This window comes from Podarcis melisellensis (assembly GCF_964234715.1).
Source record: "Podarcis melisellensis genome assembly, chromosome: 7".
Classification (NCBI taxonomy): domain Eukaryota; kingdom Metazoa; phylum Chordata; class Lepidosauria; order Squamata; family Lacertidae; genus Podarcis; species Podarcis melisellensis.
In genome coordinates this window covers 547,080-616,488 of record NC_138539.1, presented here as the reverse complement: position 1 = coordinate 616,488, position 69,409 = coordinate 547,080, and the positions used below count along the sequence as shown (strand labels likewise).

General features: G+C 48.4%; 3 protein-coding genes and 1 long non-coding RNA gene across 16 annotated transcripts; 1 reads left to right on the top strand and 3 right to left on the bottom strand.

Annotated features, from left to right (window-relative positions):
- Positions 1-12,674: 12,674 nt before the first annotated feature.
- Positions 12,675-54,364, bottom strand: LOC309374563 (uncharacterized protein). 4 transcript variants are annotated; one of them, XM_081919593.1, is made up of 5 exons: positions 54,002-54,364; positions 52,982-53,242; positions 22,933-25,548; positions 16,887-17,026; positions 12,675-13,077 (listed from the first exon to the last, which is right to left on the bottom strand). In XM_081919593.1, the coding sequence occupies exons 1-5, from the start codon at positions 54,186-54,188 to the stop codon at positions 12,748-12,750; spliced, it is 3,534 nt and encodes a 1,177-aa protein (XP_081775719.1). In that variant the 5' UTR covers positions 54,189-54,364; the 3' UTR covers positions 12,675-12,747. The 4 variants fall into 4 exon arrangements, with proteins under 4 accessions (XP_081775719.1, XP_081775721.1, XP_081775722.1 ...); XM_081919595.1 differs by lacking the exon at positions 16,887-17,026 and having other exon boundaries at positions 12,869-13,077; positions 22,929-25,548; positions 54,002-54,363; XM_081919596.1 differs by lacking the exon at positions 16,887-17,026 and having other exon boundaries at positions 12,934-13,077; positions 54,002-54,363.
- On the bottom strand, positions 28,452-40,261 carry LOC309374567 (speriolin-like). Of its 4 annotated transcripts, none has more exons than XM_081919603.1 (4): positions 38,012-40,260; positions 37,744-37,831; positions 33,755-33,888; positions 28,452-28,844 (listed from the first exon to the last, which is right to left on the bottom strand). In XM_081919603.1, exons 1-4 carry the CDS (start codon positions 40,166-40,168, stop codon positions 28,515-28,517), a joined length of 2,709 nt encoding a protein of 902 aa, XP_081775729.1. In that variant the 5' UTR covers positions 40,169-40,260; the 3' UTR covers positions 28,452-28,514. The 4 variants fall into 4 exon arrangements, 3 of the variants coding, with proteins under 3 accessions (XP_081775729.1, XP_081775730.1, XP_081775728.1); XM_081919604.1 differs by having other exon boundaries at positions 37,744-37,839; positions 38,012-38,199; XR_014170627.1 differs by lacking the exon at positions 28,452-28,844 and adding an exon at positions 35,823-35,895 and having other exon boundaries at positions 38,012-40,261.
- Positions 40,007-40,877, top strand: LOC309374578. Its single transcript, XR_014170629.1, has 2 exons — positions 40,007-40,137; positions 40,303-40,877. It is a non-coding gene; the product is annotated as an uncharacterized lncRNA (long non-coding RNA).
- A 4,819-nt stretch (positions 54,365-59,183) lies between the features above and the next one.
- On the bottom strand, positions 59,184-68,545 carry GRINA (glutamate ionotropic receptor NMDA type subunit associated protein 1). Of its 7 annotated transcripts, none has more exons than XM_081919618.1 (9): positions 68,150-68,545; positions 67,630-67,677; positions 64,296-64,630; positions 63,962-64,021; positions 63,697-63,809; positions 61,883-62,083; positions 61,559-61,687; positions 60,936-61,079; positions 59,184-60,385 (listed from the first exon to the last, which is right to left on the bottom strand). In XM_081919618.1, the coding sequence occupies exons 1-9, from the start codon at positions 68,515-68,517 to the stop codon at positions 60,236-60,238; spliced, it is 1,548 nt and encodes a 515-aa protein (XP_081775744.1). In that variant the 5' UTR covers positions 68,518-68,545; the 3' UTR covers positions 59,184-60,235. The 7 variants fall into 7 exon arrangements, with proteins under 7 accessions (XP_081775744.1, XP_081775746.1, XP_081775750.1 ...); XM_081919620.1 differs by having other exon boundaries at positions 67,630-67,691; positions 68,163-68,336; XM_081919624.1 differs by lacking the exon at positions 68,150-68,545 and adding an exon at positions 67,337-67,531 and having other exon boundaries at positions 67,630-67,692.
- Between the last annotated feature and the right edge of the window lie 864 nt (positions 68,546-69,409).

Below are 69,409 nucleotides of genomic sequence, written 5' to 3'. Positions count from 1 at the left end.
AATGTACGGCATCCACCTTGCTTGGTCAACATGCTTTAGGGTCAGGTTGTGGATGCCAGAATCCTGGTGTGCCTTCTGGCCACCCAGCACCTTCCTCTGACCACCAAGTTTCCTTGGATCAGCTTCCGTACCCGCCGACTAATTCATTAAGAGCCCTGTTGGCAAGGCCGACCCTGGGGAGGAGGGCAGGAGGGGCGTGCGCCCTGCGACTAGATGGCTGGGCTGGCAAATGGAATCTTGACTTCTTCATCCTCATCGGTGGGGCAGCATCCTGCGCTGTGCCTGAGGGTTGGCTGAAGGGGGTGCAGGGCACACACACTGCTCTCACTCGGCAGCATGTTTCCAGCCATTCTCTGGACATGTGGAAAGCCTTGGGGAGTGAACAAGACAGGGCTTTTAAAAATAAAAAAGTAGAAGGGAAGGTGAGCCAACAACCAGGCCACCTCTGCAAATTCCTACGAAATCTGCACCCCACAAAAAGTCCTTTGCAGCCAAAAACCAGTGACCTCCTGCGCAAGAAGACCAGTCACCTCTGTTGGATTTTAACTCAGGGCTCCTGTTGGTTTGAAACACTGACTCCAAAGGTCTCAGGAAGATCCTTCTTGTATAAGGAATGAAAATACAGAGGGCCAGTCCAGTGGGACATTCCGCTGCGCAAGCTGAAAATAATCATCTAAAGATAACATGTACCTTGTCTCTAGATCAGCCTCTGTACTTAAACATTGTAGTCACCAATGGAATGCCAGGTTTTAAAATTGGATCCAGAGGATATCCAGAAAATTACAGGCTATTAACATCTGTTCCAGGAAAATGATAATAAACTTATTATCAACAGAATTACCAAACGTGGAGAAGAACATGCCTTGCTAAAGTGGAACCAGCATGGCTTCTGTGAGGGCAAGTCCTGTCTCAAGCCCCACGGTGGGGAAAAGATTCCTGTGTTGCAGGGGGTTGGACAGATGACCCTCACAGGGGTACAATAATGGAGGGATACAATCTATTTCAGAGAAACAGACCAGACAAGAAAGGAGGAGGAGTGGCGTTATATGTCAGGGATGTGTATACCTGTGAAGAGATCCAAGATTTAGAACCTCAAAGCCAAAGTGAGAGTATTTGGGTCAAAATTAAGGGAGAGAAGAATAACAGTGACCTCATTGTGGGAGTTTACTATAGATCCCCAAGCCAAACGGAGGACATAGATGATGCCTTCCTGGAACAGATGGCCAAGGGAGATAGTAGTAATGGGGGACTTTAATTACCCGGATATTTGTTGGATGTCAAACTCAGCCAAGAGCATAAGGTCAAACAGATTCCTCACTGGCCTTGCAGAAAACTTCATTGTCCAGAAAGTGGGAGAAGCAACAAGAAGAACAGCCATTTTAGATCTGGTCCTAACCAATGTTGATGACCTGGTTAGTGGGGTAGAAGTGGAAGGATCATTAGGCGCGAGTGATCATGATCTTCTGAAGTTTACTATACAGCGGAAAGGAGCAGCCAAGCATACTAGGACTCAATTTCTTGACTTTAAGAAAGCCGACTTCATAAAACTTAGGGAAGTGCTGGGTGAGATCCCATGGACAGTAATACTAAAAGGAAAGGGAGTTCATGATGGCTGGGAGTTTGTTAAGAGGGAGATAGTAAAAGCACAACTTCAGGCAATACCAATGAGACCAAAACATGGAAGGTGCCTAAAGAAGCCAGGGTGGCTATCTAAAGAACTTTTAACTGAGTTAATATTAAAAAAGGATATGTACAAAAAATGGAAAAGGGGGGAAACCACCAAAGAGGAATTCAAACAAATAGCCAGCACGTGTAGACACAAAGTCAGAAAAGCTAAAGCACAGAATGAACTCAGGCTTGCTAGAGAGGTTAAAAGCAACAAAAAAGGCTTTTATGGGTATGTTCGTAGCAAAAGGAAGAACAAAGAAACAGTGGGGTGACTCAGAGGAGAAGATGGTGAAATGCAAACAGGGGACACAGAAAGGGCTGAACTCCTCAATGCCTTCTTTGCCTCAGTCTTCTCCGATAAAGAAAACAATGCCCGACCTGAAGAATTTGGAGCAAATGATTCAGCGGAGGAAACACAGCCCAGAATAACTAAGGAGATAGTACAAGAATACCCGGCTAGTTTAGATGTATTCAAGTCTCCAGATGAACTGCATCCAAGAGTATTAAAAGAACTGGCAGATGTGATCTCAGAACCACTGGCAGTCATCTTTGAGAATTCCTGGAGAACAGGCGAAGTCCCGGCAGACTGGAGGAGGGCAACCCTATTTTCAAAAAGGGGAAAAGAGAGGACCCAAATAATTACCGCCCAGTCAGTCTGACATCAATACCAGGGAAGATTCTGGAGCAGATCATTAAGCAAACAGTCTGTGAGCACCTAGAAAGGAATGCTGTGATCACCAATAGTCAGCATGGATTTCTGAAAAATAAGTCATGTCAGACGAACCTGATCTCGTTTTTTGACAGAATTACAAGCCTGGTAGATGAAGGGAACGCAGTGGATGTAGCCTACCTTGATTTCAGCAAGGCATTTGACAAGGGGCCCCATGATATTCTTGTAAAGAAGCTGGTAAAATGCGGTCTTGACTATGCTACCACTCAGTGGATTTGTAACTGGCTGACTGACCGAACCCAAAGGGTGCTCATCAATGGTTCCTCTTCATCCTGGAGAAGAGTGACTAGTGGGGTGCCACAGGGTTCTGTCTTGGGCCTGGTCTTATTCAACATCTTTATCAATGACTTGGATGATGGACTCAAGGGCATCCTGATCAAATTTGCAGATGACACCAAACTGGGAGGGGTGGCTAACACCCCAGAGGACAGGGTAACACTTCAAAACGACCTTGACAGATTAGAGAACTGGGCCAAAACAAACAAGATGAATTTTAACAGGGAGAAATGTAAAGTATTGCACTTGGGCAAAAAAAATGAGAGGCACAAATACAAGATGGGTGACACCTGGCTTGAGAGCAGTACTGTACATGTGAAAAGGATCTAGGAGTCTTGGTTGACCACAAACTTGACATGAGCCAACAGTGTGACGCGGCAGCTAAAAAAGCCAATGCAATTCTGGGCTGCATCAATAGGAGTATAGCATCTAGATCAAGGGAAGTAATAGTGCCACTGTATTCTGCTCTGGTCAGACCTCACCTGGAGAACTGTGTCCAGTTCTGGGCACCACAGTTCAAGAAGGACACTGACAAACTGGAACGTGTCCAGAGGAGGGCAACCAAAATGGTCAAAGGCCTGGAAACGATGCCTTATGAGGAACGGCTAAGGGAGCTGGGCATGTTTAGCCTGGAGAAGAGGAGGTTAAGGGGTGATATGATAGCCATGTTCAAATATATAAAAGGATGTCACATAGAGGAGGGAGAAAGGTTGTTTTCTGCTGCTCCAGAGAAGCGGACACGGAGCAATGGATCCAAACTACAAGAAAGAAGATTCCACCTAAACATTAGGAAGAACTTCCTGACAGTAAGAGCTGTTTGACAGTGGAATTTGCTGCCAAGGAGTGTGGTGGAGTCTCCTTCTTTGGAGGTCTTTAAGCAGAGGCTTGACAACCATATGTCAGGAGTGCTCTGATGGTGTTTCCTGCTTGGCAGGGGGTTGGACTCGATGGCCCTTGTGGTCTCTTCCAACTCTATGGTTCTATGATTCCTTGTAGATTCTGAACTAGATTAAGATGTATTAGGGGCTTTTGAAGCAAGCACAGCCTTTATATTAGATTTGTGTGGTGGACTGAGGCAACACCCCCAGAAACGGGTTGAAGTCTAACAGGAAGGCATAGCAGGAAAGTGAGACAGTAACTTGAACAACTTCTGGAGGAAGGGCAGCCGTGTTAGTCCGCTGCATCAAAAGCAACAAATAGCCTTGTAGCACCTTGACAGTGGGAAGAAACTTTTATGGCATAAGCTTTCCTGGGCGCTCCCTCCGGTATCAATGTTCAAAGTGGCAACGTGGCAACATATTATTGAGTTTCCTTTTGAAGGGTTGCTTTGAATGTCCATACCTGAAGAAGAGCTTGAAGATTCTTTGAGGATTTCAAAAACTACTTGGTGCAACCCTATTAGTTGTTCTGAGGGCTTTGTTTCATTATTGTTATTGTTGCTACTGCATTTCTTTACCTTTATCTGAGGATCACAGGCAATGTGTGTGTGTTTTGCTAGGTGTCTAAACCTTGTGAGGCTGCCAGGTGAGCCCCCCTGTGGAGATGTGGAGAACATTTCACAAATGGGGAGCCACGGCAGAAGAGGCCTTTTCTCATGTTGTCACCCTCTGGACAAATATTTTGTGGACGGGGCACATGAAGGGCCTCAGAGGACAATTGCAGGGTCCGTTTTGGTTCAGATGGGGAGAGGCAGTCCTTGAGCCACTTAAGGCTCTATAGGTCAAAACCAGCATGTTGAATTGGGCGTGGGAACTAAATGGCAGCCAGTGCAGCCAGGCCAGGATCGGTGTAACATGCTCAGACTGTCTTGCCACAGTGAGCAACTTGGCCACTGAATTTCTGAACCGTCTTCAGAGGCAGCACCATGTATAATGCATTGCAGTAATCTAACCAAGAGGTTAGCAGAGTGTAGACAGTACAATCCTGTGCATACTCAGAAGTAAACCCAGAATCACAACATTTGCAGTACAAAAAGTTAGAGGGTTTAGCCAGCAGCTATGGGAGATGCACAGCTTGCAGCTGAAGTAGTACAACTGCCCTCAAACTGTTTTTGGTGCGTATGGTATGGTACAATTGTACTGTGAGCATAAACCACAATGAATGCACAATGAGAAGGACACTTGCGGGGGGGGGGGGCTTCATCTGCCCCTTCTCCCCTCAGGACAAGAAGCCCTTTTGGTGGCAGCTGTGGGAGGGAGACACCACTGGTGGCTGCATCATAGTGGCATCTTCCCCAGCTCCGCTTACTTCTTCTCCCTTCCCCTCCAGGCAAGATCTGTTTGTGGTCTCAGAATGGAAAGGGGACAAGATCTCTGTCTGGACATTGATCACTTGATCCTGTGCATGTTTAAAGGAAGCCCCGCTAATCCAAGGGTGCTCTCTACCAAACAGGTGTGCATGAATTGGTGGCTTCTGCCCCTCTGTTTGTCACGGCAAATTATGGTGGGGGCAGGGAGGGGGGTGGACCATGGAGAATGCAGAGGCCATGTGGGGGCTGAGAGTGCATGTGTAGCAGTGAAGGGGTTTCCAGTTCTGCTATGACTCTGAAACAGCAGCATCAGCGAAGGGCCCCAAAGCCTGTATGGCTCTGAAAGCAGTCCTTCACCTGAACTGCACTCTGGTCAATGGCCCTCGTAGGGAGTTGGAAGGGCTCCTAGGGGTCATCTAGTCCAACCCCCACAAAGCAAGTATAAAAATCCTCCCCATTCAAGCCACCCTTGCCATCGGGCCCAGGAGAAAGAGGCAAACGATGGCGCACTCCAGTGAAGGGGAAGGGAGCGGGTGGTGAGGAGGGGGCCACATGCCCCAAGCCTGGTAAACATGTGCTGGATCCACGTGCTGGATCCTGATAAGGATCTGGTCCACGGAGCCAAAAATGTTCCCCACCCCTGCTCTGGGCCTGGAGGGGGAAAGGAAGAAGGAGCATTGGCTTCAAAGAGGCTGTTAAGTTAATGTCAAGGTGTTGAGGGGAATGAGTCACAGCCTTGGCAAACCTCCCCCAGACCCCAGGAAAATCCCAGCAGCTCTGTGGCCAGGACCTCCAGGACCCTCTGGAAGAAGGTGAGGAGGAATTGGGCTGGAGAGACTCAAGTTCAAGCCCAGCCCTTTTCAGACATGGAGCGTGTAGCTGTGGCTCTCTCTCAGCCTCAGGCCCTCATCTGCGCAATGAGAAGAATGGATACAAGAGGACTAGGGCCCACGGCAGGAAAGCTGGACCAATTACCTGGACGCTGTCTTTGAGGCCTCTCTTCTCCAGTTCACTAGCTATGACGGCTTATGCCAGGGGTAGGCAAACTGAGGCCTGGGGACCAGATGCGGCCCAATCGCCTTCTCCATCTGGCCCACGGGTGGTCCGGGAATCAGCGTGTTTTTACATGAGTAGCATGTGTCCTTTTATTTAAACTGCATCTCTGGGTTATTTGTGGGGGCTGCCTGGTGTTTTTACATGAGTAGAATGTGTGCTTTCATTTTAAATGCTTCTCTGGGTTATTTGCAGGGCATAGGAATTTGTTCATTTTTTCCCTTCAAAATATAGTCCAGCCCACCACATGGTCTGGGGGATGGTGGACTGGCCCACAGCTGAAAAAGGTTGCTGACCCCTGGCTTATGCTCTGCCCTCCACAGCTGTGGCTGGGAACAAGTTGCTCTTGTGCTCGAATCTTGCTTGTGGGCTTGCTAATGGGGCCTGTTTGGCTTCTGTGAGAACAGGATGCTGGACTAGATGGGCCCCTTTGGCTTGATCCAGCAGACTCACCGTATGTTCTTATGAGTTATGGTTCAACTTCAACGAAAGGAAAGCAAAAGCTAAACCAAACCTGTGAATTACCTACCTTAAGCAAGAGCTCCACCTGCTGCCATCTTTGAAAAAGCCAGTTAACTGCAGTACCTCCAGTGAAGCGGCTGGCCTTGCGTTTATTGTAAACATTTGGTTAGACCACAAGACGTAATGCTGTAATATAATAAGAAATGTATGTCTAAAGTATAATACAAAAAATTATTAAGGAATTATAGACATTTATAGAATGTATATATAGTAAACATGCTTAAGCAAGAGCAATGTAGAGAAGCCCGAAAAGGGGTGGAGGGAAGTTAATTTGGATCCCTTCCAGTCGGGATTCAGGCCTCATCATGGGACTGAAACTGCCTTGGTCGCACTGGTTGATGATCTCCGGCGGGCTAGGGACAAAGGTGAGAGTTGTTTCCTAGTTCTGCTGGATCTCTCAGCGGCCTTTGACACCATCGACCATAACATCCTTCTGGACTGTCTTGAGGGGCTGGGAGCTGGGGGCACTGTCCTACAGTGGTTCCGCTCCTTCCTCCTGGGTCTTGTTCAGAAAGTGGTGTTGGGGGATGAGTGTTCAGACCCCTGGGCTCTCACTTGTGGGGTGCCTCAGGGTTCTGTCCTCTCTCCCATGCTTTTCAACATTTACATGCAGCCACTGGGAGAGATCATCAGGAGGTATGGGCTGGGTGTTCATCAGCTCTACCTCTCTTTTAAATCAGAACCAGTGAAGGCGGTGAAGGTCCTGTGTGAGTGCCTGGAAGCAGTTGGAGGATGGATGGCAGCTAACAGATTGAGGTTGAATCCTGACAAGACAGAAGTACTGTTTTGGGGGGACAGGAGGCGGGCAGGTGTGGAGGATTCCCTGGTCCTGAATGGGGTAACTGTGCCCCTGAAGGACCAGGTGCGCAGCCTGGGAGTCATTTTGGACTCACAGCTGTCCATGGAGGCACAGGTCAAATCTGTATCCAGGGCAGCTGTTTACCAGCTCCATCTGGTACGTAGGCTGAGACCCTATCTGCCTGCGGACTGTCTTGCCAGAGTGGTACATGCTCTGGTTATCTCTCGCTTGGACTACTGCAATGCGCTCTACGTGGGGCTACCTTTGAAGGTGACTCGGAAACTACAACTAATCCAGAATGTGGCAGCTAGACTGGTGACTGGGAGCGGCCGCCAAGACCATATAACACCGGTCTTGAAAGACCTACATTGGCTCCCAGTACGTTTCCAAGCACAATTCAAAGTGTTGGTGCTGACCTTTAAAGCCCTAAATGGCCTCAGTCCAGTATATCTGAAGGAGCGTCTCCTCCCCCATCGTTCTGCCCGGACACTGAGGTCCAGCTCCGAGGGCCTTCTGGCGGTTCCCTCACTGCGAGAGGCCAGGTTACAGGGAACCAGGCAGAGGGCCTTCTCGGTAGTGGCGCCCGCCCTGTGGAACGCCCTCCCATCAGATGTCAAAGCGATAAACATCTACCTGACATTCAGAAGACATCTGAAGGCAGCCCTGTTCAGGGACGTTTTTACTATGTGACATTTCAGTGTACCTTTTATCTTTGTTGGAAGCCGCCCAGAGTGGCTGGGGAAACCCAACCAGATGGGCGGGGTACAAATAATAAATAATAATTATTATTATAAGACATGGGTAGGCAAACTAAGGCCTGGGGGCTGGATCCAGCCCAATCACCTTCTAAATCCAGCCTGCGGATGGTCCGGGAATCAGCATGTTTTACATGAGTAGAAGGTGTCCTTTTATTTAAAATGCATCTCTGGGTTATTTGTAGGGCATAGAAATTCATTCAGAGATGCATTCCCCTCCCCCCCCCAATATAGTCTGGCCCCCCACAAGGTCTGAGGGATGGTGGATTAGCCCCCTGCTGAAAAAGTCAGCTGACCCCTGGGATAAGATATAGATTTAAAGGAGAATAATACTGTTAAGCTGTATTGTGTTTAAGATATTTGGAAAAAATCAATAAAAATTATTGGGGGGGGGGGGACTGACTGGAGAGAAGGCAGCTGGATTATTAAAAATAGTATTTGCTTGAAAGGCAGTTTCCGGAAAGGAAGGGGCAAAGTTATATTCCCATCCACTCACAAGGCAGAGCTATTGTTTTCAACTGCAATGCATTGCATGTGGGGCTGGCCTGAAAGAAGGTTCCTGGGCTACAGCTATTTCAAAATGTCCAGAGGTCACATGACCCTGGCTCCTGAAGACCTGAACTGGATCCCCATTTACTAAGGGTGTGAACTGGGGTGATTTGGGGAAGCTCCCCACATTTCCAAGTTGGATTGGACCAGGCAACGTAAGGTGGCCAAGGAGCTCCTTAAGTTTCTGAGGAGCTCTGTAGTTCCAGCTCTCCCAAAAAACAACAACCCCACAGCTGCCCCCTGCCCTGGTCTTCCTCCTGATACTAAACTAAGTCTGGTAATTTGGAGATCCATTCAAGGCCGGCACATCCCATGCCAGATCCTGGCCACGCTCACTGGATTCCTCAGTCAAGGTTTGCATTTGCTCAAGATTGTAACTGGAACACATCATTTGGTTAATCAGTGTTCAAAGCTAAACGGTGTTGGGACAGCTTCTAGAACTTAAATAAAACAACTTATGTAAGGTGAAATATGCGAAGATAAAATAACTGAAAGCAATTGGATGTAATGTGCATCAATTAATGGTGTCATGAACTAATACAGAACATTGACAGAGCAATTAATCTGAGGAATTAACATGCTTTCCTCCAAAGCAGGAGAAAACAAGCTTGCTCCATCTTCTATGTGACAGCCCTTCAGATATTTGTTCGTTTTTGTTCATTAAAAATAAATAAATAAATAAATAAATATTCTTCTTCATTGGAAGTTTTTAAGCAGAAGGGACCCCTGTTAGGTCCAGTCGTGACCGACTCTGGGGTTGCGGCTACAGCCACTGCAACTACATTATTTCTGTATATATATGCCCCATGTTTTCCCCTACAATTAAACCCCTGTGTTGCAAACAATTATCAGTAATATTATTTGGTTCTATGTTTATTTGGTTCTATGTTTTCAAGAGAATCCATCAAGAATGCATATTTTGTGACTTTCAGAGATTTATAAGATTTCTGTTTACTTGGTTTTGCAGAGAGTGCATATTTCATATATTCCATACTGCTTAATGTTCTGTATAGATTATATAAAGAGTTTATATTGACATCCCATGCTTTTCCCTGACAGGGAAATTTATCAGTAAGTCTTAAATTTTATAAGTTGTTGGTCTTCATGTATTTATCAATATACTCCTCCGATTCTTATCCTTCTTCTCTTATACATCTCCGTTTGCATTTCGTGTGTGTTCATCTTCTTGTCCTTGTTTGTGTTCTCCAAAGGGGGCTCTCCTTGCCCTGACTCTGCCCATTAGCCATGCTGGCCTTCTCTCCATCCCTTTCCGGACCTGAGACATGGATTCCTGCAGGATCTCTGCTCCTTGTGCTTCTGAGCAGCCCTCTTGGGGCAGAAATTTCCTCTTTGAAGGCCAGACGTGGCTCTTGGGACTTGGTGCCAACCTTCCTCTTGGCTGCATTTCATAGCCCTGGTCTTCTTCTTTTACTTCTGATTTTCCATTTTATACATTTCAGCAAGTTTACAATCCTTTTAACATTTCAAGACTCGACTTCCTTCCCCCTCTTTCTGTGGTTTCTTAAATTTATAGTTTGATATTTTATATTTATATTACAGTATATTACAGGATTTTGTTTATGTTAAGTGATAAATTAATATATTTATAAGGAGAAGATTTAAGAATGTTAATGTTTAAGTTAAATTTCAAAAAAAATGGGATTTGGAAAACCGTTACAAGGACATGCAATGAAATTCAACCAAGGGGAAGCGAGGATTTAACAAAGTTAATAACTGTAATTTTCGATAAGGCTATGATTTTTGTTTGTTATTTTTGTTTGTCTTGCGTGTGTTTGTTTGTTTATAGTATTGTAAAAACTAATAATTTTGTTGAAAAAAATTATATTACAGTTATGCTTATTTAAATATGCATTCTATATTTAACCTATTTTTTCCCCCATGGACAAAGGCGGTCCTGATATAGATATATAGAAAATTCTTTCCGCGTCTGTTTTCATTGTTTTTTTCTGTGGAGGAAGGTTCTCTCTCCCTCTGTATATAAAAAATTGACTTTTTATCTCCCCCCCCTTTGTTCACCCCCCACCTAATCGGAAGGGTTCGCGTTTGGGGGGCAGCTCCTCGCCCGGCGCCATGGGGCCTGTGGGGATTGGGGGGGGGGGCGCCCCGGCCTTGCTGCCCCATCTCTCTCGACGGGGCTCCCGTTTCCTCTGGAGAGCGAGGCCGGCCTTTCTGAGGGCAAAGCCCCCTCGCCTCTTACTATGGGGGCTCAGAGGCAGCCGCCATCCTGAACCTGATTTGCCTTTCAGCCACCCCCCCCCTCAGGCGGGCTCGCCCCAGAGCCCCCCATGGCAGGTGGGGCAGCCTTGTGGGGGGACTGGCTCTGCTGCTGCGCCCCCAAGTCTCTCCCCTCAGATTTCACCCCCCCAGAACCTGACCCAGTGGGTCTGTGAGGGGGGCCAGCCCAAACAGGTCCTGGGGCCCCACAGAGGCTCCCCAGAACCTGGCCTGGCATCTTGGGGGGGGTGCAGCCGAGATGGCCCTGTCACAACAAGGACCCCCCCCCAAGCTATGGGCGCCTGGGGCCTTCGCGGCTCCCTTTCCGCAGGACGAGGTTCTTCTCGGACGCTGGAGGCGTAAGTTTGGAGGACTTTTTATGGCTGCCTGTGATTTCAGACTGTTTTCCGAATGGGGGGCTAGAAATAAGGGGGGGGGGAGCCTGGCCAGAAGGACTAGGCCTCTGCCTTTGCCTCGGGGCTCCTCTCCAGAGGTCTTTCCGACATTTAAAAGTAGGTCAGGTTCAGGTTCCAGACTGAGCTCCAGGTGAAACTTTCCTAGCGAGGTACAAGCAGGAAATAAAACGTTTTCGCCGGATTATAGCTTGAAAACTTTCTCCCAATGGTTTACTTGTAATGCCTGCCATGCAGAAAGGTATCCAAGAAGGGGGGGAGACTTCCTCTTTACACCCCCCCCCCACTTTGCCGAATTGATTTAAGCCAATTAACGATCTCCTCACCTTTCAATCGGCTCATTGATTGTCTTTATTTATATACCGTATTTTTCAGCCTATAAGACTTCCCCTTGTATAAGCCACGCCCTATTTGGGGGGACTCTGATTTAAGAAAATGGGGAAGATGGCCACTGTGTATGAGACGCCCCCACATTTTTGTCATTCTTTTTAAGGGAGAAAACCTAGTCTTATACATGGAAAAATATGGTATGTTGGAAGCTGCCCAGAGTGGCTGGGGAAACCCAGTTTGATGGGGGGGCTACAATAATTATGTAATCGGACTGGGTTTCCCCAGCCTCTGGGCAGCTTCCAACATATATAAAAACATAATAAAACCTCACACAAAGCTTCCATATACAGGGCTGCCTTTGGACGCCCTCTAAAGATTACAGGATTTTTCCGTGTATAAGACTGTATTTCCCCCCAAAGTTTAAAATTGGGGGTTGTCTTATACAGTGGTGCCCCGCAAGACGAACGCCTCGCAAGACGGAAAACCCGCTAGACGAAAGGGTTTTCCGTTTTGGAGGCGCTTTGCAAAACGAATTTCTTTATGGGCTTGCTTCGCAAGACGAAAATGTCTTGCGAGTTCCTGAGGGTCCCCCCCCCTTTTCCTAAGCCGCTTATCAGCTGATCTGCTGATAAGACGCTTAACAGCTGATCGCTAAAAGCCGCTAGACCGCTAATAGCGCTAATCCGCTAAGCTGTCAATGGGCTTGCTTCGCAAGACGAAAAAACCGCTATACGAAGAGCCTCACGGAACGGATTAATTTCGTCTTGCGAGGCACCACTGTACACGGAATGTTGTAATTATTTATTTCTTAATTTGGGGGTCAAAAAATGGGGGTCGTCTTATACACAGTGTTATACACAGAAAAATACGGTATATAACACCAGCAGCCTACTGGACGGCATCTTTTCAGCCAGCCGCCATGTTGCTTTGGACTTCTGGTTCTGGGATTGAGGCAGTTTTCCGCCAGCCTAGGACTGGGGTTTGGGGTCCGTTTGTCGAAGACCCCAAGGGGCCCTCGGAATGGCTTCCTCCCAGGTAACGGAAGGACTGTGGTGGCGGCAGGGCCCCCCTGTGGGATGGACTTTGCACGAGACGCTTTGCCAGCTGTTTCCAGATGGTTTATTGTGGCTGCAGTGGGATGGCATGCCAGGAGGGGGACAGGCGGATGGTCACCAGATGAACAAGGGCTTCCCGTCCGTGGACGCCATGAAACTGAGGCAGTCCAGCAGGGTCAGGCAGTCCGTCATCTTCTCCGGAGGCACGATCTGCTCAATCACCTGCCGCAGGTAGCTCGGGTTGTTGTAGACGTCTCCTTCGGGGCCTGCCGCATCTGGGCGCTCCTTCAGGATCCCGTAGGTGTTGACGATGTGCTCTGTGAACTTGGAGTGGAAGTTTGGGTCATAGCCCTTTGGCTTCAGCATATTCATGATGGTGTCGTAGCGCTCCACCATGGATTGGCGCTCCTCTGCTGACATTGGAGACAGGGGGTCATTGGCCGCCTGTGGGGAGAGAAGCAGCGTTAGAAAAGAGGGTTTCTGAGCCCTCGAGAAGAAGCCCAGCCTCCCCAGCCGCCTTTATGGAGCTGCAGGTTTATGCAGCCAGGAGGGTCAAATGGGAAAAACTCCTGCCGCTCCTGGCATCTTCAGAAGAGGGGGGAGAGGCATCTTTGATTAATCCCTATGGTCAGTGCCAGTTCCCCACCCTCAAGCTGGCACCCTCCTTTGGTTTGGAGCTGCTATCCCCCCATCAGCCCTAGCCAGTCAGTTTGAGAGTTCAAACCCCAAAGTCAGAGAAAGTTGTAGGCACATGTTGTGAATAGGCAGCTACAGTGGTACCTCAGGTTACATACGCTTCAGGTTACAGACTCTGCTAACCCAGAAATAGTACCTTGGGTTAAGAACTTTGCTTCAGGGTGGGAACAGAAATCGCACAGCGGCGGCGCGGCAGCTAAAGTGGTGCTTCAGGTTAAGAACAGTTTCAGGTTAAGAACGGACCTCCAGAACGAATTAAGTACGTAACCAGAGGTTGTTGGCATCCATCTCTCAGAAGACAATGGCTACTGCATTTAACGCAGATATCACTAGGGCCTTACGTAAACCAAAAATTACCCTTAAGCTTAATCAAACAGGAAAAAAGACATTTATCATATTAATCAATTTATCTATTTATTAGAAAGTGATTCACTAAAATCATTTTGGATTGAGCTACGTAGGCAAGGCTGCATTCTGAGCATGGAGGGAGCCAAATAGTTCACATTTAACAGCTTGGTGCTGGAAAGGGAGGGGTCAGAGAAACCACAAAATTTGCCCTGTGTTTGCGTAGCTGGGGCTATGCTGCTTCCTTGCCTTGTGGGATGGGGCTGCTTCCTGTTCTGTTCTTTGCCACTTGGAAATAGCAAAAAGCAGAGCTGTTCAGAAGCTGCCTGAATCTCCCTAGCAATACATGGCGCAGGAAGGATATGGAAGGTGACTTCTCTTTATTGTTTTGCACCAAAGGAAAAAGGAGGGAACTTGACACCACTACAAATGAGGGACGGGGGGGGGGAGATATTTGGTTCATTTTGCCTTTAAAAATGAAGTTCTTTAATTGCATTTCTTGCAACAGTGACGCAAAACGCAGCTACCCTTTGAGATTCATGCTCCTCTGGATCTTGTGACGCAGTTTATTTATTATAAAAAATATTTACACACTACTCAATCATAAAAATATATCAAAGCAGTGTACAACATTTAAAATATAGAAAACCATACACTAAAATTGTAAAAAGGTTAAAAACAAGCATCAGGTAACTATTGTGGAAAGATACAGTCTGAACTGCCTGCATAGGCCTTGCGGAATAGAAAGGTTTTCAGCAGGCTTTTGCTGAATCGTTATTGACTGGGTTTATGGCACTAAAGACTTGGTTTCTTATTGTCAAGTGAGCATCACCAACTTGGGGAACAACCAACGACATTCCTATAGATGTTCAAGGCTTTGTAAATTAATACCACCTTGAACTTGGCTCAATAGTAGATGGGACGTCAGTGCAGCTGATTTAACAATGGTGTCACATGTTCATAGAATCTGTCACGGTCTGCTTCACAAGCGATTGAAGTCCTGGCTGGGGACCTCGGGACCAGGGGCAAGATGGCAGGGTGGGAGCAGGAACAGGAGTCCAGAAGCCAGGAGTCAGAAAGCCAAGAATCCGAGGGTCAGAGAGCCGGGAGTCACAAAGTCAGGGGTCCAAGGATCAAGAAGCAAGGAGTCAAGGAGTCAAACGCAGCAAGGTAGGGAACGTGTTGCTGTGGCAAAGAGCTGAAGGGAAAATGCTGACCTTATATCCCTTCCCGGCTCTTGCCACCAGGTGCTGTGAGTTACCAATCGACCTCACCTGTGTGGCCGCCCCTTGCTTTTTCAGAACAAACTGAGGAAGGCTCCAGTCCTGCATAGTCCTATTGGTTACAGGGCCTGGCTTCATGCGCACCTGACAGAATCGTAGTGTTGGAAGGGACTGTAAGGGTCATCTAGTCCAATTCCCTGCAATGCAGGAATCTCAACTAAAGCATTCAAGACAGGTGGCCACACAACCTCTGCTTATAAACCTTCAAGGAAGGAGAGTCCCAAGAGAGACCGTTCAATTTCGACCAGCTCTTACTGTCAGAAAGCTCTTCCTGATGTTTAGTGGAAATCTCCTTTCTTATAACTTGAATCCACTGGTTCAAGTTCTACCCTCTAGATCAGAAGAAAACAAGCTTGCTCCATCTTCCATGTGACAGCCCTTGAGATAGGTGAAGCTGGCTATCACATCTCCTCTCAGTCTCCTCTTTTCCAGGCTAAACATATCCAGCTCCTTCAGCCGTTCCTCATAAGGCTTGGTTTCAGACCCTTGATCTTCTTGCTTGCCATCCTCTGCAACCACGCTCTTGGCCAGAAGCTCCCATCAGCCATCTGGCTGCAACATTCTGGGCCAGCTGGAATTTATGGACCCATTCTCCAACCAATAAATGTGCAGAGAGATGCAGATAGAATAATGTACGAAAGGTGTTAATGAAAAGAACACAGACAATTGCATTATCTTGATTGCAGAAACCTGTTGGTAAAAACACATATATTACGCAAAAATGCGTATTAAAATGGATAAATCAGGATAAATGCATTTTAAGAGCCTGATGAGTTTTTGTGAGTGCGTTAAAAATACTTTGCAGACTGATGCAGGTGGTGAATTGGACATCATAACGGAGAGAAGTGGGAATAGACGGATTCTTCCTATAAACACAACTTTGAAAGGAGAAGAGGCCACGGCAGGAGTTGCAATCAGGGAAACTTTTTAGCTTGAGGGCCACATCCCCTTCTCGGTTACTTTATTTGGGGTGCACGTCAGTGGTGGGCAGAGCCAGAGGCACGAGTGGGCAGAGCAACCATTGTTGTTTTTACCTATAGAAAAGAGTGGCTGCTTTCTATAGTCACTCACGTACCACTCTCCATTCTTCATCCAGGAAAGCCGGAGCCATTATAAAGAGATCAAAGACACACATTCCATCCAGGCAAAAACACTCAAAGAGAGTGACCTCATGAGCCCAGCAGCTCTGTCAAAACTGGGCTGGGGTTGGCAGGCTCTGAAGGAGGATGCAGAAGAAACGGGGGTGAGGGCTGGGGAACCTCGGTTGAAGTGGGATCTCCTTTCCACCCTGGCTTTGGTCACTTTGGAAGGGCGAGCAGGGGTGTCGTCTCTGTTCCTGACATTCCTGTGGAGCAGGAAGACTCAATGGAGGGCTTTGATCCACTCACTGGAGGCTGGACAGGAGGCAGCAGTGACTGACCATGATCCTGAGCTGGAGGGTGTAACCTTGTGGCCTAGAAGCTGACAGTGCCTTTGCAGATGGAGCAGACTCGCCCACTCCGATGGTGTGCACTCTTGCAGTCTTGATATTCCCGCACGACAAGGGAATCTTGTGAGTGAGCGTCCCACGCCAGTCCTTAACTCCTTGGCCTGCTCCTAAATTCCTGAACTGCGATGCTTGAGCACGGTGTCTGCTGCTGAAACTGTACCATTACTTGCCTGGATAAAGGTGTCTTTCTCTACTCTGGGTGTTGGGTAGGAGCCAGGACAAGGGCAAAGCAGGGCCAGAGGAATGTGGCCTGGGGAAAGTCCTGGGGGGCCAAACAGAAAGGCCTCAGGGGCCATGTTTAGCCCCTAGGCCTGCGTCTTCCCATCTCTGGGCTGCAGCTTTCAGGGTTCCTGTTCCTCCATCTTCTTCAATTGCACCCTGTCAACACACCACAGCAGGGCTAGGACTGGGGAGTGGGGGGCAGGGGAATCTCCCCTCACCTGCTGGATTTTCTCAGGGATGCTGCTGACGGTGAAACCGTAGAGGCGGACCCGATCAGGGAAGATGCTGGAGAGGATCCTGCGATCCAGCTGGAATGCAATCTCTCCAACGATTCGCTCCATGGTTACCAGTTTGGGATCTGTAAGGACCAAGGGGGGATTTCCAGTCAGTCCAGCAGGATACCGCAGTAGGCAGCAGATCTCCCAACTCCTCCTTGAGGGGGACACCCAGCGAAGTGCTACATTTGCTCAGGGAAGCCTTAGGGCCAGGGCAGCCCCCTTAGGACTGTCCCCATACTGCACCCTCACTGGACATCCTCCGTGCCCTCTTTGAGTGCTTTTGCCTGTGCAGGATGTGTCCTTGAGGTGCCTCTGACTTGCCTGGATAGAGAAACGTGATGTGTGTGTGTTTGTAGATATGCTGGTTGACATCCTCCAATGGCACAAAAGAATATAGGGTTTAGTCCTGTTGATAAAACTTGCATATTATGAAAGAGAGATTGAATGAAGTGCACTAAACAATATTTATTGAAAAATAGTTTGTTAATTATTGGAATGTAACATGCCAAGACACTGTTCAACCATATACTTTATTTTCACTTATATAATCATTAATATAATTTGACATTCTGCTTGAAATTCAGTCATAACCAAAGGCACCCAAAAAGTTATGTATCACTGCTTAAACCCCTGGAGACACACTTCATTGTCTCTTGAGACAGATGAACGCCAATAAAAAACCCTCCTTAAACCATAACTGACCTTTTGTATATGGATCCAAGATATTATGGAATCATATACAGGTATATTGTGAAATAGAAAGCAGATGAAGCAGTGGGCAGAGCACTATCAAGAACTGTACTTGTGGGAAAACATGGTTGCTGACTCAGCAGTTGACAGCATCCAGACACTGCCTGTCTTGGGAGAGCTGGATGTCCTCCCTCCCTCGATGAGCTGAAGAATGCCATCAACTCTCAGGCATGAGGAAAAGTCCCAGGACAGTACCAAATTCCTAAAAGCTGGCCTCAAGTCCTCCCTCATTCCTCTTGTTGTGTTGGGATGCAGGATCCATGCCACAAGACATGCATGACTCCAGCACTGTGACCCTCTACAAGAACAAAGGTGACTGCCGTGACTATTAACAACCCATTTCTTGCCTTTCCAAAAGGGAATGGCAGAATGTGATGCTAACAACCTATACCAAGCTGATTTTTAAAGCACAGGGAGATCCCCCCCCCCACAACCGCAAGGCTTCTCTTGGATAAAAGCTTTTTGTTGTGATGCTAATGACCAATACCAAGATGAAGGCCTACTAGGCTCCTGTGTTGGATCACACTGCATGAGTAAGATTTTGGGCATCATATGGCAGGATAGAGACTCAAGCAAAAATGTGCTCTCTCAAGCCCACATTCCCAGCATGTTTTCACTCTACTCTCAGCGACATCTACACTGGCATGATCATGTCCGCAAAATAAAAGATGGCAGGATTCCTAAGGATGTGCTCTACAGAGAACTGGCTTCAGGCAACAGACCTGTCTGTGAATACAGTATAACATGAATGCTGGCACCATCAACCACACAGTGTGGGAATCTCTTGCTGACAACTGCAGTGCCTGGAGGCAATCAATCAGGTCATGCATCCACAGCAGTGACCAGAGGAGAAAAGACCTCTGGGAGGAATGCAGAAAGAAGAAATGCCATGGTACACCTGCATCAGCCCAGCTGGATGCCTTTATCTGCCTTAGCTGAAACATAACACGTCTCTCCCATATCAGTTTCTACAGCTACAGCAGATGTTATAACTCTCCAACACTCCTACTTTACCCATAAAGGTGCACTGCTCATTGTCTCCTGAGACAGACAGATGCCAGAAGCATATTAAATTGGTATTCTGCCTTTCATCCGAAGATCATAGGGCAGTTCACAACATAAAAATAAACACGAGACAAAAATACATTAAGAATCAAACGGACCAATAACCCCCCTCCACAAACATGCATTTTTATTTTATTTATTAAAATGAAAGATGATTTTATTTATTATTTATTCAGGGCCACGCTGCCTCTTCATTCTGGAGAGAGCCCCATGGCCACCATGATTTTAAACCATAGATAGTCTCATCCTCCATTAATCCTCCTTTTTAAAACATCTGGGGATAGAGGGCAATTTGCTCAGATAGGTAAGGTGGTGGTGCCGAGGAAACAAGAAACATATTACCTGTAAGGCTGGCCAGTATCTGGTTTTCAACATCACAATATATCACCAGCTAAACATCATTATATAGCACGATATATATCTGTGGTGGTGGAGGGCCTTGCTGGGCCTCCCCACAGCGGCAGAGGGTCCCGCCATACCTCCCTGCAGTGGTGGAGAGTGTGCTGCACCTCCCCACAGTGGCAGAGGGTCCTGCCATACCTCCCCACCACTGTGGAGGATGTGCTGCTCTTCCCTGCAGCAGTAGAGGGCTTTGCTGAGGCTCTCTGCAGCTGTGGAGGGCCTTAAAATGTAAGGAAGTAGTAGATTTAATAAAAATATTAAATAAACTTCCATATAATATATTTAATATGTTTTCAACTAATTTAAGAGTAGTTTAAGTGATTTACTAGTCAAGTTGCATCTGTTTCCACACTCAGAGGTCTAAGTGGAATCTTTGCATACAAGTAAGCCCTCTGACTGGAGAGGAGAGCCAACTGCCCCATAGACCTTATGACTGTAAAATAGATCTTCTGTCAGGTGCGCAATTGCCCACCAGTCGCATCTATTTGATGTCACAAGCAGAGCTTGTGGTTTTGAGACAGTTTTTGGAAGAATCTAGCAACGGGTTTCATCAGACCGCCCAAGGCACCAGGAGGCGCCCCTGTGCTATTCGTGAAGAAAACGGTACCTCAGAACTTAGATTGTGCACAAACTATAGGAAGATTAACCACATAATGGTGTCCAATTGCTGTCTGCTACCACACATTGGGAATTTATTGGAAAGGTTGAGGTCAGGAAAAATCTTCACAAAGTTGGATTTGAGGGGGCCTTATAACCAATCCGTGTGAGAGAGGGAGATGAGTGGAAAACAGTGTTCTGCACCAGATATGGCAGCTTCGAATACCTGGTCATGCCCTTTGGACTGCCGTCAGGGACAGCAACGTTCCAAGCCTTCATCAACTATGTCCTCAGAGGCCTAGTGGATAGATTCATGGTGGTTTACCTTGATGTGCTGATATACTCAGAGAACCCAGAGCAACATGTACGTCACGTGACAGAGGTGCTGCAGAGACTGTGGAAACATCAACTCTGTGCCAAGCTGGAAAAGTCTCAGTTTCGTGTATCAACAGTAGATTTCCTAGGTCACTGCCTCACACTGGAGGGGTTGCACATGGATCCTGCTAAGGCGCAGAGCATAGTGTCATGGCAGGAACCCAAGGCAAAGAAAGATCTGCAGAGTTTCTTGGGTTTTGCCAGCTACTTCAAGTTCGTGCCGGACTATTCAAGATTCACTACGCCTCACAGATTGCTTGAGGGGCAAGAAGCCATTCCAGTGGACAGCCGAGGTGCGGCAGCCATTTGAATTCAAAACCATATTCTTCTCAACGGTATACCTAGCACATGTAGACCCTCACTGGCCGCTGGTTGTGGAAATGGATGCCTCTGACAGGGTGGTGGGGGTGGTGCTGCTGCAAGGAGACCAAGATGGCAACCTACGCCCGTGTGCCTTCCACTCCAGGAAGCTGACTCCTTCCAAGTAGAATTACACCATTTGGGAGAAGGAACTTTTAGTGATCAAAGAAGCCTTTGAAGTGTGGAGGGGGTGACACCAGGTGGAGGTGCACACTGAAAGTCCAAATCTAGAGTATTGGCAGATGATGAGATGTCTCAATCAACGGCAGATTTGTTGGGCGCAGTTCTTTGGCAGATTTGATTTTAGACTCCAGTATGCAGCCGGTAGTTTGAATCAAGGAGTAGATGCCCTTTCCAGGAAGCCGGAATATCAGGATGATGAGCCAGTTCCAGTGTATAGGCACAACTTGAAGCCAGAGCAGCTACAGCTAGCAGCTGGGTCAGTTGTGGAAGTCTCTGAGTTCCAGCAGAAGACAAGGGAGGATGCATTCGCGAAAGACGAGCTAGTGGTGCTGCGGGGGTGGGGGTGGTGCCAGTGATGTAGAGAGGTTCCTGGAAAAGGATGGGCTACTGTATAGAGGAGAAGCTCTTATGTTCCAGAGGGAGACCTCTGAGCCAAGGTCTTACGTCAATGCCATGATAACCCTACAGCTGGACACTTGGGGCAGCACAAGACGCTATGCCATGTGATGAGGCAATTCTGGTGGCCGAGGTTGAGGGAGAAAGTCAAGAAATATGCCAGAGCCTGCGAAATGTGTCAGCGGGCGAAGAGACCCAGAGAAGTGCCAGCGAGCTTGCTATAACCGTTGCCCACCCCGCAAGGCCCTTGGCAAACCATAGCTATGGACTTCATCACTGATCTGCCGGAATTGCAGCAGCAGACAGTGACCTGGTTGGTGGTATACCTGTTCACTAAGATTGCGCACTTTGTGCCCTGTAAGGGACTTCTGACAGCCCAAGAAACAGCACAGTTCTTTGTAGACCATGTGTTCAAGTTGCACGTGCTCTCAGAGTGATCTCAGGTGAGCCCAATTAACCTCAAAGTTCTGGAAGCAGCTCATGCAACTACTCAAGGTACGAGTTGTGCTTCACCTCAGTTTGACACCCAGAGACGAATGGAAAGGCATAAAGGACTAATGCCATGTTGCAGCAGTATCTCCATAGTTATGGGAACTACCAGCAGGATTATTGGGTGTCCAAACTGCCCTTGGCGGAGTTCACATACAACAATACACTTCATGCTTCAACGCAACAGACCCCCTTTTTTGCCAGTCATGGATACCATCCCCAACACCCTGTCAGTGCTGGCAGCAGATGACTTCGTAGAAGTATTGACAGCTAACCAGAGTTTGCTTAAGGAGCGTTTGGACTGTTCTAAGGAGGCATATAAAAAATCAGCTGATGTGCATAGACAGCCAGGTAGTGACATCAAGGTGGGAGATGTGGTTGTCAACACATTATTTACTTCAGAAAGATAGATATAGAAAACTGGACCGCCAGAGAGGGGGGCCATTTGAAGTGATAGAATAGATCAATCCTGCGACTTTCAGGCTCAGGTTGCTGGTATCAATGAAGATCTACCCTGTATTCCATAGATCCTGGTCGTTGCCAGTGGTGCCTGCGCACCCTTACCAAGCACCTAGACAAACACCTCCACCTCCAGTCCTGGTAGAAGGAGAGGAAAAGTTTGAAGTAGAACAAATTCTAGACTCGCAAATGAGAAGGAAGAGGTTGCAATACTTGATTGTGTGGAGCGGATATGGGCCAGAAGAAAGATAATGGGAATGTGCAGAATATGTTCATGCCCTGGACTTGCAAAAGGAGTTTTATAGAAGTCACCCCAGCAGACCAAAACCGAAGAGGGAGACACGATTGAATTACAGCAGAACTCAGAGCAGCTTAGTTATGAGGCATTAGGAGAAGGAGGGGTAGTGCTGACCGCAGAAATGTCCTTGGAAAGCATAGAAGAGCCACCATCCCCATGTACCTGTTGCTCATTTAGAGTTCAAGAGCAAAGGGCTCGGCTACATTTGACTCCTGAGGCCCCTCATAGAGCCAAGGGCTGTTGCTGGGGAAAGAAGAGGAGGAGCTCAGAGCGAGCAACGTTACTGTGGAGTTAAGGACTGGATTCTTTGCCTTGTACCACGATGACTAAATAAAACCATAAATATGAACTTCTTTGTTTCTTCCTTGCTCTTTGATGCTACTAGGGGAGGAGAGATTCCCCCATGCCTGACAGCTATGGTAGGAAATGCCCCAACTCTGCCTGAGTTCGGTTGCGCTGTAACTGTTCAGCTCTTTGGGGTTGATAGTGTCTGTCTGTGGTAGAGTTATAGAAGGGACCATCTGTGAGAAGATCAGCTCACTATGCCCAGTCAGGGCCCAGAAACATCACACATTGCTTACACAACAGAAACACATATACACACTCACCCACCTCTGCTTGACTTGGTGCTGCTCAGGGAGGTGGCTTGCCTGTCGGTGCCTCGGCGCTCCTTTGGCCTCACGACCATTGGCTGGCTCTGGTTGAAGGCCTGAGATGCTACTGCTGGGCTTTGAGAAGAGGCTGCTTGGCTTTGGTTCTGGTCAGTGAGTTGGCTTTGGTCCATGTCTGGGGGTGGAATCTCATACAGCCTTCGATACAGGTCTGGGAAGAACATTAGCATGTGGAAAGGGGAGGGATAATAGAAGTTGGTACCCTCACTTCTAGCGTTAAAGGCTGGGTAAGGCAAGGGAGATGCATCGGGATTTATCATGCCAGGTTGGTACACAAAGAGGGGGGACACTTGTTGCGGGGGGGGAGGCCGAAGGAAAACAGAGTCGTCTATGAACTGGTGAAAGAAGGTTCCTGGAACGAGTGGGGTTTGTGGGGAGTTTGTGAAGAGTTGTCGTCTGAACGAGGTGCTGCCCATAGGTGCCTCATCATGGCTTTGGGTCTGGTCAGTGAGTTGGCTTTGGTCCATGTCTGTGGCCGGAACCTCATACAGCTTTCGATACAGGTCTGGGAAGAACATTAGCATGCGGAGAGGGGAGGGATAATAGAAGTTGGTACCCTCCCTTCTAGCGTTAAAGTTTGGGTAAGGTATGGGAGATGCATCGGGATTTATCATGGGAGGTGGGTACACAAGGAGGGGGGACACTTCTTGGGGGGGCATTTGGAGGGGGGGAGGCCTGGGCCTGACAGGCCGATGGAAAGCAGTCTCGTCTATGTTTGGGGCAAAGTAGGCTTCACTGAGTGGGCTTTGCTGGGAGTTTGTGAAGAGTTCTCGTCTGGACACGTTGCTGCCCATAGTTGACTCATCATGGAGTTGGCTTTGGTCCATGTCTGGGGGCGGAATCTCATACAGCTTTCGATACAGGTCTGGGAAGAACATTAGCATGCGGAAAGGGGAGGGATAATAGAAGTTGGTACCCTCGCTTCTAGGGTTAAAGTTTGGGTAAGGTATGGGAGATGCATCGGGATTTATCATGGGAGGTGGGTACACAAGGAGGGGGGACACTTCTTGGGGGGGCATTTGGAGGGGGGGAGGCCTGGGCCTGACAGGCCGATGGAAAGCAGTCTCGTCTATGTTTGGGGCAAAGTAGGCTTCACTGAGTGGGCTGTCATGGTGTGGGCTTTGGTCCATGTCTGTGGCCGGAACCTCATGCAGCTTCCCATACAGGTATGGGAGGAACTTTAGCATGCGGCGAGGGGAGGGATAATAGAAGTTGGTACCCAGCCTTCTAGCGTTAAACACTGGGTAAGGTATGGGAGAAAAATCGGGATTTATCATGGGAAGTGGGTACTCAAAGGGGGGGGAGAATCCTGGGGGGGGCATTTGGAGGGGGGGAGGCCTGGGCCTGACAGGCCGATGGAAAGCAGATTCGTCTATGTTCTCGTCAAAGTAGGTTCCTGCACTGAGTGGGGTTCGCTGGGAGTTTGTGAAGAGTTCTTGTCTGGACAAGATGCTGCCCATAGTTGACTCATCATGGAGTGGTGCGTACGAATCCCACCAGAGCTGGCCATCAGCAGAGCCGGGTGAGTAACCCTGGCCAGACTGGTAGGAAGTGGTGGGAGCGATGGGGAGCGGTTCATAGATGGGCCTGTTGCTGAGGGGCAAACTGTAGTTGGGCTGGTGGAAGGGGGCAGGGGGCAGGGGTAGGCTCTGGTGGCCTGGCGCCCGGCGCCCAGCAGACTGGTAGGAAGCATCATCAGTGACATTGACTGCATAGTAGATGGGGGATGGGGGCTGGCTCTGGTAGGCAGAACCAATGCTCAGTGGCTCGCCCTGGATGGACTGGTAGGGAGGAGGAGAGGAAGGGAGGGGCTCGTAGCCAAGCTTGTTGCTGATGGGCAGGCTGTAGTTGGACTGGTGGAAGGGGCTGGGCGTGGAGGGCAGGGGCACGGGCAGGCTCTGGTGGCCCCGTGCCTGGTAGGAAGCAGCGGGGAAGGAGGAGGTGTCATTGGCATTGACCGCATAGAAGATGGGAGATGGAGGCACGCTCTGTTGGCCAGAACCGAAACTCAGTGGCTCTCCCTGGATGGAGTCATAGAAGGCACCAGAGGTGATAGTGGGGGAAGATGGGAGGGGGCCATAAGGGATCTTGTGACCAAGGGGCAGGCTGTAGTTGGGTTGGTGGAAGGGGCCGGGGCCGGGGGGCAAGGGCAGGCTTCGGTAGCCTGGTGCCTGGTAGGAAGCAGCGGAGGAGGTGTCATCCGTGGCATTGAGTGCATAGAAGGACTTGTTGGAAGCTGCAGAGGTGACGGTGGAGGAGGAGGCATCACTGGTGACGCTGTGGCCAGGGGGCGGGCTGTAGTAGGGCACGATGATGATGGGAGAGGGTGGGGGCAAAGACCGGCTCTGGTTGCCAAGGCCAAAGTTTGCCTGGGAAGTTGCACTCTGGGTAGCTAGGGGAGCGAGGCTGGAGGAAGGGGTGGGGGGGGCTGGCAGGGCCAGCTGGGGCTTGTGGGGGTGCCAAGGAAAGGGGCACTGAAAGCAGAATCCACGTTGCCGAGGCAGGTTGGGCTGCCCAGCTGCACCACCCTGGAGGTAGAGGGAACTTGTGCCACCATCTGTGCAGAAAGGGGGGGGGGAGGGGAGAGAGAGAGAGAGAGAGAGAGAGAGAGAGAGAGAGAGAGAGAGAGAGAGAGATAGAGATATGTTGGTTGATTTGGCTGCAGAGACACACCAAGATCCCTCAGAAGTTGCCCAGCTCTTCTTCCCTCCCACTCCTAGCACATCTTTGACGGTGGCCATGGCCTGGTGCTGGAGGCACCCATGTGGGCTCTGTCCCAAAGAAGGAACCATTCTTGGAGGAGGGGAAAGCCCACCCACAGAGAAAGAAGCCCAGGCTCCTCTCCAAGGAAAGAAGATTCGTATGTTGAAACAAGGAGGGCATGTTTCAAGCACTCCAGGAACAGTAATCTTTTTGAAAGCTGGATATGGGTAGACAAATCCTACTGATATCCTTATCCCAAATTCTCAACAAGCCATCCCTTACTTGAAAAGCCGTTTTCACAATACTTAGACTGCTCTTTAGGTGGAAAAATCTCTGTACATTCATTTGGCAGTACCTGGGTTTTTCCCTGGTCTTGACTTGTTATCAGGGTCACCATCTCATGATCCAGTTTAGACAATTTGCCTGGCAAGGCAATAACAATTTCAAGTTTGGTGTTCTGAGGCTACCTCACACTACTTTATCCCACACCCTGTTTCTATCACAAGACCATCCTCTTTGGCTCATACAGGCTGCTCCTTCTCCCTTCAGCCATTTCCCAAGATGCCCTTATAAAGATTACTACACACATCCACTCATCAACATGATAGACCTATCTGGCAGTAAAGGAGCTCAGTAGAGCACATTAGAGAACTTGGAAATAGATGGTGTCTTTGTGAAAGTAATACCTTAACCTGGCTTACAAATCCATTCACACTTACAACTTTCAAGATTTGGACAAAATGGGCAAAGTCCTGGTTGCAGGCTTCTCACCCATTATTCCATTACACTTCTACCCAGTTTTCAAAAATAAATATAGACTCTATAATATAGAGGTGTTGAAAGAAAAGCAATTGTAATATTTGAAATATTTTTACAAAGATAGATGACTGCTTACCATTAATGTGATGCAAATTGCACAGGCAAATGTTCAAATATCACGATTTTTAGACTACCAATTTTTAACAAATTCCCAGTTTAAAAACAAAGTCATGAGACAATAGCATGCAAAAATTATAGTGGAGTAAAATATAATATAATAACAAAAGGATTAATATATTTGTATAAATCTATAATTGAGGTTCAATTTTTTCCTCTGCAAAATTTTGAGAAGGTGGCGGGAACTGAATTGAGACTTAAATACTGAAGAAAAGACATGGAACAGACTGGACCAACTCCTAGCCTATATAAAACCGAACAGTTTTCCCATTTGTTGGAGAGGATGTCCTGCTACAGCGGCATATTAGCACTTGTGGTAGGAGTGTCCAAAAACAGAAATGTTATGGGAAAATGTATTTACAGAAATATATTTAATTACAAGACAGACAGGACCCCAGGACTGCCTATACTTAACTTGTACGGTCATGATATGTTGCGAATTAGAAACCAAGAACTCATAACACTTCCATTAACTGCAGCAAAAACAACTTGCCTGGACATGCAAATCATTACAATTATTGATTATGGACCAATGATACAATGCAATTTGGCAACCAGCATTATTGGAGAAACTGACACAAAACCAAAGTATCAAGAGGCCAAAAGAAACACGACTATTTTAATGCAGTCTAGTGTAACTTTATTGCTTAGCTTGTTGCTATATCCTTGAACTAGCAGCCAGGCTTTTCTTTGCTGAGGGGCTGCACCATCAGACTGAATGCTCTTCAATTGGGAAAATGGTGTCGGGAGAAAGCATGTAAATGGGGAGGCTCTTACTGGGGCTCTTTGCCCCTGGTGCAGCAACCAAGGTCTTAGGAGCTCAGCACTCTGTTGCTGCCTGCAGGCCTCTGACGGGACACTTTGACCACTAGAGATGTCAGTGTCTGAGTGAAAGACTATCTCTCCCCCCCCCCCTTTTGCAAACAATCAGAAAATTCAGAAATGAACATAGCACCGAGAGGCTCCTTTTGCTGCTGTGGTGGCCGGTGTGAGCCACCGCACCCTCCTGGCCTAACCTTGGAAGAGATTAAAAACAACACACTTTGTGCAGTGAGAAGATTTGCCAAAAGCACTCGCCAGAGATCTACAGGAAGAGAGAATAGCCAGGGAGGGGAAGGTGCTTCTGCTGCTGCACTTTGGTGGAGGGCAGGTTTGGCAAAGAAGTCGCCTCCTCTGACAGGTGAAGCCCTCCCTGAGAATTCACTGATTTACACTTCTGTCCTTTGAAATCACAATAGACTTTGTTTTGCTTTTTGGCATTTAGTTTCCAAGCCCAGCTGCCACCTTCAGACAAATGTTGAAGCAGAAGGCACAGAGAAATTATTTATTTAACACCAGCATTTCTAAGACCAGTTTGATGAAAAGTTACTTTTTTTACTAACCAGCTATTAATACCAGTTTTAGAATACAGAGTACAGAATGGAGTTAATACATCACTACAGAGCATCTTAACATTGATTATTTTTCAGTAGCAAGTCTTGTCGTAATTATGGCTTATGGAAATAGTTATTGCTTATGAAACAATCATGGCTTCCCAGATCCGTCATCACTCAAGCAGACCATTTCCCATAAAGTAAACCCTGCCTTCATGCCAACCTTTTACCCTTTGAATATCCTCCTGTAACAATGAATTCCAGTATATTTCTAATCATGACCACCCCTTGCTCTTTATGTTCTGGCTTGCTGGCAATTAATGCACTTCTGAAGAAGGCCAGCTGAGGGCCAAGAGGGGGCCGGACACCAGACTGGCCCTCTCCCAAATCATGATACTGGACAAGGTGGCACAAATTGTCTGCGGGTTACACAAGAAGACTCACTAGACATTTTCAGATGGTTTATTGTGTTTGCAGTGATACAGTGTGCACTGTGGGGAGGATGGGAGGTTCACCATATGAACAAGGGCTTCCCGTCATCCTGAGACAGTTGATGGAGGCAGTTGAGGAGCAGCATGCAGTTGTTGAACATGTCTGGAGGGGTGGCATTCTTGACCACCTCCTGCAGATACTTTATGTCATTGTAGGCGGCTGCCTCTGCGCCTGTCATGTCTGGCCGATCCCGGAGGATGCCAAAAGTGTTGACAATGTGCTCCGTCAGGGTAGGGTGGACGCTTGGGTCATAGCCCAGCTGCTTCAGGCGGTCCATGATGTTGTTGTAGCGCTCCATGATGGTTGAAGCCTGCTCTGTTGTCAGCTGCAGGAAGGGGTCAGCTCCACTCTGCGGAGAGAGCGGAACAGAGAGAGAGAAGAGCAGCATTAAGGCACATTGTGTTCACTTTTCAAGTTGTTTGAGACTTTTTTCTTTTTTATATAAAGTAACTGAGAATGTAAATACTATTGATGGTGATACAGTGGTACCTCGGGTTGCAAACACCTTGGGTTACAGACTCTGCTAACCCGGAAGTAGAACTTTGCCCCAGGATGAGAACAGAAATTGTGCGGTGGCTGCAGCAGGAGGCCCCATTAGCAAAAGTGTTACGTCAGGTTATGAACAGTTTCAGGTTAAGAACAGACTTCCGGAATGAATTAAGTAATTAACCAGAGGTACCACTGTATAGATAATTATTTGTGCCCCCAGTGAAAGTAATAGAAACCCATCCCAACGGACAGAAGCTGCAGAAATCCCCTGTTACCATATGAAGTCCAGAAGAAACTACTTTGTCCTGACGCAGACCCTTTGGGTCTGTCCAGCCCTGATGCTGTCTACTCTGACTGGCAGTGGCTCTCCAAGCCCCAACCCACCCACCGACAGCTGCTGCCTGAGATTGCCAGCGGCTCCATTGTGGGATCTCTTCCCATGCAATGTTGGGGTATTAATAGTCTCGGGGTTGTCGCCCATGTTTGTCCTACACAGAGTAAGCCCACTGAAATTAATGGACATAATTAACAGATTAATTAAATTAGTCTGCTTTGAGTAAAATGTAGTTGGCTACAACCCCTCAAACTCCAGCCATTATATTCTATACAAAATTTAAAATATACTTTTTATGTGTTAAGACAGCTAGCTGCTAAATCCACAATGGGCTTTTTGCAACTATGATTTCCTTCTGAAATAGGACTTGGCATGTACGAGACACTGGCCAGTCATCCCAGGATAATAGCAAGGCGTTGCTTGCTGGCTCACCAATTAGTTAATGTCAAGGGTCAGAGAGGGAGGAGAAGTTTTTGGCACTCCATTACAGCTGAGGTCAGACGAGCCTTTCCCCACTGAACTTCCAGTGCCTACAGAAGGCCTTGTTATTTCAGCAGGCATTTTAACTATAGTTTGATTTTATCATAGCTGATTTTTATTTTGTGTTGCATCTCTGTAAACTGCTTAGAGACTATTGGTACCTTGGTTCTCAAACGCCTTGGTGCTCAATTTGGAACCCAAACACTGCAAACCCAGAAGTAAGTGCTCTGGTTTGTGAACTATTTTTGGAAGCTGAATATGCTCTGTTTTTGAATGTTATGCTTGCAATTTGAGTGCCACACTTCTGTTTTGAGTATTACGTTGACGATTTGAGTGTTACACTGACGATTTGAGTGCCACATTTCCATTTTGAGTGTTACGCTGAGGTCTGTCTGGTTTTGCTATTTATTTTGTGTTTTTGTTTTTGTGGCTCTTTTTGTTTCGTTTTTGTGACTGTGTGGAAGCCAGTTCAGCTACTGATTGATTGATTGATTGATTGAGTGACTGATTTTGTGACTGCAGCACATTGTTTATTGCTTTCATTTTATGGCTCAATGGTCTCATTAGATAGTAAAATTCATGTTAAATTGCTGTTTTAGGGATTGTTTTTAAAAGTCTGGAACCGATTAATCCATTTTGCATTACTTTCCATTACTTTCCATTTCCTTGGCTTCGGAATGCCTTGGTTTTGGAACGGACTTCTGGGACGGAATAAGTTCGAGAGCCAAGGTACCACTATATATGAAGGGCTTAATAAACGAAAATGTTCACAGCACACAGGAAAGTGCTTTATGCCAAGCTGTGTCGTGGGTCCCTCTTGCTCCCTGTGGCCTGCAGAGGCTCTGCAGGGTGTCAGGCCAAAAGGAACAGGGTCTTTGCAAGGCTTGCCTGGATACGCTGCCACGGGTGGAGTTGCGTGGGCAACCATGGCCCTCCCAAGGTGGCTCTTTCTCATCTGAGGGGGGAAATAGCAGGCAAGAAGCAGGGTAGATGCCTTTTAGAATAAGAAAGATCAGAAGCCCAGAGGAAGAGAGAACGTTTGTATTTGAGAAGCAGGAGGCGTATTTAATGACAAGCAGGCTGGAGTCCCATAGACAGAAAAGCTGGAGATGGTAAAGAGGATGGAGCTGCCAAGAGGCTTGACTGTGAGGAGGTTTGAAAGGAAAGAAGTTGAACCTTATGGGGAAACAGAAAAGGAAGCCAGAGAGGTAAGTGGGGAGGGCGTGGTCAGAGCAAGAAGCAAGAAAAGTCAGGATCCATGGTGAGAGGCAAGAGCAGGGAAGACAAGGTGGCTGCAGCCCAAAGAACCAAGCCTTGGGTTAACATTTTTAGTGGGAAGGGAGGGATAAGTAATGTGGACCTGGAGGCAATGGAGAAAAAGCTGGGCAGTGAAGGGTGGGGGAGAAAGTGGAAAGGATCCAAGCCACCCACCCCACCCCTGATATATAGAGGGCATGGGCATAACCAAGATTTTTGTAGGGCTTTGGGGGAAGCAGAACCTCACATTTGTATTGATTTTTATTGATGGGGGGCAGCTACCTCCCCAGCTACGCCACTGTGGAAGGACGTGTGGCTCTGGAATTGCCTCCACAGTCACTTACGGACTCATTGTTAAAACCATGTTTATGGAGGACAATCTTACTCAGCATATGAGTGATTGCCAAAGGAAGGAAGGAATCAACATTGCAGACTTGGGACCAAACTCCACATGACTTTAACACTTTATTTTTAAAAACTTTTATATGCCTGTTGTTTTTGTCCATGGAGTTTTGGACAAAAACATCACAGTAATCCAAGTTTATGCACAAACTACCGGTACCGAAGAAACTGAATTTGACCAATTCTATGAAGACTTACAACACCCTCTAGAAATGACACAAAGAAGGATGTTCTTCTCATTACAGGGGATTGGAATGCTAAAGTAGGGAGTCAAGAGATAAAAGGAACGACTGGCAAGTTTGGCCTTGGAGTTCAAAACGAAGCAGGTCAAAGGCTAATAGAGTTCTGCCAAGAGAACAAGCTGGTCATCACAAACACTCTTTTCCAACAACACAAGAGACAATTCTACACATGGACATCACCAGATGGGCAGCATCGACATCAGATTGATTATATTCTCTGCAGCCAAAGATGGATTAAGCTCTATACAGTTAGCAAAAACAAGACCTGGAGCTGACTGTGGCTCAGATCACCAGCTTCTTATAGCAAAATTCAAGCTTAAACTGAAGCAAGTAGGAAAAACCACTGGGCCAATAAGATACAATCTAAATCAAATCCCTTATGAACACACAGTGGAAGTGAGGAACAGGTTTAAGGATTTAGATTTGGTGGACAGAGTGCCTGAAGAACTATGGATGGAGGCTCGTAACATTATACAGGAGGCAGCAACAAAAACCATCCCAATGAAAAGGAAATGCAAAAAAGCAAAGTGGCTGTCCAACGAGGCCTTACAAATAGCAGAAAAATATGGATGTCTCGTACACCCCAGGTAGTGTGGTTGCTGACCTTGAGCCAGACATCCTGGAGAGTGAAGTCAAATGGGCCTTAGAAAGCACTGCTAATAACAAGGCCAGTGGAAGTGATGATATTCCAGCTGTACTATTTAAAATTTTAAAAGATGATGCTGTCAAGGTGCTACACTCAATATGCCAGCAAGTTTGGAAAACTCAGCAGTGGCCAGAGGATTGGAGAAGATCAGTCTACATCCCAAACCCAAAGAAGGGCAGTGCCAAAGAATGCTCCAACTACCGCACAATTGCACTCATTTCACACACTAGCAAGGTTATGCTTAAAATTCTACAAGGCAGGCTTAAGCAGTATGTGGACCGAGAACTCCCAGAAGTGCAAGCTGGATTTCGAAGGGGCAGAGGAACCAGAGACCAAATTGCAAACATGCTCTGGATTATGGAGAAAGCTAGAGAGTTCCAGAAAAAAATCTACTTCTGCTTCATTGACTATGCAAAAGCCTTTGACTGTGTCGACCACAGCAAACTATGGCAAGTTCTTAAAGAAATGGGAGTGCCTGATCACCTCATCTGCCTCCTGAGAAATCTCTATGTGGGACAAGCTTAGTTTATGAACAACTTGGAAATAGAACGCTGCAAACCTGGAAGTAGGTGTTCCAGTTTGTCAACTTTGCCTTGGAAGCGAAACATGTTCCACTTCCTGTTGAGTGTGTTCCATTTGTAAATTGAGTCCCCCGCTGCTAATCAGAGGCTTTGTGTTGAGTCTTGAGCTCCCACACAACACAGAGGTGATATTTGGAGCTTTTTTTTTTGCGTTTTTGTTTGTGTGGCTTTTTCATTTTTTGACTGTGACTTGTTCTTCATTTTATGGGACTGCCTTGTGACTGGTTTGTAACTTCGTTTTTGTGACTGTGTGGAACCGAGTTCAGCTACTGATTGGTTGTGTGACTGCAGAAATGGATAAAAGCCTCCCATCCAAATATTGACTATCATTAGTACACGTAAGGAAAAAAAGTAATTTTTATTTTTATCATCTACAATACTGTCTTATTTATTTTATAGTACAGTACATTGATTATTGCTTCATTTTATGAATCAATAGTCTCACTAGATAGTAAATTTCATGTTAAATTGCTGTTTTAGGGCTTGTTTTTAAAAGTCTGGAATGGATTAATCCATTCTGCATTACTTTCTATGGGAAAGCACACCTTGGTTTTAGAACGCTTTGGTTTTGGAACAGACTTCTGGAACGGATTAAGTTTGGGAACCAAGGTACCACTGTATGCTTGAACTGACCCACTGACATCCATTCCTAGTTGGCCTGAAATGACTGGTCCCTTTTGACGGTTCCTTGGGGGAAACCCCCAGTTTGGGTTCCACAAATTCATGTGGAAAGGCCCTACTTGCACGCTCTCTCTCTCTCTCTCTCTCTCTCTCTAAGCTGCCATGCCAGGGCTAGGGCCAGAGGCAGTAAGTGGAGTTTCCCCTCACCTGTGCAACTTTCTCAGGGATGTTGCGGACGGTGAAACCGTAGAGGCGCGCGCGGTCAGGAAAGATGCTGGAGAGAATCCTGCGGTCCAGTTGGAATGCAATTTCGCCCACAATGCGCTCTTGCTTGCTGGTTTCTGCAAAGACATTTCCTGTCAGAGAGGAGATCTCCCTGGCCCTCCACCATCCACAAAGTGCCCACTCCCCTTGGTCATGCTGTCCATCCTCCCCTGCCAACCTATTGCCTCACAGCTAGCAGCCCAGGCCACATTTTGCTGACCAGAGTGGAGTTCCCCACCTTCCCCCCTGTTTGCACTGCTCCATGTACTAAAGCCAGCCTGTCTTGTCCCTTTGTAAACTCTGCACCAACACCCCTCCTGTGAATATAAGTTAAGGGCCTTGTCCTGCACTATGCTTAGAATTGTATGCGTCCTTCTAAATAAATAAATAAAATACAAAGGTGAGCAGCTTTTATCATTCTGCTATTATTATTATTTTGCCCAAGTGCAACGCATTCGATGCAAAAGGTGAGAGAGAAAAGAAGTCTGTAAGCTAACGGTGCTCAGAAGGACAGCTGTTCATTTTAGGCAGGATCATGGGGCTGTCTGCAGCCACCTTTGGGAGCTAACAGGACACAGGAGAGGGGAAGAAATCAGGCAACCATGGTGTGAGTCCATTCTGGATTGGAGTTGCGTGGGTGGTTCCTTCTTCAAACTAAAACTGGCTAATTGAAGCATTTTTTTAAAAAAATGATGTGTCAGCTGGCCCCCAGTGGCACACATTTTGTGGCAAAGGAAGGTCATTAAAGCCTGTCTGTTGCCAGGCCATTATTTGAAGACTGGCCAGCTGCTGATAACTTCCGGGGAGAGGAATGGCAGTTTGGCTGCCTCTCTGTTAGCTCTCTGCTGACAGAAGATAATTATGTGGTGATTGATAGTAGTCAGACTGACTATTACTGTATTGGCCCAAAAATAAGCCACACTTTCCCCACAAATTCCGACCGTGAAAAAGTGCAGCTTAAATACGTGACCTTACAAAAATAGGCTTTTATGATCTTGCTGCTGAAACAGACATATAGTAAAACGGAACAAAGAAATGTTTTATTGCCGATTTGCAAGCTTACGGGTAATCTCTAGTACCTGTAGGATTTTCTTATACATTTGCCATTTTTGGATGTGAGTGCCTGCAGAATTGTAGCCATTGAATATATTTGCGGGTGCGGCTTATATTTGGGCCAATACAGTAATCACTCAGGAGAATAAGGGTGATCTGGGGGACCTAAAATGCTTTGCTGAGGTCATTTTATGCTGTCTGTGCCTGGCGGCTTGGGCGGGAGTTACAATGAGCTGGCAAGGTGAGGAGTCAACACTGTGCCCAAATGTCACTTAAGCATGTTTTATAGGTAGAAAGACCAGCACACTCTCTTTCTTAAACACCTCTGGGACAAGGAAAACTAACTTGGAGAGATCCCTCTATGCTGCTGGTGAAAATTTACAATCTGAAAAATTATAAGTACCTCTTTCTGTTGTTATGAAGAACAGAAAGGAAAACTGGTTGTTAAAGTGTCTCAAGGCAAAGCTAAAAGCCTGATTTATGGTTAACAATAAAGATTAGAAACTCTTGTGTGAAAAATCTAACCCTTTTTCTGTTTCCTGTTGCTGAAAGTAAAGCGGCCATTTCCAGTTGTGGAAAAGAATTTCCTATAAGACATGTTGTGGCTGTGGTTTTAAGGTGGAAATATTAACGTAGAGTTGCTAATAATATTCAAAGCATCAAAAGCATCCAGTATGGCAAAGGTACCTTTAGATCTCCCAGTGACTGTTGGCATTGTTCAGCAGTTGATGGCTGAACAATTAAAAATGATTGGAATCAATCAGTGGAAAAGAAAGGTGGAGAGAAAATGAATCAAAGAGATCTGAAATGGAAAATGGAAATGAAGAATACCTAGAAGCTTCGGACCAAATCCATGAAAAGCTGGCAGGACTGGATGAAGAAAGCAGATGCTGAAATGAAATGCATTCCATACAAGGATTTGGAGGAGGAGGAGATACAATCACAAATGGGGAATTACCTGGATTTGGCATTGATGGAGTTGAGGTAGGGAAAGCTTTAGGGAAAACTTCAGTCCTGGCCATTCTTCAGTTCTAGCAGAGAGAAAGTATTTTGTATATGATTTGGAGCAAATTCAGAGAATGATGCTGCCAAATTTATGGTATTCTCTCTGGGAAAAGACTGGGAAAAATGAAAATGGAAGTTTCTAGAGGAGAGGAGATCAGGACAGTACTGTAAATACAACAGGAAATGGAAATGCAACAGGAAGTGGAATTTGAGCATATGGAAATGGACATAAACTAAAGGATATATAGTAAGAAGAAAAAGGAATATTATTCCAATATGTGATAACAATGGAGAGATTTTAAAATGGACATGGATAGAAAGAATTTGCTGTCACTCAATATGGAGTAACTGTGGTGGAAATTAATGGAAGTAAAGTTAATAGAAAAGAAAAAATATGGTTGACATTAGCCAATAATAACAATTAGGGAACTCCTCTTGTACTTTTAGTGGGAAAACAAAATGAATGCTTCTGAGACACCTTAACTTAAAATAAATATTGTTTAACAGAAAGTGCAGAAGATGGATTTTAGCATGGGCTAAATGTCTTAAATACCATACTTTTCCGTGTATAAGACTGTTTTTTAAATCAAAAACCATGTTAAAATTGGGGGTTGTCTTATATATGGGTAGTGCATTGTGGGGACATGGGATTGGTTGCTGTTGCTGCTGTGAGTCGGAGATTGTTATTGGTGGCTGCGGCAAGGGCTGGTGTTGATTGGCTGTTGATTGGGCAGCCTGTTTGCTGCTTTTGTTGGCGATGGGACAGGATAGGTGACTTTTGCGATGTGTGCACAACAACTGTGGGCCACCCCGCCCCCAAATAAAGCTCAACAACTGTGGGCAATCCCAAAAAAGCTCAACAATCTCTCCCCACCTCCAATTTTCTTAATTTTGATTTCTCCAAAATAGGGGATGTCTTATACATGGAGGCGTGTTGTACACGGTAAAGTATGGTAATCCCTTTTCCTTTTTTTATGTTATCGGCAGATGGAAAATCAGAAGGGACTTTTTTGTTTGTATCTTTCTCTAGCGTTTATTTTTCTTTTGTCTTTTTTTATCTCTCTCTTTTCTCTCTTATTGTTCCTTCCTTCCTTCCTTCCTTCCTTCCTTCCTTCCTTCCTTCCTTCCTTCCTTCCTTCCTTCCTTCCTTCCTTCCTTCCTTTTTTTGTCTCTCTTTTTTGTTTTTCTTCTTTGTTTTTTCCTTGGAGTCCTATGTCTGGGGCCTTTATTAAGGTCCAGAGATTGTATATGAATGGGAGTGGTAGATGCTTGATGGAGGGCCTTGGGTGAGAAACAGGGAACTGTTGGTCTCCCAGAGTGGGAAGTGAGAGCTGGGAGGAGCTACTATCCTCTGTGTGTGGTGAGGGCTAAGAATTACTTTTAGGAGAGGACTCTATTTGAATTTTTTGTAGAAACTATTTTATTTTATTATGAAAAACTTTAATAAAAATCTCACAGAAAAAGAGTTACTGATGTTGACCTTCAGTTGCCCGCTGTGATTTATTCATGATCCCATGATAACTTCAGCTTCTGGCAAATGGGCCCTGACTAGTGCCCACATATAGCCAGCTTACACCAGACTTTCCTGGGCATCCCTCAGCCATCTAGGGGCAGATCATGGCTTGCCTCTGACCACAGAGGATTTCCCCCTGTGCCTTGGGCTTCTGGATCTCCTCCAGGGCAGGGCACTGTCCTCATAAGCTCTTTGGGGTTGCAAATAGCAGCACTCATGGTGCTGGCCTGGGCTGCCCATGCTGCTGCTTGTTGCTGGCTCTAGGGCTAGTGGCAGTTCCTTGTGAATTGTACCCCCACCACATAGCTCTGCTCCACTCCACCCTGCCTGCCTGCCCCAGCTCCGTTCTGGTCCCTCTCACCTTTTCCTTTGGCATCGCTGCTGGTCTTCATGTCAGTCTCTTGCTTAGTGGAGGCTCTGCGCTCCTTTGGCTTCACATCGGGATATTTCTGTGGGGCTTGGAGTGGATTAGCAGGAAGGTGGGTTGGTGGCATGGCTTCGGGAGAGGGGAGTTGGAAAGGGGGTGGCATGGCTTCCCTACCAACAAGCGGGGATTGCAGTATGAAAGGGGCAGGGCTTCTCAGGATTATAGGCTGTGCAAGTGCCTGGGCTTGTGCTTGGGTCATTACCTGGGCCTGGGCCCGGGCCTGGGCCTGGGCCTGGGCCCAGTGTGCCCGCTCCATTTCCTGTCGTCGTGCTGTTTGCTCCATCTCTGCCCAGGTCTTCACCCATTGCTGTGCCTGTGCTCTCTCGAATGCCTGCTGCTGTGTCATTCTTGGTGCCTGGGTCACTACGGGTGCCTGCGCCCATTCCCTAGGCTGCATCTGCTCCCGTTCCATTGCCTGTCGCTGTGTCATTGCTTGGGCGTGCCTTAGTTCCTTTACCCCTCCCAATAGCTTCTCATTCCTTGGAGTCAGGATTTGTGCCTGCTGCATTGCTTGCCCCAGCGCCAATGCCTGCTGCAGTGCTGGCATGCTCATGGCAGGCCATGCTTGGCATACATAGGCATTGAGTGCTGCACTTGGAGGGGTGAAAGGCCGAGACTCCCACCAGCGCTGAGCAACATCAGCACTGTTTAGAGGGCCTGAGAGATTTAGCACTGAGACAGGACCATTCTGTGAGGCATTTGGAGAGGCATTTTGAGAAGCATCCCGGGTAACATTGAGAGAGGCACTCTGGGTGGTATTCTGAGAGTTGGGGACCCCAGGGCTGGGCTGGAGAGTGGTAATGTCTACTGTTTGTGTCCTGGCAACTCTGGGGCGGCCTGGAGGTAAGAAGACTGTATCATCCCCAGGGGACATGGAGCTGGGCCAAGACCAAGTTGATTCAAGTTCTCTTGTTTGGTTGGCATTTGGAGAAAAGGAGACCCCAGAGCTGGGCTGGAGAGTGGTGATGTCTACTGTTTGTGTCCTGGCAACTTTGGGGCGGCCTGGAGGTAAGACGACTAAATCATCCCCAGGGGACATGGAGCCGGGCCAGGGCCAATATGATTCAATTTCTCTTGTTTGGTTTGGATTCGTAGAATAGGAGCCCCCAGAACTGGGCCGGAGAGTGGTGATGTCTACTGTTTGTGTTCTGGCAACTCTGGGGCGGCCTGGAGGTAAGAAGATTGTATCATCCCCAGGGGACATGGAGCTGGGCCAGGACCAATATGATTCAATTTCTCTTGTTTGGTTAGCATTTGGAGAATAGGAGCCTCCAGAGCTGGGCTGGAGAGTGGTGATGTCTACTGTTTGTGTCCTGGCAACTTTGGGGCGGCCTGGAGGTAAGAAGGCTGTATCATCCCCAGGGGACATGGAGCTGGGCCAGGGCCAATATGATTCAATTTCTCTTGTTTGGTTGGCATTTGGAGAATAGGAGCCCCCAGAGCTGGGCTGGAGAGTGGTGATGTCTACTGTTTGTGTTCTGGCAACTCTGGGGCGGCCTGGAGGTAAGAAGACTGTATCATCCCCAGGGGACATGGAGCTGGGCCAGGACCAATATGATTCAATTTCTCTTGTTTGGTTGGCATTTGGAGAATAGGAGCCCCCAGAGCTGGGCTGGAGAGTGGTGATGTCTACTGTTTGTGTCCTGGCAACTTTGGGGTGGCCTGGAGGTAAGACGACAAAATCAACCCCAGGGGACATGGAGCTGGGCAAGGACCAATATGATTCAATTTCTCTTGTTTGGTTGGCATTTGGAGAATAGGAGACCCCAGAGCCGGGCTGGAGAGTGGTGATGTCTACTGTTTGTGTCCTGGCAACTCTGGGGCGGCCTGGAGGTAAGAAGACTGTATCATCCCCAGGGGACATGGAGCTGGGCCAGGACCAATATGATTCAATTTCTCTTGTTTGGTTGGCATTTGGAGAATAGGAGCCCCCAGAGCTGGGCTGGAGAGTGGTGATGTCTACTGTTTGTGTCCTGGCAACTTTGGGGCGGCCTTGAGGTAAGACGACAAAATCATCCCCAGGGGACATGGAGCTGGGCAAGGACCAATATGATTCAAGTTCTCTTGTTTGGTTGGCATTTGGAGAATAGGAGCCCCCAGAGCTGGGCTGGAGAGTGGTGATGTCTACTGTTTGTGTTCTGGCAACTCTGGGGCGGCCTGGAGGTAAGAAGACTGTATCATCCCCAGGGGACATGGAGCTGGGCCAGGACCAAGTTGATTCAAGTTCTCTTGTTTGGTTGGCATTTGGAGAATAGGAGCCCCCAGAACTGGGCTGGAGAGTGGTGATGTCTACTGTTTGTGTCCTGGCAACTTTGGGGCGGCCTGGAGGTAAGACGACTAAATCATCCCCAGGGGACATGGAGCTGGGCCCGGACCAAGTTGATTCAATTTCTCTTGTTTGGTTGGCATTTGGAGAATAGGAGACCCCAGAGCCGGGCTGGAGAGTGGTGATGTCTACTGTTTGTGTTCTGGCAACTCTGGGGCGGCCTGGAGGTAAGAAGACTGTATCATCCCCAGGGGACATGGAGCTGGGCCAGGACCAATATGATTCAATTTCTCTTGTTTGGTTAGCATTTGGAGAATAGGAGCCACCAGAGCTGGGCTGGAGAGTGGTGATGTCTACTGTTTGTGTCCTGGCAACTTTGGGGCGGCCTGGAGGTAAGACGACTAAATCATCCCCAGGGGACATGGAGCTGGGCCTGGACCAAGTTGATTCAATTTCTCTTGTTTGGTTGGCATTTGGAGAATAGGAGACCCCAGAGCCGGGCTGGAGAGTGGTGATGTCTACTGTTTGTGTCCTGGCAACTTTGGGGCGGCCTGGAGGTAAGACAACTGAATCTACCCCAGGGGACATGGAGCTGGGCCAGTACCAGAGTGGGGGGACTCCCACTGTGTACATTGTGCTACCCTCAAGATTTGTGTTACTGGGGTCAGAGGAAGTTGTTGAGGAGGACTGTGGATGGTGTGGATGAACCGGAGAGGAGCACTCATAGCAATAGCCTTTGGGACTTTGGGAGGAGGAAGTCTGTGGATGGTGTGGATGCACCGGAGAGGAGCACTCATAGCAATAGCCTTTGGGACTTTGAGAGGAGGACGTGGCAAGACTCTGATGGGCTGGATATAAAGCGGCATTAGCTGCAAAGAAGAGAGAGAGGCTCCGCTGAGCGTCGGGGTCACACTGACCTCACAGGGCATCACATCCCTAACACTCAGAAGCTACTAGGGGCATCACAACAAGGGAAGCCCTGAGTTCTATGGTCATAGAGATGGTCTGCATTTTTTTTGGAAGGTTCTGGCTCTAGTTTTCTCCTTGGTTTGTTCTCTTTAAAAGTATTTATGGTGGCTGGATGACAGCAATTCTGGTGCTTTTTGAAGTTAAAGATGTTTCAGTTACCTCTGCACCCCAGCTGTTGTGGACCATCTCTGCAATCTGCCCCAGCACCGCACGGTTGATGCTGGCTAGTGGCAGTTGAGAATTGCAATCAAAAACCTCTGGAGGACACCTGGTGGAGGAAGTCTGGCTCATGGTCCTCTTTAGTAAAATGTCAATGCCAAATGCTGAGACTGAAGGCAGCTACAGGGAGGAATCCAATGATCTGCATCATATTTGCTACACCCTGGAAGATTGGCAGGGGTCAGCAAACTTTTTCAGCAGGGGGCTGGTCCACTGTCCCTCAGACTATATATATATTTTGGGGGGAATGAACGAATTCTTATGCCCCACAAATAACCCAGAGATGCATTTTAAATAAAAGGACACATTCTACTCATGTACAAACATGCTGATTCCCGGACCATCTGTGGTCTGGATTTAGAAGGTGATTGGGCCAGATCCGGCCCCCGGGCCTTATTTTGCCTACTCATGATGGAGGGTTTGTTCACCACCTGAATGTGCAACAATAATCCAGTAACAACCCCTCCCCCAAAAGCCACATTTTAAAGGGTCAACTAAAGACCTGTTTAAAAAGGAATAATAATAATAAATAAATGTTATTTATACCCCGCCCTCCCCAGCCAAGACCGGGCTCAGGGTGGCTAACAACCAATAATAAAAAGTTGATCGAAATACAACCTAAAAAACAAGTTTAAAATACATTAAAACATTAAAATGCAGCCTCATCATAGGAGGAGAAAGGAAAAAAGAAAGAGGGGGAGGGAATCAAATTGATTCCAAGTCAAAGGCCAGGCGGAACAACTCTGTCTTACAGGCCCTGCGGAAAGAAATCAGATCCAGCAGCGCCCTGAGGCTAATCTAACTTCCTTAGGGCCCAGGACCTCTAGGGTGTTGCTATTTATGGACCTTAAGGTCCTCCGTGGGGCATACTGGGTGAAGTTGTCCCGTTGGTACAAGGGTCCTAGGCTGTAAAGGGCTTTAAAGGTCAAAAACAGCCCTTAAATCTGACCCTGTACTCCACCGGGAGCCAGTGCAGCTGGAAAAGCACTGGGTGAATATGCTCCCATGGCAGAGACCCCATGAGGAGCCTCGCTGCAGCATTCTGTACCCGCTGGAGTTTCTGGGACAGCTTCAAGGGCAGCCCCGTGTAGAGCGAATTACAGTAGTCAAGCCTGGACGTTACCGTCGCATGGATCACTGTGGCCAGGTCAGAGTGGGAAAGGTAAGGGACCAACTGCTTGATGCGGCGAAGGTGGAAAAATGTCGCCTTGGCTGTTGCTGTAACCTGAGCCTCTATGGAAAGGGAGACGTCAAGGATTACACCCAAACTCTTACCGGAAGGCAGTGGCACTAATTGGGCCCCCGCAAGAGAAGGGAGTTGGTTCCTCATCCCCATACCATCTTGACCCAGCCAGAGGACCTCTGTCTTCGAAGGATTTAGTTTCAATCGGCTCCCACAAAACCATCAAGCCACAGCTTCCAAGCATCTGGTCAGTGTGTCCAGGTCGAGTTGGTGTGGCCATCCATCAGCAGATAGAGCTCAGCATATTGGTGACAGCCCAGTCCAAAGCTCCAGATAATCTGGGCAAGGGGGCGCATGAAGATGTTAAAAAGCATCAGGGAGAGGATTGCGCCCTGCAGCACTCCACACACCAAGGAGTGGCGCGACGACATATCCCTCCCTAGCGCCACCCCCTGTACCTAACCAGAGATAAAATAGCACAGCCATTTACGGGCTATGCCCTGTATCCCCACGTCGGCGAGGCGGTGGTCCAGAAGCTCATGATCAACCATGTCAAAGGCTGCTGATAAATCTAAAAGAATCAGCAGTCCTGGCCTGCCTCGATCCAGTTGTCTACGGAGATCATCTGTAAGGGCGACTAGAGCCGCCTCGGTCCCGAAACCAGGACGGACCCTGGACTGAAATGAATCTAAAGCCAATGTTTCCTCCAGAAACCTACCAAGCTGTTCAGCAACCGCTCTCTCAATTACCTTACCCAGATATGGAAGATTTGAAACTGGGCGGTAATTGGATACATCTAAAGGATCTAGTGAAGTTTTCTTTAAGAGCGGACACACCACTGCTCTCTTCAGCTCCCCTGGGAATATCCCCATGCCAAAGGACAAATTGATAATTTCAACCAGGGGGGTCTGCACGACATCTGGGCACACCCTAATCAGCCAAGATGGGCACAGATCGAGGAGGCAGGTGGTGGGCCTACCAGCTTGGAGGAATCTGTCCACATCAGCAGGGAGTATCCGATCGAAATGGTCCAACACTGGACCCAAAGACAATTGAGGGGCCTCTAGTTCTGTCACTGTATCTAAATTGGCAGGGAGGTCACAGCGGAGCAACAGGACTTTCCACAAAAAAGCTCATGAATGCCTCACAGCTGTGAGTCAAATTTGTGCTTACATTTGTCCTTCTAAGGACGTTATCGACCTAATTATTTTAAAAAGTTGTGCCAGGTGAGAGCTAGCGGATGCAATGGAAGCTGCAAAGTAAGATTTCTTAGCAGCTTTCATAATCATCTCATAGGCTTTCATAAGCATCCTATAAGATGTTCTTAAAGCTCCGTCACGAGTCTGTTGCCATACTTGCTCTAGCCATCTGAAATCCTGCTTCATTTTCTGGAGCTCTTCGGTAAACCAAGGGGCCCGGTTTTGACAGGGTCGCAGAGGGCGCTTAGGCGCGATCTCATTGATAGCTGCCAAGAGCCGGTTATTCCAGTCCTAGACAAGGTCATCTAATGAGTCGCCAGGAGGAGCAGGGTCCCGCAAGGCCTGACGGAATCTATCAGGATCCATCAACCTTCATGGGCAAGCCCAAATAGGCTCGCCACTCGAGCAGGGGAGGAGCGGGAAGTCAGTCTTGGCTTTCAGAGCATAGTGATCAGACCATGGCACTTCCACAGGGGGGAGCATGATCACATCTATGCCAGCACCAAAGATCAAATCTAGTGTGTGGCCTGCTTGATGAGTGGGGCCCAAAACAAACTGGAAGAGCCTAGTGTTGCCGTGGAAGTCACTAGGTCCAGAGCCTGTGAGGAGGGGGTGGCATCGGCATGGATGTTGAAGTCTCCCAAAACCAATAGGCTTGGGAACTCCAGCAGGTCTGACAGGGTGGCAGCCAGTGCGCTGGGTGGTCGGTACACTTGGCCAGACAGCCAAGCTCTCCTTGGTGCCCCACACAAGACCAACACATTCAATGCCAGAGATCGCTGGTGCTGGCAGAGCTCTGAAAGAGCAATTCTCCCGGATTAACAACGCTATTCCTCCTCCCCCGACCCGCAGTCCGCGATTGATGGAGGACAGAGAAACCTGGGGATGTTATCTCATGTAGGGAGACTACTTCACCTTAAAGTACCCAGGTCTCCGTCACGCAAGCCAGGTCAACCCCCTGCAATACAAAAAAGTCACGCATGGTGGTGGTTTTATTGCCTATGGACCTGGCATTGCACAACACCAATGACGGAGGTGGGTAATCCCTGCTCGCCCTGCCCTTGTCCCTTGGGATGGGGAGTGTCAGCATCGCCCTTGAGCCAGTGTACCAACTGGACTCATGCACTACAGCCCCGACTGGGCTGGGCGAGCTGGGTAGCACTGCCAGAGACCTCCGTTTCTCACAGGAACTGGTCACAGTGCTGTGGACTCACAGCTTGGAGCTGAGAGCACCGGATTCACTGTCTCAATAATGCAGTCGTTGCGCAGCAGCGTTTTGCAGAGTCTTGCAGAGTATAAACCACTCGGAGAGCAGCTCTGTAAAATATCCTCCTTTATTCTATAACTACAGCTATAATACAAACTATATACAGAGCTAAATATTCTGAGCATACATCAATGCTACTCTGAGTGCCTGCAGCTGCTCTTAGCAGCAATCTTATCTCCAAATACTATCTCTTGCACTCACTCTCCGACACACTGACTGACTCTCTCTCTCACACACACAGAGACTCACTCACTTGACTAATTAAGTAGAGAGCAGTACATTGCTCCTCCTCTCTGTAGAGTCAGCAGAGACCTCAGGAGATGATCAGGAGATTCTTGGGTATGGGAGGGGTGAAATCTCCTCAGGGAGTAGATTGGAAGGGGTTTTTCTTGAGGTGTTCACAAAGTAAAGGAAGGATTGAACTCTGATTAATAAGAATACACACAGAGGCTTGAACCAGCAAGACTCTGGGAAGGGTGTGTATAATAATCTCTGCGTGCCTCCAGCCCCTGGCCCAGGTCGTTTTATTCACAAAAGAGCTTTTTACAGAGTGTTCGTAAGAACCAATCAGATTTCTTCTGAGCATTTCAACAAACCCCACGTGGGGACAATGTTAAACTACAAACACTAGTTAAGCGTGCATATATTTGGGTAAATGAATGAAAACTACAAAGGAGTGCATTCAGCAACCCCGGAGGTTGTAAACAATCAATACACATGATAAGAAGGATGGCCAGGAGGACAGCGATCATTATCACCTTCATGTGAGATCTGTTTCCTGGCCCTAAGATTAACATCCTAAGATTAACATTTCAGAAAAGCTACATTAAAGAAACTTGCCCACTATCTTTATGGCCCAGGATGCCTGCCTGGCGACAACTGGGCTGCGTACTTGACTTGTCAAGAAAGAGAAATGGACAGTAGAGGAAATGGCCAGAGGTGCAGAGGGTTGTGGGATTTGATCAGAAATTATTGCCAATGTATCAAACCCATTCAACACAATGCATTCATTGTGGACACAATGGCTTGAGGCATATTTCATAATTCCTCATAGTAATCCCACCTGACCCACACTCTGGATATTTGCACTCCTATAGTTTTTGCCTGGCACCTAAAGGTGTATAATCAAGGTGCCAGGCGAACTTCCCTGGGGAGAGCATCCCATAGACAGGGAGCCACAAGACCCATCCTTGTGTTGCCACCCTCCTGACCTACTGAGGAGGCGGCACACAATGTAGGGCCTCAGAAGATGATCTCAGGGTCCGGGTAGGTTCATATGGGAAGAGGCGCTCCTTGAGATATTGCGGTCCTGAGCCATTTAAGGTTTTATAGCAGAGGGAAAGGGAAGATCTACATCAAAAACAACAGGGAAGAAAGATTGTGATCTGCTGTCCCAGTGGATCCTGCCACCTGAGGCGGTTGTCTCAACTTGCCTCATGGGTGGGCCGGCCCTGACCCCACTTAATGTTGCAACCAGTCCAAATGGGTAGAAGTGGCTTATTGCAGTGAGAGCAGAGGGCTGTTGTCACACCTTCTGGGCCCTTCCACAGTAGGTGTTTCCCCGTGTGGAATTCTCACTCTTTGTCCTATAAAAGGTGAGTAATAGAATGTACTCACAGAAGCATGGAAAGTGATTTCACCTACAGAAAAAGAACTGTATTTCATCCACTGACTTTCATGGCTTATGTGTGAGTATGTGTGTATGTGTATCTGCGTATATCTGTGTATATCACATCATACAGGACAAGTAGCTCAGCTGTCATATGGTATTACAGACTGTTCTATAATAATAATAATAATAATAATAATAATAATAATAATAATAATAATAATAATAATAATTTATTATTTATACCCCGCCCATCTGGCTGGGCCTCCCCAGCCACTCTGGGCGGCTTCCATAAAAACCAAAAATACAGTAAAATCACACGTTAAAAACTTCCCTGAACAGGGCTGCCTTAAGATGTCTTCTGAATGTCAGGTAGTTGTTTATTGCTTTGACATCTGCTGGAAGGGCGTTCCACAGGGTGGGCACCACTACTGAGAAGGCCCTCTGCCTGGTTCCCTGTAGCTTTGCTTCTCGCAATGAGGGAACCGCCAGAAGGCCCTCAGCGCTGGACCTCAGCGTCCGGGCAGAATGATGGGGGTGGAGACGCTCCTTCAGGTATACTGGACCGAGGCCGTTTAGGGCTTTAAAGGTCAGCACCAACACTTTGAATTGTGCTCGGAAACATACTGGGAGCCAATGTAGGTCTTTCAAGACCGGTGTTATATGGTCTCGGCGGCCGCTCCCAGTCACCAGTCTAGCTGCCGCATTCTGGATTAGTTGTAGTTTCCGAGTCACCTTCAAAGGTAGCCCCACGTAGAGTGCATTGCAGTAGTCCAAGCGGGAGATAACCAGAGCATGCACCACTCTGGCGAGACAGTCCGCAGGCAGATAGGGTCTCAGCCTGCGTACCAGATGGAGCTGGTAAACAGCTGCCCTGGACACAGATTTGACCTGTGCCTCCATGGACAGCTGTGAGTCCAAAATGACTCCCAGGCTGCGCACCTGGTCCTTCAGGGGCACAGCTACCCCATTCAGGACCAGGGAATCCTCCACACCTGCCCGCCTCCTGTCCCCCAGAAACAGTACTTCTGTCTTGTCAGGATTCAACCTCAATCTGTTAGCCACCATCCATCCTCCAACCGCCTCCAGACACTCACACAGGACCTTCACTGCCCTCACTGGTTCTGATTTAAAAGAGAGGTAGAGCTGGGTATCATCTGCATACTGATGAACACCCAGCCCAAACCTCCTGATGATCTCTCCCAGTGGCTGCATGTAGATGTTGAAAAGCATGGGGGAGAGAACAGAACCCTGAGGCACCCCACAAGTGAGAGCCCAGGGGTCTGAACACTCATCCCCCACCACCACTTTCTGAACAAGACCCAGGAGGAAGGAGCGGAACCACTGTATGACAGTGCCCCCAGCTCCCAGCCCCTCAAGACGGTCCAGAAGGATGTTATGGTCGATGGTATCAAACGCCGCTGAGAGATCCAGCAGAACTAGGAAACAGCTCTCACCTTTGTCCCTAGCCCGCTGGAGATCATCAACCAGTGCGACCAAGGCAGTTTCAGTCCCATGATGAGGCCTGAATCCCGACTGGAAGGGATCCAAATATTCCCCACGCATTTAGAACTTTAACAATAACCAATAGCTAATTACAATTTTCCCAATAGTCTTTCATGCATGCATGCATTCAGCCTTTATTGGCTCATTGAATATCTCAATGGTTTCAACTGTATTTTATTCCAAGAAATTTGGTTAGTGACTGAGGTAAACACTGCTGGGTTCTCTTTATTCAAACTACCTGCCCACAGACAATTCTCTAAAGGTCGCCGCAAGCTGGCCTTTTAATATTAATCAAATTCGGTCTGCCATATTGTCAGAGCTGCCTCTAGGTCCCAGCTCACAGAGGACCAACGCCAGATCGTCGTTATATACAAAAGTCTTTATTGGAGTTCAGTTTCCATTTCCAAGCCGCAGCGCGCAGCTCTACGTCCTAAACCCTAGACCGGCGAAGTCCCGTCTGAGTCTCCTCCCCTCTGACACCAGTTTAAGATCCTAGCCCTGCTCCACCTTTTCCGCTGCTCTCTCCTTCTCTGGGTCCTTCTGCCCGCTGGGGCATTCCCCTTTCTGGACTCTTCTGACACTGAGTCGCTTAACTCCTCCCCCTGCCTCCGGCGGGCTTTGGGACCCGGTTCCCAATCCTCATTTTCTGCTGTCCCGCGCTCCTGTACATTTGAACTTGCCTCTCGCGCCAACCCAGTGACCTTCCTCCTAACCGTTACACTACTTCTGTCACTGCTTCCCTCTTCTGGGATACTGCCCGGATCTGACCTCCCCTCCGTTGTCCGACTCTCCGATGGAGGCGTGGTCAGGCCTCCCTCGTCTTCTCTCCCTGGTGGGGAATCCACTGGTCCCGATACTTGGGACTTCCCCCCCCCCACTATGCTCTGGTGGGGAAGCTGGTCCTGATTTCCAACTGCTGCTCTGGGAGTCCCTGCTCCCCCCTTGCTCCTGGGGCGTTCCCCTTGGGAAACCTCTACCCCTGGCCACTGGCGCCCCTTTCTGTGAATCTTCCGATTCGCTGGAGAGGCTCATGGAATCCCTCGGGCCACTGTCATCTTCTCCTATGCTCCCCTCGGATTCTTCCCCTTCGCTTTCCATCTCCTCTTTTCCCTGTGCCTCTGCTCCTGAGCCCTGACACATATGAAACAATTCTTATTGGCACATCCTCCTCTATCCCAAACTTTCCTAATAAATATGGGTACCAAATAGGTAATTTTGATAAATGTTTACCTCCCTCCCTCAGATGATGAGATGAAACACTGTTTACCTTCCCTCCACAGCAGTACCTATTCATCTACTTGCACTGGCATGCTTTTGAACTGTTACGTTGGCAGGAGCTGGGACAGAGCAACGGGAGTTCACTCCGTCACGGGGATTCAAACCGCCAACTTTACTATCTGCAAGCTCAAGAGGCTCTGTGGTTTGGACCACAGGGCCACCCGCATCCTATGTTCTTTATATTTATGTTCCAGTATTAACTTCTCTATTGGATCTCGTACAGAAAAGTGGCAATTCCCATTTACTTTCGACTTTGCAGTGCAGACCAGCAAATAAAATCTCAAAGCCTGGTCATTCAGAACAAACCATCTATAGTGTTTTGGAAAAGATTAGGTGGTCGACTTCTGGTTTCCTGCTATGAGATATGGCTGCCTGCCAAGAGATCGGAGCCCCAGTCATGCCAGTAATTCAGGGTTAATATGTGGTGCTCTGGTCCAGGGGGTCACGAAGAGTCGGACACGACTAAACAACCACATGTGGGTAATTAGCCCTGCTGCCCCCCTGGTAGGGGGGGCTGTGCTGCGTCACCCACAGATTGTCCGTTATCTGCCTTCCGCAACAAGATGTGGGGGCAGGGGCACTGGGTGGTGACCACGGCGTTTTGAAAAGGATTAGGTGGTCAGTGCAGTCTGAAGGCGTGATTGCCAAATTCTTGGACTCGGATAGAATGTTACATCTGAAGGCAACCCTTATCAACTCACACTATTAAGGTAGCAGTATAATCTTCTTCTCAATTAATAGACCACTGCAGTACGATAGCTAAGCCTGCATCAGGGGCCCTCCCTAATCCTTCTCCTTGGTTTGACTAGGAATGCTATACAGAGAAAATGTTACTCAGAACTTTGTTTAGGGACCTTCACCAAAAAGGAGATATAACAGATTTTAAAAACTATTTTATATGTAGGAAGCTATATAATGATCTTATTGCTAAGAAAAAGAAAATATACTATCAGAATAAATGGACACATTTAATAAATGCAATAAAAATGAACAATCATAAATCCTGGCCATTGGAACACCAATTCCCTTCTAAATGTATATGCTATTCCCCCTCAAACCTAGGTGAATTCCTTTATTTAAAAAATTAAAATATTTAATGATTCACCTTGTCTTCTATCTAATGCTAACAAGCTTGTTCCCTCAAATATACCCAATTGGCCATTGGTAAGCTCAGATGAAATTATAGAACTAATCACAGAACTAAAACTTGCCAAGGTCCCCGGCTCTGGCGGGATTTCTGTTTGAGATTTTGAAAAAGCATACAGAATGGTGTGCATTACCACTTGCCAACCTATTTACGCTTACAGATCAACATGGAATTATTCCAAGATAGTGGTTAACTATTTTTATTGGGTTTTTGATAATTTTATACATATAAAACAACAATTTCTAACATTAAAATGCAAAGTTCTTTTGAACCTTCAGATCTCCTTCCCCGCCTCCATGAGTTCCATGTTTAAGTTTTAATTTGCTGCATCTTTTACCATTATCCATCTATTATATAACCATAATTACCATAAATAATTCCACATTACAAGTGTCATTACATCCCTGCCAAATCATTCCCATTAAAAACATACATACAATCAAAACGATCCATTAAGAACCATACAGACAATCACAATGAAAGCAGCATAGCATCATCCCTCTCATTAAAAGAAGTCAGTTCTCAAAAACTGTTGGAGCTCAAAGGTGCAACAGTTTTTTGCCAGCAGGACAAGGAGGGAGCCAGTCTAGCTTCTCTAGAGAAGGAGTTCCTGTCTGCTCCTGCACCTTCTCCCAGGTGCTGCTGAAATGGTGGGAGCCAATCTGAACTTCTCCTATGGTTTATTCATGTAGACCATGATAGCACAGTTGGTATAAACTTGATTCTTAATATTCTTAATAGAAAATACCCGTCAGCGAACTTTCCTGATGCTGATCTAGTTCTTATCTCTGATGCCTCGGAAGGCTTTCAGATCTCTTAAGATTTTATGTAAAGATCAGCACAGCAATCTGGTGTTACCAGCAAAAATTTCATTTTCACCTGTGAAAAGGTTCCATGTAGACGAATGATACTTAAAGTTAGAGTTCAAGAAACAAAGGTAGCCAGTTAGTTATTTTTCACTCGGGCCATAGCCCTTCTACACCCAATTAAGTAAACAAATTAGGAATCAGGCTGGAACTTAATAAGAAGCGAGCAACAGAACAATAGAATATAGGTATTGTAGGAATTACTCATCCCAAAGACCTCCCCTCTCCATAACCTAAACGTGGCTGGAAATCATACTTAAACCCCAGGTTTTCAAGGCTTGGTTAGTTCTCACAAGCTCCAGCATGGATCCCCTTGTCACTCCATGCTCTTTCCTTCGCTTTCCTGCTCCACTTCTAGTGTGACAGATACCCTGCCCTCTTTAGGCTTTGAATAGGGATCCTTCTTTCACTCTTAGACCAAGGTGTGCATGTGCTGTAGGAGCTGCTGCCTGCTTACATGCTGGCTTGGCTGCCCGAAGCAGCATTCGTAAGCTCTCATTTCATGTAACAAACCAACCTTGCTTCATTCCTCTTGTCAGTGGGCATGAGGGTAAGGGTGAGTGCATATTCATAACAAACACATGTTATAGTTCTACAAAAGGTCCTAAACCTCTTTGTGGTGAGTGTAGGAATGCACATATGGAGGTAACACACATCTTGTAACACTGCTTCATGTGGAGATGTGGGCATGCCCAAGAAAATGCCCAGTTGCTTCATGGCCACCCGCTTCCCTTGATCTGCGCAGCTGAAGGGACGGGTGTTACTGGACAGAATCTCAACAGGATTTACAAGTGATCAAATCTTCCCAATGCTCCCCATGGTTTTCATTCTTAAAAACAGTGTGTTTTAGAGCCAACTCCCTGTCTAAACGTCCGCCAGATTCATGAGGATATGCCTTTACTGAGTTGAGTTTCCAAGGAATGTCCTCTGCTGTCCTGGACAAGGTGTTATAATAGGGTTCCATACGCAGATAGATGTTGTATTTGGGCAACCGCAGGTGGCGAACATCCAGCATGATTTATTCCAGTGCCCACTATACTCAGAACCTGGGAGACGCTTTCTAAATCCTTTGTCCAGGAAAACTGTCTCTCCCTGGCAGAGAGGGGTCTCTGGCTGCTCAGGGATGCTAATGCTCCAGTTACTTATAATGTGGCCCTCTTTGTGCTGGGGACAAAAAAGATGAGGAAGAACCTGGACAAAATTGCAGTGAATTGTAAGATTCAGAGGCCTAAATAGGAAACTCTTCTGTGCTTTGTGGAGTCCCCAATCAAAACGAGCATCTGCATGTTATGATCTTGATGGTTCAGGCAGTGGCTCTGCTTTCTATGTATAGTTATATAGATATTTTTTTTCCTCATAGTATTTGTATGGTTTCGTTGTGGCCTTTGGCTAGTCCAGTAAAGCTTATTTTGATGACGACCTGCACAGCTGAGACCCAGGACCCCGTGGACCCTGCTCAGTACCAGAATGGCAACCCAGCAAGAGAGTCTTGCATTGCATGCTGCTTCATTGGTGCCCCTAAAAAGATCCCCACCTCAAGTAGCCACTTGAGCTGCTGGTGCCATGCAGAGGGCCCATCCTGGCACACACACCAACTCGCCCCGTGCCACCAGCCCTGCCTCCACCCACTAGCCATGTTCCTGGAGACGAGACGGGCTCTCACCTGTCGTGGTGTCAGGAGCAAACCGGACGACCTGCAGTCCTGCTGCTCTGTCCGTCAGGTTGAGGGGCGTGGACACCCGTGGGCCAGGAGGGGATCTTCTTATCATTGTTCCACCCACCGAAGAAATGGTTGAAGAAATGGTTGAAGGAGTGTTCTCGCTTGGAAGCCTTCGGCGTACAGTCACCCTGAAGTTGGTGTTGGGGGCAAAGCGGGCTTGCTCCCAGCTGTGGCTATCCTGGAAGGCGTTGTTGAGCATCGGATCTGTGGGGTTGAACAGGCAGGTTAAGATGAGTCAGAGTCCCCAGCCGCAAGCCTGTGAAGCCCTTAGCGATTTGGGACCCACATTTCTGAAATGTGAGTTAAGATCTGCAGATGAAGCTCTCCTAGGAAGGGGGTTCGGTGTAGCAGGAACTTCCCCAGCAGCCCCCTGGCTGTGGAGTCGTCTCCCTTCTGAGGTGCAGCCTTCTCCTACATTCCACCTTTGGGGAAGGGGTGGAGTGCCTGGTGGAGACTTCATTTTTGCTTCTGGTGCCTGTTTTATTTGATTATTGTTAGTTTTATGGTGGTGATTAATTCACTTCGCTTTACATTTTTATTGTTCATTGTTTACTCGGCTTTCCCCAGGGGGAAGAACAGACTAGAAATAAAATTTATAAATATAATAATAATAATAATTTATTATTTATACCCCGCCCATCTGGCTGGGACTCCCCAAACTCACAATCCCTTTAGCTGCCAATATTCCCACATAAACTTCTGTTTGTTTTTAACAACTTTCACTGATTGTTTGGGATGGGGTGCTCACCCTCGTTTTGGGAAAACATTTCGTGCTCTCCCCTCCTCCGCATCCCAGAAGCAGTCCTGCTCCTTGGATTGTGCCCCTCTGCAGACAACCTTCTGGGGCTCCTCCTTGTCCTCCAAGGCCTGAACCCCCCCCCCCCCGTTGCTCTCCACAGTAAGATCTTGCCTGGGGGGCCAGCCTGCCTCACAGGAAGCCCCCCCATCAACTGTAGCACTTACTTGTGGAATCAATCCGGGTAGATTCAAACTTGGGGATCAAGTTGGTTTCATTGTACTGGTTCCGTAGGATAGACTTGAGCTCTTGGTTCTCCTTGAGCATCTGTATGAGGTGCTTCAGCTCGTCATTTTCTGCCACGAGGGCATCAATCTCCTTTTTTAAGTCGTCATAGCGAGCGAAGATGGCCATCCCCTGCGAGATGTCTTGGTGCAGGGATAGTGAGCTGCCTGGGAGTGCCCCAGAAGGGTGTCAGGGTGCCATCCAGAGGTGTTCAAGCTGCCATAGGATCCCCTCTCCTTGCCACTGCTAGCCAGGGAGACAAGCAGGCAGCCCAGGTAGCCTGGCGCTAGGGATGACACGGGCGGCAATTGTGATGCAAGCAGCCCTGAGTGTGCTGGAGCTCTTAGGAGCCCTGTGGGGGAGGGGAAGAGAGGCGGGCAGGCAAGCTGCAATAGAAAAGCAGGGCGGGCATCGCCATCACCCAGGAAATTCCCTGTGCCCTGTTGACCAGCTAAGGCCCTGTATACCTGGAGGTCACCTCCATTGTCCAGCCCAGACCCTGATGTCCAGCTCCAAGGGCCTTCTGGCAGTTCTCTCATTGCGAGAAGTGAGGTTACAGGGAACCAGCCCGAGGGCCTTCTCGGTGGTGGCGCCCGCCCTGTGGAACGCCCTCCCGGATGAAGTCAAAACAGATAAACAAGCATATGACTTTTCATAGACATCTGAAGGCAGCTACGTTTCAGGAAGCTTTAAATGTTTGATGTCTTGCCGTACTCTCTATATTTTGTTGAAAACCGCCCAGTGTCTTGGGCAGGGTATAAGTTAACAACAACAACAACCACTTTGAGGGGTTTTTTTTGGGTTTTTTTGCAATCAATGTGTGTATAAATGTGAAATAAAGTAAACAAAGCCACTTGTCCATTTTCATTGTCTTTTTCTGCACATTTCCAGCTCTGCAATATATATATATTTTTTAAATATTTTTATTAGTTTTTACACATATTAATAACAATACAAGACAAACACAAACATCAAAAACAAACAACAAAAATTGACTTCCCCATGCCTTCCCTTCGCCACATCCTTGTTTTACCATTTTTCGAGCAACTCATCAATCAGTCTTTAGTTAAGTCCCTTTTAAATTTCCTTGAAGTTTAAGATTTACAGCTGTAGTTCTTTGTTTCATACCCCTTAACATCTTATCAGTCCACAATTTTACAGTAATTTTTTAGATATGTTTTAAATTTCCCCCAGTCCTCTTCCACTGTCTCTTTCCTCTGGTCACGGATTCTGCCGGTCATCTCTGCCAGTCCCATATATTCCATCACCTTCGATTGCCATTCTTCCAGAGTAGGTAATTCTTGCATCTTCCAATACTTTGCCAACAGGATTCTTGCTGCCGTGGTTGCATACATAAAGAATGTCTTATCCTTCTTTGATACCAATTGGCCGACCATGCCCAAGAGAAAAGCCTCCGGTTTCTTTACAAATGTCCACTTAAGGACTTTCTTAATTTCATTATAGATCATTTCCCAGTAGGCCTTAATCTTTGGGCAGGTCCACCAAAGATGGTAAAAGGTACCTTCAGCCTCATTACATTTCCAACATTTGTTATTGGGCAGATGGTAAATCTTTGCAAGTTTGACTGGGGTCATGTACCACCTATAGATCATTTTCATTATATTCTCTTTCAGGGCATTACATGCCGTAAATTTAACACCGGTGGTCCATAACTGTTCCCAGTCGTCAAACATAATGTCATGACCAATATCCTGTGCCCATTTAATCATAGCTGATTTCACTGTTTCATCCTGTGTATTCCATTTCAGCAGCAAATTATACATTTTAGATAGGTTTTTAGTATTGGATTCTAACAATTCTGTTTCTAACTTTGACCTCTCCTTCTGAAAACCAAGTTTCCTGTCCTGCTTAAACATCTCATTTATCTGACGGTAGTGTAACCAATCTCGAACTTTATGCTTTAGCTTCTCAAAACTTTGTAGCTTCAGTCTTTCGCCATCATATTCTAAAATTTCACAATACTTAGGCCAATTAGAGTCCATGTTAATTTTTTTCACTGCTTTCGCTTCCATTGGTGACAACCACCTAGGGGTTTTAGTTTCCAATAAATCCTTATATCTATTCCAAACATTGTACAATGCTTTCCTGACAATATGGTTCTTAAAACTTTTATACACCTTTACCTTGTCATACCACAAATATGCATGCCAACCAAAACTATTGTCATATCCTTCCAGATCAAGAATGTCTGTGTCTTCAAGAAGTAGCCATTGCTTCAACCAGCAAAAGGCTGCTGATTCATAATAAAGTCTTAAGTCTGGCAGGGCAAAGCCCCCTCTATCTTTTGCATCGGTTAAGATCTTAAATTTTATTCTGGGCTTTCTGCCACCTCTTGAAACAGTCCATTTTGTCTAGAATCTGTAGCGTCTGAAATAAAAACAACATTCTTGGCAATACATTCATCTTGATAACAGCAATTCGGCCTAACAAGGAAAGTTTTCCAGCTCTGCAATATATGGCGGATGCCCTGCATTCCAAATGTAGATACAAACGGGACGGTCAGTTTAGCTCCCCCCCCTTTGCTGAAGAGACCAAACTCCCAGCTGCCCCCCTGTGGCCTCCATGGGGAACAGCAACTGCCACCCCAACCAAGCCAGGACCACGCGCAGCATCCTTCTCCAACACTCACACGTGTGCCAGATATTTTATTAGTATTTTACAGTGACTTGGTATTTTACATAGACATAAATAGAAGTATATTGATTTCCAGTGAGCTAATATATTTTAGAATAAGTAAACATAAGCAATCAATAATAAATAGAGTTTGTGGTGAGCCCACGGGGACTCAAGGTTAACAGTTATGTTATAAAAAATAGAAATATACACCTTTACATTAAATGTGTACTATCAGATAAATAACTAGACCTCTGAGTAGTTTCTGTCAGAGAATATTCCCTTTCTCTGTCAACACAGACTCTCAAAAACGTTCTCGAAGCACTGGGCAGCCTCACATGACATGAAATAGATTCAGATGCCTTCCTTTCTGCAATTGATCATGGAGTGTTGGCTATAACTTAATCCAAGTGGTGTCAGATACCATCTGGTTAAAGCTTTGTTTTTTAAAAAAACAAAACACAACTTTCAAATTCACTGCCTAGAATTGTGCAGTGAATTTCTCCATTTTTCTGTTGGTATACAATAAATTTGATTATTTCCCATTTTAGTTTTTAATTACGTAATGAGGATTAATTCTCTGATTATTCACATAATTAACCAACCCATTTTTTGTGATTGCAGTTTTTTGTTTTTGTTTTGTATCTGTAAGGTTTTCAAAACTGTTTCAGTGATGTATTTTAAATGGTTGTAATCTGGTCAAGGACTTGAGGGGAAAGGGCATATGGGTGGATAGATCAATAAATATTTGAGACCAAGAACTCAAGAACTCATGCCATCTCTGCAATCTAGATGTGTTATGCCTTATCTGTAAGTTTTTCATAAAAAGTCAGTTATTTCCAATCAATCTCACATTTCAGCTGGTGAACCACCCCGAGACCTCTGGGCGCAGGGCAGTATATAAATCAAATATGTTTTTAATATGTTAACTCTTCTTCCATCACAGACCTTAATTTAGTCATATCTCTTTCCCAGAATTTCATTTCAACTAACTGGTCTTTCCCCTCACATTCCATATTCTAAAAGATTGCAGCAAGAAGCAGGTAGCCTGGGATTGACTTGTTCCTAAACTTTCTCCAAATCTTACAAATTACTCTAGTAATGGGATTTGAATTTAATTATTGCAAGATCTTTCCTACTATTATGTCGGACAATTTTAGTTGATAAACCTATTTGTTTTGTGTGGCAAGAGTTCTCAAACTATGTTCTTATAATGCCCCAATGTGTAGTAATTTAACAAAGAGTGGTAATATAACCCTTTACATTTGGGAATTCAAATCTTCCTACTAATCACTAAAAGGGCCTTTTAGGTTACCCTATGCTTCCTCCCCCCCCCCCCAGAAAGTAAATAAAATTACAATTTCTTAAGTAAGAAATTGCTGACTAAGTGCAATATTTAATAATGAAAGAAGTTCTGTGGAATTTTGCTCATTTTTATAACTGGCCTTCCAGCCCAGAAGAAATTCAACTTTTTAAATCTAGGCAGATATTTTATTATTTGTTGCATTCATTAGAATGGTAGTGTTTGATTAACTCTTTGCAATCTTGGATAATTTCAAAGTTCCTTACTTGTGTCAACCACTTGGATTTTTTAAAATACCAATGCTATATCGCCTGCGCCCAAGTTATTTGTTAAATGGCCATTTCCTCTCTTCAAATGTAACAAGATTTGACACTAGTTCTAGATTTTGCAGTACCCGAGATAAGTACGTCTGTTCCATTCTGTCAAATGCTTTCTGGCTTCTAACTTTAGAGAATTGTTTTTGAAAGGTTTCTGGATATTTGATGTTAAACCTGTGTTTTTTCATAAATCCTGCCTAATTGCCCTGAATATATACTTTCTTAAAAATCTGTTTTATCTTTCAGCCAATACTAGACCAGGGCTTAAAAACTGTAGGTCTGTATGTCCAGCTACCGAGAAATCTTTTGCTGGTGTTTGAGGATGACAGTCTGAGCTTCTTCTCATTTGGCGGAAAAGATGGTGCCAGTGATAAACCATCCAAGGAAATGGGCAGGGTGGGGGCAGCGCAAGCAATCCATGCTGAGATGGGAAGGGGAACAGAGCCCTTGAGAAAGGCAGCCTCTTAGCAGAACTGCCACTGCGTCCTCCAGGGAGTGCTGGAGTTGCAGCTCTTTGTTACTACAATAGCACAGCTGCAGCTTCGAAACTTGCTGTATTAACCTGGACACGCCACATTACATCTCAGGCAAATCAAATTACTCTGAGCTGGCTTCCCTAGGCAGCCGCCGGTGCCTGTCAGCATGCCAACAGCTGCAGGATGTGTGCATTCCTGTGCTCATTGCAGCCCCTCAATATACAGCAGAGGTTCAGCCCCAGAGATTCAGTCCCTATCCAGGCCCAGGACTCTAGAGGCTCCTGGTCTTTGCGTCCTGCCTTGCAGGGATGGCTGGCCATGCAGCATTCCACCCCCCAGCGTGAAAAGAACCTTTCCCCTCCAGCCCCAAAGACAGAACCGAGGACTATCGATATCTGGTACATTCTCACTTTTATTAGGACATCCTATTTTTACAGTTTAGTGCAGAGGCTGGCCCTGGGGGCACGGTAGTGGCTGCTCAGCATGCAGTAGTGCAGGGCCCCCCTAAAGCCAGCCAGATTGCGGGGGGCAGGGAGGGGGGAGAAGGAGGGGAGAAGGAAGGAAGGACGGGGTACAGTGTCCCCAGACAAAAAGGGTCAGGAGACTTCACAGCTCTGTAGAAAAGCAAAGTGTATGAGGGCCGGGAGCAAGGAAGGCCTCTTCCCTGCATGCCCCAAGGGGAGCCTGAGAAAAGGCAGCTGAGCAGTCTCTGCCCCCCGAGCTGGAGGGGAGAAGCCACCCCTTCTTTTCTGGACGGTATCTGCAAAAACGGGACATGGGCATCATCCAGGCACTCAGCCCCCACAGTGGCTGGAGCAGGAGAGCCCAGCAAAGTGGGAAGCCAGCCTGGGCAGGACAGGAAGCGGCACCCGTATCAGTATCATTCAGGGGTGGGGTGGAAGGTGGCAAGGGGGGTGGGGAACCTCGCTGCCAGCCAAGAGGCAAGGGGCGGTTTGCGTGTGTCCAGAGCCCCAGAACAGCCCTGTACCCACGGGAAGAAGCGGCTGTGAGTGGCACGCCCAAGAAAAGGACATTCCTCCCTCAAAATTAAATTAGCATTTCTAGACCAAAATACAAAAGAGACAAGCATAGCGTATTTACATCCTCTTCCGAACTCTGCACAGCCCAAGGGAGACGCAGGGCAGAGGAGCCCTTCCTTTCCAAAAACTGACACCAGCATACGGCAGGCTGGAGGTGAGCGCTGCCTCCCCGCTTGGGGGGGGCATTGGCTACCTGGGACTCCCCCTTCGTTTCAGGTATCCTTCCCCAGAAAAGCACAAGACAGGGAGGGGAAGAGGCAAAGAACTCAAACTCAAGGGACGGCAGGAACACAACAAAAACCGGGGCGGAGGGGGAGACCCCACGGGGTGGGAATAAAAAGGAGGAGAACCACAACAAAAGACAGGGCTTGGAAGGAACTAGCCCCTGAAGGGGTCAGGGGGCGGCCTACTCCTTGGCGCGCCCAATGATGGCCAGGATGTAGAGGAAGATGTTGATAATGTCCGTGTAAAGGTTGAGGGCCGCAAAGATGTATTCCTCCGGGCTGATGGCCAGCTGCTTGTTCCCTATTATCATCTGGGTGTCCATGGCCAGGAACTGCAAGGAGAAAGCAGGTCACGTGGGTCACAAGAACCCCCAGGAGAGCCAAAGGGGCCTGCGCCCCAACACACCCCACCTGGACCCCAGGCCTCTGGAACCCCCACCCGCTCCACTGCTGGGCCTGGGATGCGCTCTCAGCTGCCTTCAGACCCTCAGCATCCTAGGAAGGAAGGAAGGAGGGGCCGGGCAGGTGCTCTTTCCACCAGCACAGGGGGGTGAGGGGGGGTGGAGAGGGAGGGGCTCTGCAGGGACTCTAACTTAGGGAGATCAGGATCTGCTGGCAGATCTCTATGGGTGGGTGGCCAGCAGCAGATCAGCAACAGGCTCCGACTCCCTGTTACCTGACAACTGCAACAGCTATCAAGCTCTCCTCTAGATCTGGGGGGACAACCAGGAGCTGTCTTTTGTGCGGAAGGCCTTGCGAACAGAGATTGGCCAGTGATCCCTGGGCTGAACAGGGAGGGGGCTCAGAGGCCCCTTCCTTCCCCTTAATTCTCAGCGCCCTTCTGCCCGGCCGGTGGATCTTGGGGCCCGCGGGGAGACTCACGCAGGTGAAGAGGAGGGCGCCCAGGGAAGCATAGACAATCTGCAGGATGCGGTTCCGGATGAAGATGCAAAGGATGGCGAAGATGAACAGGACCACCAGGCAGACGATCAGCACCCCTCGGCACGAGGTGAAGTCGTACTTGGTCTGCAGATGAGGAGAGGAGCCCCGGGACAGGTCAGGCAGCACCCCACAGCCCAGGCCCCCTGCCCCACATGCCGGGGCCCCCTTCATGGGCCCATTTGTCTCAAGGGGCCAGTGCAGGACCTGGCAGCCTGGGCAAGGGGGGCAGGCAGGGGAACCAGCACACTCCGCCAGAGACCAGCTGCCTGACCTGTGGCACTTCAGCCTGCTTTGCAGGGTCTTATTCTGCATCAAGCAGCCATTGGGTCAAAAGATGATGTAGGGAGCAACGCAGAGCCCCAGGGAAGGAGTCCCTGCACAGCCATCGCTGCCTGGAATCTCGGGTGCCAATTCTGCCATCCCCGCCCGCCCACAAGGCAGGATGCCAACCCAACAGCCCAAGGTGCACCTCTGGGCAACCCAGGTGCTCACACTGGGAGAAACAATGCCTCTTGTCGTCGTCCCCCCCCCCAAGGGAAGGGGGGCAGAGCAGACACACCAACCTGCAGGGAGAAGATGACGACAGTGAAGCAGACGACGGTCGTGATGCCCACGGCCATGATGACGGCGTCCGTGTCGTAGAAGCTGGCAATCATGCCCACCATGTAGGAGAGGCTCAGGGTCAGGATGGACTGAGGAGGAGAGGCAGGCGCCTTCAGCAGTGAGCCTCAATCCAGGCCCCACATCCCCCCATATCTGAGTCAAGGGGCAGCCATCTCTGCTGCCTGGCTAGGCCAAGGCAGGCTTCTAAGACTTTTAAAACTCAAAATTCAATCCATGGCAACAGCAGCCACCCCCCGAGGCCACGCGCCCGCTGCCCCGCTTACCATGGCCACGAGGTTCCAGGGGTGCTTGCGCCGGAACTCCCCACAGCAGCTGAGGACGATGAGGGAGATGAAGAAGAAGACGTAGGAGACGTAGTAGGTCCAGACATTCTTCCGCACAAAGCCCTTCACGCCCTTCACGAAGGTGAAGATGGCCACAAAGGCAAAGGTCACCGACAGCTGGATGGTCAGCACCAGGAACACCTGCAGGGGGACAAAGGCAGCCTCCGTCACACCAGCCAGAGCCACTCGGGGGCAGAGCAGGCAGCACTCAAAACATGGTGGTGCCCCCCTGGCAACAGCTGCTTCAGTGCCTCCTGCCCCTTGCGGGAGGCAGGGAGCTGGACTGCATGGACCACCCACGGTCATTGCTCAGGGGCTTCTGCTGGTGTCGAGATTTAATATTGGAGATGCTAATTTTGCTGTTACTGATACTGATTTCTGGTATTAGATAATTTTTTTATTAAATTTTCTGTTTTACAATTTAAAATACTAATTTTACACCCTTAAGATATCAATGACTTCCCTTCTTCTCTTTCCACAGCTCATTTTACATATCGTAAATCCCTGCATATTTTACTACACCATTCAGTATTCCATTATTGCATCCATCAAAACTTATTTACACTGTTGAATTTATCTTAATGCTGCCGGCATTTTCAGCTGTGCAGAATTATTTCCCATATATTCAACAAACGTTTCCCAATCTTCTTTAAGCATATGTTCTTGTTCTCTTATTCTATATGTTAAGTCTGCAAATTGTCCATATTCTGTCAACTTAAGCTGCCGTTCTTCTTTGGTTGGGACCTGGCTCGTTTTCCATTTTTGGTACTAGTTTTAGACCTAGTGTCTCAAATGAAGGCTGGCAACACCATCAGCCTGTGAGAATCCTTTGCAGACGAGCACAGTGCCTGGAGACAGCCAGGTCCTGCACCCACAGCAGTGACCAGAGGAGGAATGGCGTCCCCTTCTCCTTGTGCCCTCAATCTTTCCCAACATCAGGGTCTTTTCCAGGGAGTCTTCTCTTCTCATGAGGTGGCCAAAGTCTTGGAGCCTCAGCTTCAGGATCTGTCCTTCCAGTGAGCACTCAGGGCTGATTTCCTTCAGAATGGAGAGGTTTGATCTTCTCGCAGTCCATGGGACTCTCCAGAGTCTCCTCCAGCACCAGAATTCAAAAGCATCCATTCTTCGGCGAGAAAAGCATCAATTCTATGCCGAGCAGGGCACCCAAGATATGCTTTTATTCATTGCCTATTATTCTGTTCTTGGAATTATGTGACTCTCTACGTGTTGTGAGCTGCCTTGATCACAGTTTTAACTAGGGGAAAGTGGCATGCAAAGAAACCCCAATCAATATCAGATCCAGCTTCTCGGTGGTCTGACCCTTCCCTGCCAACGAGGGTCTGCGCCCTGACAGCCCCTCTCCTCCTCCTCCTCCACCAGCAGCCACAGCACTTCCAGGGCTTCCTCCCACACTTGGACTGGACTGCAGAAGAAGAGTTTGGATTTGATATCCCGCTTTATCACTACCCAAAGGAGTCTCCAAGCGGATAACATTCTCCATCCCCTTCCTGCCCCACAACAAACACTCTGTGACGTGCGTGGGGCTGAGAGACTTCAGAGAAGTGTGACCGGCCCAAGGTCACCCAGCAGCTGTGTGTGGAGGAGCGGAGACGCGAACCCGGTTCCCCAGATTACAAGACTACCGCTCTTAACCACTACACCACACTGACTGCACCCCATTGCCAGGGCCAGAGGCAGAAGGAGGGAGAAGGGCAGGAGCCCCACAGCCCCTGCACACCCACAGCCCGACTCACCTTGCGAATGAAGGCCTGGCGGATGGTCTTGTCCTCCCAGTTGGTGGGGGGGAAATCCGGGTTGTCATAGTAGGAGGGCGGCCCGTCCTCATGGTAGTTGCTGTGCACGGGCGCTGGGGACGAGAAGCAGCGCAGCCAGTCAGGCAGGGGCTCCCCACCTGACGGCTCTCCCTACAGATTCCAGAGGGAGCAGCAGCAGCTCCTCCTCCTCCTCTTCCTCCTGCCCCCTCACCCAGCCCGTGGCAGGGGTGATGAGGGCGCTCACCAATCCTAGAGTCTGCGGTGCCTCCTCTCCATACCACATAAACAGGGCGCCTCGCTCCAGCTGGGGGGCACAAGTGCAGCAAGAGAAGAGGAGAGGAGACTGAGGAGGGGGCCACAGAGCAGCGCCCCCCAGGGAACGCTGCTCAGGCTCCTCAGAGGCAGCCCAGCTCCCCACAGAAGCAGCCACAAGGCGGGAGAGTGCGCCCCGCCTGCATGGGCCAGGGGGTCTCTCCCCTGGCTCACAGGAGCAGCTCTTCTGCCACCCCAGCAGAGACCCCACAGCCCCCCCTCCTGCCCCCCACCATTGCAGCAGAGCGGGCAAGTGGACTACTTACAGTCTGGGTCCACGGCAACTCCTGGATGCGGCTGGGCATAGGGCCCCTGTGGGTAGGGCCCCTGCGGGTAGGGCGCCTGGGGGTAAGGTGCCTGAGGGTAGGGTGCCTGGGGGTAGGGTGCCGCTTGTGGGTAGGGTGCCACAACCGGGTAGGCGCCCTGCGGGTATCCGGGCTGGCCATATGCCACGGGCTGGGGCTGCGGGTAGGGAGCCGCTGGGTAGGGCTGCTGGGCATAGCCAGGTGGGGCAGGCGGCTGCTGCCCAGGGAAGGGGTCTCCAGACACCAGGAAGCTCTTCTCATGCGACATCTCGGCCGGGTCTCCCACCACTTCGCGGCTGCAGAGGGGAGAGAGAGAGGGTTGGCAACTTCAAGCAGTGCAGAGGGAGACCACCCTCCCCAGCCGCAAGCAGCCCACCCGAGATTGAGTGGGGGTCCGGGGGAACGCCCTCCCCTTCCGCCCAGAAGTCTCACACGGTGCAAACCAAACAGTACGCTCACATATATTCCCACAATCTAAGAGCCCATTTTTCACATAATTTGGTGCAATTTCTTTACAAAGATGGGTGTGAGAGGAAAGAGGGCAGAATGCAGAGGGTGGAAAAGTCCTGGGGAAGTTAAAGGCAGGGGGAGGAACAAGGTTCTGAGCAGAGCCCACCCCCTTCCAAGACGCAGCCCCTGACCACAAAATCCAGCTCAGGACTTAGACATTTGACCAGACACCACTCGTCCTTTCTCAAGCCTACGGACGGCTGCTATTGCTACTTATAGACAGAAAAGCTGCCTCTCTGGATCAAGGCTTCTCAAGAAGGTGAAGAAAGCTTTGCCTCACAGAATCATTTAATTGTAGGACTGCATGGGACCCCGAGGGTCATCTAGTCCAACCCCCTGCCATGCAGGAATCTCAACTAAAACACCCTTGTCAAGTGACCATCCAGCCTCCGCTCCAAACCTCCAAGGAAAGAGAGTCCACCACCTTCCCAGGGAGTCTGTTCTGGAGCCGAATGGCTCTGACCATCAGAAATAATACCGGTTAACTACAGCTGTAAAATACAAAACCCCACCAGCCCATCAATCCAGTGAAATACAGTCCAGCCCTATAAGAAACATTTCCAGAACGACATCATTCATCAAGTGCAGCCGTTAAAAGCCACTCAGCACAGGCAGGGTTTCAATCCCACCTAAAACACGGCAACTGAAGGCAGAAACTGAACATCTTAAGCGAGAGGCCACTGCGGAAAAGGCCCTGTCTCTAATGCACGTCATGGGGGGGTGATAAGCAGGGCTTCAAGCACTGATCTGAGCATGTGGGTTGGGTGGTGTGGAGGCAGATGTTCTGATCACCTGGCACTCAGCACCAGCACTTGGAACAGGGATACTGAAGGGCCAGAAATGCCCAAGATGCTCAGGGACCTATAAGGCTCCATTCCTGGCACCAAACCTACATTTGCACGGTTCTTCCAAAGTCATACAGATTTTTAGAGCATGCAGCGCTTTCCTCTCCAAGTATCGGCTTCACTGACATCCGGTTCATTTCTGGGCCCAGTTCAAAGTGCTGGCTGCACAGAACCAGGGGGCATAACTAACCGTCTCCCCCACAAGATCCTGTCTGCTCAGATCGGATTTGTTTCTATTCAAACTCTCTTCTCCCCAAGATGGCTAACAAACAGCCAGCAAAGCACCATAAGATCAGGGAGAGAAGGAAAGCAACCCTGCAGCAGCAGCAAAACCACCACAAAAAGCAGCCTCAGCACCCTTGGAAAAGCCCCCGAAGGAGCAGGGAACTGGACAGGCCAGCAGCCTGCCAGAGAGGGGGAAGGAGGCAGCTCCAAAGCCTGCCCAGCATCCCTGCCAAAGGCGAATCTGGCACGGTTGGGGACAGAGCAGTAAGGAAGTCGCCAGCCATTCCTGGTGGCCGAATTCTGCACTGCCAGAAGCGTCCAGGCCCTCCTTCCAAGGGGGCCTGCAGCAATGCAACCAAGATACGACTGGCGCCTTGGCCACCACATGCCCACCCGAGATGCTCTGGCCGAGAAGGTGCACGGGGGTGTTTTCAGCACCGCACCTGTGGAACTGCCTGCCCCCAAAAATCTGCTGAGCCTTCTCAGGGACGTTGAGTCATCCATTAGACCATTTTACTCAAACAGTCCTTTGGTCTGCCAGTTCTGATTTCATTACACGCCCCCCTGCTAACTTTCTATCTGCTGTCCTAACTTTTCACATGCTCCTTTTTAAATAGATTATTTGAGGGGAGTGTGTGCGTGCTGTAAAGTGCCGGGGGCAGAGGGGACACGTTTCAACATGAAGAAGAAAAGCGATTCCCAAACTGTGCTGCAAACAGCTGGCCATTTGGGGAATGGGCTTCAGGTAAGAACTGTTCACAAACTGAATGGGAATCACTGGAGGATGAGGAAGAAACTTCTCGGGGAGCTGCAGGAATGTGAAGTCGGAGGGAGAGAAGAGGCAGCGTCCAAGAGACCCCTTTGGGGAAAGGGCCAAACATGAAGGAGCCCTTCCAGGCCCCCCCCCTCAGCTGGGAGGGAGAAGCACAAGAGCAGTAATAATGAGGATAATTTTGTTCTTTATATGCCACACATCTGACTGGGTTGCCCCAGCCACCCTGGGCGGCTCCCAACAAAATATTAAATACACAATAAAAACCTCAAACATTTAAGACTTCCCTGTGCAGTGGCACCTTCAGATGTCTTCTATAAAAGCATGGGAAGGTTTGCCCCATTCCAAAGCCGAGGCAGTGTGGTATAGGGGTTAGAGCGTCAGGCAGGGTGGCACTGGCAACTATGCAGCAGCCACAAAAACACACAGCCCCCCCGGCATCCAAGGCAGAACACCCCTGGAGGACGGACGGACGGACACACACACACACACACACACACACTCTCCACCACGGGAGGAAGACTGAAAAGCCATGAGCAGCAGAACTGCCTCCCAGTTCACACCTGGCTCCCACCCACTTCTCTGCTGTCCCCTTTTTAACCAGCCCTCCCCCAAGACAAGAATAAAACAGGGGTGCTGGCATGACCCACACTTGGGTCTTCATCCGCCCTCTGGAGTTTGGTCTCCCAAAGTTACAAGCAAGCGGTGGTTCAAACAAGGCCTGGCCTGGCAGGAGCCGGGGGTCCTCCTCCTGCTGCTTCTGCTCTGCTCCCAGATCTCCTTGCCAGGGGAGGAGGAAGAGGGTCTCCAGGGAGGGGCTGGTCTCCCAAGGCAGCCCTCAGAATCTGCTGAAAAGCAGAGAACAACCCATTGAAGTGAACCAACTGGCTCAGGGTCAGAGCGCAGGAGCAGGGCTGGCAAGGCCCAGGTCACGCTCACCTACCTTGCAGGGTTGCTGAGAGGGGAACTTGGGGAGGGGAGACCACGCAGGCTGCTTGGAGCTCCCTGGAAGACAAGCAGGACGCCAAGGGATAGGTGAACTCTAAAGAGATCCCCCAGGCCAGCCCCAGCTAGCTGTGTCAGCCCCACACCTGCCCCCCAGGAGGCTCTCAAGATGCCAAGGGGCAGCAGGAGAAGGTGCTCAGCTCCCTGGGGAGCAGCCTTCTCCTGGCCAAGCACGGGAAGGGGTGATCTCCACACCAGAGACCCACTGGGCACACACAAGCCCTTGGCAGTGTAACCAGCCAGCCTCCCTCTGGGCTACCTGGCCGAGAGGGGCATCCAAGACCCCCTGGCCCTGCCCAACTCCACAGCTGGGCGTTTGCAACCTGGGGCCAAGAGGGTCTTTGGGCTCTGTGCCCATGCTCTTAACCACCAAGCAGAAGGCAATTGGAGGGAGGGGCTCTTCTGCCACACTGGCCCACCCCCACTTCCACAAAGGCCCTTCTCACCCCACCCGGCACCAGCTTTGCCTACAATGCTCCGGCAGCCAGGCCCTCCTGCTGCCCGCCTGGCACATGCAGAGAGCGCCCGGCAGGCCAGGACCAAGGCGGCCACACCCTCCCCGGCTGCGGGCAGGAGCAGCCCCCAACTGCTGCCAAGGAGGCCGGGTTCTCTTCCTGCCTCTGTTGCCATAGCAGCCACCAACAGCCACCCCCTTCGTTCTCAGCAGCCTTCCTTCCTGGTGGCTGGGGGCCAAAGCGCTCTGGCAGGCTCCGGACCCCCACCAACCCCTGCTCTGCCTCCTTGGGGGCACTCTCGCGAGGAGCACAGGAAGGGCAGACAAAGGGGAGGATGTGAAGCTCATCCAAACAGGGAGTGTTGAAGTCATCAGCGCAAGACGGCTGCAGGAAACTCTTCTGGGCCAGCAGCCCCTTCCCTGCCTGCGCCTTAAAGTCGTGCAGAAGCAGCAGCCTGAATAAGGAATTCCGCTTTGCACCCCCTGCTCTCCAATATCTGGGCAAGGGTCTGTGTCCTGAACTAGCCGTGGCATCTGGGAAGATTCTGGACAGACCAAAGACAGTCCTTCTTCATACAGTGGCGAGTTCACCTGTGGAACTCCCTCCCCCAAGAGGCAGGGGTGGCCACCAAGTGAGATGCCTTCCAACGAAGATTGGGCAAAGGAGGCCATCAGTCACTACTAGCCAGGACAGCTCTGTCTCCACAGTTGGGAACAGTACATGCTTCCAAAAAGCCATTCCTGGAAGCCGCAAGAGGGGAGAGGGCTTGTGTTCGAATCTGACCTGTGCGTTTCCCACAGGCATCAGTTTGGCCAGTGTGAGAACAGGAGGCTGGACAAGGTGGGCCTCATCTAGTGTGTTGAACCAAAGCTGAGCTGTTCTGAAAGCTTCCCTAACGCCATATTGGTAGTCAGGATAACCCCACAATTAACAGGTAGTGGTTGTAGCAGTGAGCTCGTATATGCTCATATTTGCTTGCTTTGACACAGGCTAATTGACTGGCTTGGATGTTCTCCTTATCTCTGGGCTTTGCGGTGCTGGGCTCTGAGCCCAGAAAGGGGAGCTAATGGTAAGGTTTGGCTATTGCCGCCTCTGCCCTCTGGTGGGCAGGTGAAGCAACAGGGCAGAGTCCTGGGCAGAGGGACGGATGCTGCTTTGTGTATAAAGAATGTGTGAACATTCTCTACGGTGCAGGCAAACCGAAGTCTCCTTGCTGTGGTGTCCATCCTGCGTCTGCAAAGGCTGGGAGACTTTCTTTAATAA

What these genes read in the sequence shown, in the direction of transcription:
- LOC309374567 (XM_081919602.1), bottom strand. Translation starts at nt 40,168, where the DNA reads ATGTCCCCTGGGGATGATTTAGTCGTCTTACCTCCAGGCCGCCCCAAA. An exon ending in CAGCGATGCCAAAGGAAAAG is followed by an intron (nt 33,889 to 37,743) that starts GTGAGAGGGACC and finishes ATGTCTTTGCAG; the next exon opens with AAACCAGCAAGCAAGAGCGC. An exon ending in TCCCTGAGAAAGTTGCACAG is followed by an intron (nt 28,845 to 33,754) that starts GTGAGGGGAAAC and finishes CTCTCTCCGCAG; the next exon opens with AGTGGAGCTGACCCCTTCCT.
- LOC309374563 (XM_081919593.1), bottom strand. Translation starts at nt 54,188, where the DNA reads ATGGCCATCTTCGCTCGCTATGACGACTTAAAAAAGGAGATTGATGCC. An exon ending in TGCTCCTGACACCACGACAG is followed by an intron (nt 25,549 to 52,981) that starts GTGAGAGCCCGT and finishes CTTTCTGCACAG; the next exon opens with ATGGTGGCACAAGTTCCCTC. An exon ending in CAGCACCAAGTCAAGCAGAG is followed by an intron (nt 17,027 to 22,932) that starts GTGGGTGAGTGT and finishes TGGTCCTTACAG; the next exon opens with ATCCCAAACTGGTAACCATG.
- GRINA (XM_081919618.1), bottom strand. Translation starts at nt 68,517, where the DNA reads ATGACTTCAACACTCCCTGTTTGGATGAGCTTCACATCCTCCCCTTTG. An exon ending in CCTCTCAGCAACCCTGCAAG is followed by an intron (nt 64,631 to 67,629) that starts GTAGGTGAGCGT and finishes TCCCCTCTGCAG; the next exon opens with CCGCGAAGTGGTGGGAGACC. An exon ending in AGTTGCCGTGGACCCAGACT is followed by an intron (nt 64,022 to 64,295) that starts GTAAGTAGTCCA and finishes TGTGCCCCCCAG; the next exon opens with CTGGAGCGAGGCGCCCTGTT.